A 72,089-nucleotide genomic window follows, 5' to 3' on the forward strand; every position below is an offset into this window, starting at 1 on the left:
GTTTGCTGAGCCAGAATCTGACCCTGATGAGACTATGGTGCCCTGTCCCGAACGCTATAGCACCTTACACGGTGACACTGAGGAAGGTGCACATGACATTGAGGAGGAGGAGGTGATAGATGACCCAGTTGTTGACCCAGATTGGCAGCCATTAGGGGAAGAGGGTGGCGCTGCCAGTAGCTCAGAAGCGGAGGAGGGTTATCCACAGCAGCACCAATCTACATCGCAACAGCTGTCATCTGGCAGGCCCGTATCAGGCAAAAAACGTTTGACAAAACCAGTTTTAGGACAGCGTGGCCATCCTGTGAAAGTTGCACAGCGTGCAATGCCTGAAAAGGAATTCCATAGTAGGAAGAGTGCAGTGTGGCATTTTTTTGACCAAGATCCCAATGATCAGTCAAAAGTGATCTGTAAAAAATACTCAAAGACCTTTAGCAGAGGGAAGATTCTTAACAATTTAAATACAACATGCATGCGTAGACATTTAAACAGCATGCACTTGCAAGCCTGGACTAACTACCTAACGTCCCGTACCGTTGGTTCACCAGGTCTGAATGAAGGTAGTCAGCACCGCAACATTGCTTCCCTCACTGTAAGCCCACCGTTTAGGACACCAGCAGCAAATGTGGAGGGATCGTCGCTAGGCCAAAGCAGTCAGGGAGTCAGAAGGTTATTGGTAGGAAGCACTGTATGTAGGCCAACATCACCAACTCACTCTCAATCTGCCATGTCCACAACCACCACCACCGCTAGTTCCACCATAGGCAGCTCTCCAGTCCAGCTCACCCTAGAAGAGACTCTTGTTAGGAAACGAAAGTACTCATCCTGTCATCCGCGTACACAGGGTTTGAACGCCCACATTGCCAGACTTATCTCGTTAGAGATGATGCCCTACCGGTTGGTTGAAAGCGAAGCTTTCAAAGCCCTGATGGCCTACGCAGTACCACGCTATGACCTACCCAGTCGCCACTTCTTTGCGAGAAAAGCCATCCCAGCCCTCCACCAGCATGTCAAAGACCGCATTGTCCATGCACTGAGGCAGTCTGTCAGTGGGAAGGTGCACCTCACGACAGATGCATGGACCAGTAGGCATGGCCAGGGACGTTACATGTCCATCATGGCGCACTGGGTTAATGTCGTGGATGCAGGGTCCACAGGGGACAGCAATAGTGGGACAGTTCTGCCTAGCCCACGATCTAGGAAACAGTTGGCTGTAGATGTTCGCCACCCCACCTCCTCCTCCTCCTCCTCCAGAAGCGAAAGTTCATCCACAGAGCGCTGTCTCAAGACCACTCCATCCGCAGCTGCCAGTGTTGCACACGAGGTGTCCCATTACGGAACAGCTAGTGGGAAGCATCAGCAGTCCGTGTTTGAAATGAAGTGTTTGGGCGACAACAGACACACCTGGCTGAGTTCTTGCAGCAAGAAACTCAGTCATGGCTGGGCAGTGTACATCTTGAGGCAGGCAAGGTAGTCAGTGATAATGGAAGGAATTTTATGGCTGCCATAGCCCTTTCACAACTCAAACACATACCTTGCCTGGCTCACACTTTGAACCTGGTGGTGCAGTGCTTTGTTAAAAATTATCCGGAGTTACCAGCCCTGCTCCTGAAGGTGCGAAGACTTTGCTCGCACATCCGCTGGTCGCCCGTACACTCCAGCCATATGCTGAACCATCAGCGATTGCTCAATCTTCCACAGCACCGCCTAATTATCGACGTTGCAACAAGGTGGAACTCCACACTGCATATGGTTCAGAGGCTGTGTGAACAGAGGCGTGCTGTCATGTATTTGTGGGAGGATACGCATACACAGGCAGGCCGTTGGATGGCAGACATGGAGTTGTCTGGTGTGCAGTGGTCCAAGCTACAAGACCTCTGTCAAGTCCTTCAGTGTTTCGAGGAATGCACACGGCTGGCAAGTGCAGACAACGCCATCATAAGCATGAGCATCCCACTTATGCGTCTGCTGATGCAAAGTTTGACGCACATCAAGGAGCTGGCGTCTGCAGCCGAGGAGGAGGGAATCCTTGATGACAGTCAGCCATTGTCTGGTCAGGGAACTGTCCAGGACGAGGTGGCGGTCGAAGAGGATGAGGAGGAGGATGATGGGGATGACTATGTATGGGAGGAGGATGCTTCTCAGGGGCCACTTGAAACTGGTGGCGTTGCAAGGTCAGGTACAGGTTTCTTGCGGGACACTTGTGATGTGGATTTCCAAGAAAGTGCTCCTCAACCCAGCAGGACCAGTGAATTGACACCAGGAACATTGGCCCACATGGCTGAGTATGCCTTGCGTATTCTAAAAAGGGACCCCCGCATTGTCAAAATGATGGCCGATGACGATTACTGGTTGGCCTGCCTCCTGGATCCACGCTATAAAGGGAAAATGCAAAACATCATGCCACATGAGAACCTTGAGCAAATATTGGCTACCAAACAAGCAACTCTTGTAGACCGTTTGGTTCAGGCATTCCCAGCACACAGAGGCGGTGATGGTCCTGACACTTGCCGTAGGGGGCAACATGACAGAGGTGCTAGAGGTGCCGAAATCCGAAGTGGCTTTGGACAGAGGGGTTTTCTGACAAGGTTGTGGAGTGATTTTTCAATGACCGCTGACACAACAGGGACTGCTGCATCTATTCAAAGTGACAGGAGACAGCATTTGTCCAGTATGGTTACAAACTATTTTTCATCCCTTATCAATGTTCTCCCTCACAGGTCATTCCCCTTTGATTACTGGGCATCTAAACTAGACACCTGGCCCGAATTGGCAGAATATGCATTACAGGAGCTCGCTTGCCCTGCTGCCAGTGTGCTTTCAGAAAGAGTCTTCAGTGCTGCTGGTTCAATACTGACTGAAAAAAGGACACGTCTGGCTACCCAAAATGTAGATGATCTAACCTTCATTAAAATGAACCAACCATGGATTGCCAATTCTTTTGCCCCACCTTCCCCTGCTGACACGTAGCTTGGGTGATAAATGACTCGCTTTTGCCCTCCTCTTACTGACTTTGCCAATTCCTCCATTAGCAGCTGCTGAATGTCCACCATAGGCCATTTTTATACGTCCCTAAATGGGCTGACTCCCCCCACAGGACCGTGGTCACCACTTGGCGCAAGCACCCGTGCAAGTGCCGTTTGCCTGGACAGGTGGGTGCACCCACTCTACCTCTGCTAAACAAAGCTGAGTTTGAATATACAGGCTTTCGGCCTCTATCAACAATATGAAACTGCATTTGGCCTGGTTCTTGGTTTGGGCCTAGTGACGTCTGCTGCTGCCTCTTGGTTTCCTCAAAGAAACAAAGCTGAGTTTCAATCTACAGGCTTTCGGCCTCTATCAACAATATGAAACTGCATTTGGCCTGGTTCTTGGTTTGGGCCTAGTGACGTCTGCTGCTGCCTCTTGGTTTCCTCAAAGAAACAAAGCTGAGCTTAAATCTACAGGCTTTCGGCCTCTATCAACAATATGAAACTGCATTTGGCCTGGTTGTTGGTGTGAGCCTAGTGACGTCTGCTGCTGCCTCTTGGTTTCCTCAAAGAAACAAAGCTGAGTTTCAATCTACAGGCTTTCGGCCTCTATCAACAATATGAAACTGCATTTGGCCTGGTTCTTGGTTTGGGCCTAGTGACGTCTGCTGCTGCCTCTTGGTTTCCTCAAAGAAACAAAGCTGAGTTTCAATCTACAGGCTTTCGGCCTCTATCAACAATATGAAACTGCATTTGGCCTGGTTCTTGGTTTGGGCCTAGTGACGTCTGCTGCTGCCTCTTGGTTTCCTCAAAGAAACAAAGCTGAGTTTAAATCTACAGGCTTTCGGCCTCTATCAACAATATGAAACTGCATTTGGCCTGGTTCTTGGTTTGGGCCCAGTGACGTCTGCTGCTGCCTCTTGGTTTCCTCAAAGAAACAAAGCTGAGTTTCAATCTACAGGCTTTCGGCCTGTATTTAGAATTTGAAACTGTATTTCACATTTATTGCATCTTTTATTGCTGTGAAGACATCTATGGGAGTGCCGGGAGAGAAGGTTAGCCCTTTTTCCAGGATACTTACTTGTAACTCCGTAAGTACGTGAGTAGACAAATTGAGTACCTTTGATTGATCATTTTTCTTTTGATATGGATGAAAAAAATTTCTATTATTCCCATTTTCGCCTGATCTTGTTTTCATCATCCTGTAATCGGAAACTTCCATTCCAGAGTTGGAGGACTGGTTACTAGCCACTGATGATAATGATGAACTTGAAGGATTCCTTGGTAAAGGTTTATCATGTTGCACTATCCTTCTTTGCCATCGAAAGATCTTTTTGGTTTCATAGTCATTTACATCCCTTTGGTACTTCTTTAATTTAATTGCACTAATATCACGTTCCCATTTACCCAGATCACCATTGAGTTCTTTAAAGAACAATTCCAGCACATCCGTTTTAAAATTTTGATTCATAATTGTCTGGGATTGATTGATCTGTACATCAATTTCCTCCAACATTTTACTGTTTTTTTCATTGATGATCTGCATAAATGATAAAGAGCATGTTATTGCTGCCTCTTCCCATTTTTGTACCAGCTGCTCATCTTCCAGGGGAAATGTGGGAAACAATTGAATCTGTAGACCTACCTCTGGGTATAATCTTCTGTTTGAGATAATTATCAATGGATGTCTTTGTTCACCATAACCTAGTTTTTTTGTGAACAAGATTTTTGTATTTTTTTGTAATGTCCTTAAAATCTGAATTAGTGTCATTAAAATTCGAATCAGCACCTTGCTTAAATATATCACAGGCTTTACTTTGCCATGCAAGTCTCTAGCTTTTAAGTCCATAATGATTCTAAAGGGGTTAAATCTGTTAAGAAACAGGACAATAGTCATAACTAGGGTTGAGCGAAACGCATCGGTCATTTTCATAAATCGGCGACTTTTAGGCAAAGTCGGGTTTCATGAAACCCGAACCGATCCTAGTGTGGGATCGGCCATGCGGTACACGATCAGAGCGCCAAAGTCGCGTTTCATATGACGCTGTCACCGCCGTTTTTCATCCAATGAAGGAGGATGCAGAGTGTGGGCAGCGTGATGACATAGGTCTTGGTCCCCACCATGTTAGAGAAGGGCATGGTAGTGATTGGCTTGCTGTCTGCGGCGTCACAGGGGCTATAAAGGGGCGTGCACGCCGACCGCCATCTTACTTCTGCCGATCTGAGCATAGGGAGAGGTGTTGCTGCAGTTAGTCAGAAGCAGGGACAGAGTTAGGGAGGAAATATAAACCCCCAAACCGCTTGTGCTGGAGCGATTTTCACTGTCCCACACCACCTTTTTGTGCAGGGACAGTGGAGGTCGTATTTTAGTGCAGCAGCTGCATAGCTGTGTGCATGGTGCTGTGCAAACCAACTGCTTTTTTAAAAGCAAAATTCCTGTTGCTCCTTTCTGCACAGTTACCTATCTTGTTTATTTGTCCACATTTTTGTGTTCAGCAGTCCTTTTTATTGCTGCCATACTTGTCCTGAGCTCATTGTAGGGAGCTTGTTTTTTTTTTTTTTTTTTTTTAAATAATAATTCCAGCCACTTTCTGGCACGTTCATAGTGTTGTGTTATACCACTGGGCCAGAGTTGTGGTTCTGTGTCTCCCCCCCAAAAAAAAGGGAGAATAAAATTTGCACACAGTGTATATTCTTCTCTACTGCTAGTGTGTCGTATATATCAGGCAGCCACTTTCTGCCACATTCATAGTTTACTGTTATACCACTGGGCCAGAGTTGTGGTTCTGTGTCTCCCCCCCAAAAAAAGGGAGATTAAAATTCGCACACAGTGTATATTCTGCTGTACTGCTAGTGTGTCGTATATATCAGGCAGCCACTGTCTGCCACATTCATAGTTTACTGTTATACCACTGGGCCAGAGTTGTGGTTCTGTGTCTCCCCCCCAACAAAAAGGGAGATTAAAATTTGCACACAGTGTATATTCTGCTGTACTGCTAGTGTGTTGTATATATCAGGCAGCCACTTTCTGCCACATTCATAGTTTACTGTTATACCACTGGGCCAGAGTTGTGGTTCTGTGTCCCCCCAAAGAAAAAAGGGAGATTAAAATTTGCACACAGTGTATATTCTGCTGTACTGCTAGTGTGTCGTATATATCAGGCAGCCACTTTCTGCCACGTTCATAGTTTACTGTTATACCACTGGGCCAGAGTTGTGGTTCTGTGTCTCCCCCCCAAAAAAAGGGAGATTAAAATTTGCACACAGTGTATATTCTGCTGTACCGCTAGTGTGTCGTATATATCAGGCAGCCACTTTCTGCCACATTCATAGTTTACTGTTATACCACTGGGCCAGAGTTGTGGTTCTGTGTCTCCCCCCCAAAAAAAGGGAGATTAAAATTCGCACACAGTGTATATTCTGCTGTACTGCTAGTGTGTCGTATATATCAGGCAGCCACTTTCTGCCTCTTTCACAGTTTACTGTTATACCACAGGGCCAGAGTTGTGGTTCTGTGTCTCCCCCCAAAAATGAGGAAGTCTGGTGGAAGAGGCCGTGGGCAGGGGTTGTCACCTGGTACGGATGGTGGTGCTGCATCTGGTGGTAGTGGCAAAAGCACAGTAGCACCTAAGGCTGGAGGTGTTGAGCCTGCGTCATCGTCTGGATACACAAGGCCTCGAAGGCTCCCTTACCTGGGAGTAGGAAAACAGCTTTTAAAGCCGGAGCAGCAGGAAAAAGTTTTGGCTTTCCTTGCTGACTCAGCCTCTAGCTCTTTGGCCTCCTCTTCCCAAAGTTCAAAATGTCACAGCAGCCAATCGTCAGTGGATGCTCCCGGTCAGGAACAAGACGTTTCCTTGTGTCCTTCTCCCAAACCAAAAGTGAAGGATGCGTCAGGCGACACAACAGGTTACTCCATGGAGCTCTTTACACATACCGTGCCTGGGTTAGAAAGGGAAATTGTACCCTGCCCATTACTAGAAGAATCGGACATGGAGTGCACTGATGCACAGCCACAGCTAGATTAGGATGCTGTTCCATTGAGTCAAATCACTACATTGCCCTCGCAGTTTGCTGAGCCAGAATCTGACCCTGACGAGACTATGGTGCTCTGTCCCGAACGCTATAGCACCTTACACGGTGACACTGAGGAAGGTGCACATGACATTGAGGAGGAGGAGGTGATAGATGACCCAGTTGTTGACCCAGATTGGCAGCCACTGGGGGAAGAGGGTGGCGCTGCCAGTAGCTCAGAAGCGTAGGAGGGTTATCCACAGCAGCACCAATCTACATCGCAACAGCTGTCATCTGGCAGGCCCGCATCAGGCAAAAAACGTTTGACAAAACCAGTTTTAGGACAGCGTGGCCATCCTGTGAAAGTTGCACAGCATGCAATGCCTGAAAAGGAATTACATAGTAGGAAGAGTGTAGTGTGGCATTTTTTTTACCAAGATCCCTATGATCAGTCAAAAGTGATCTGTAAAAAATGCTCAAAGACCTTTAGCAGAGGGAAGATTCTTAACAATTTAAATACAACGTGCATGCGTAGACATTTAAACAGCATGCTCTTGCAAGCCTGGACTAACTACCTAACGTCTCGTACCGTTGGTGCACCAGGTCTGAATGAAGGTAGTCAGCACCGCAACATTGCTTCCCTCACTGTAAGCCCACCGGTTAGGACACCAGCAGCAAATGTGGAGGGATCGTCGCTAGGCCAAAGCAGTCAGGGAGTCAGAAGGTTATTGGTAGGAAGCACTGTATGTAGGCCAACATCACCAACTCACTCTCAATCTGCCATGTCCACAACCACCACCACCGCTAGTTCCACCATAGGCAGCTCTCCAGTCCAGCTCACCCTAGAAGAGACTCTTGTTAGGAAACGAAAGTACTTATCCTGTCATCCGCGTACACAGGGTTTGAACGCCCACATTGCCAGACTTATCTCGTTAGAGATGATGCCCTACCGGTTGGTTGAAAGCGAAGCTTTCAAAGCCCTGATGGCCTACGCAGTACCACACTATGACCTACCCAGTCGCCACTTCTTTGCGAGAAAAGCCATCCCAGCCCTCCACCAGCATGTCAAAGACCGCATTGTCCATGCACTGAGGCAGTCTGTCAGTGGGAAGGTGCACCTCACAACAGATGCATGGACCAGTAGGCATGGCCAGGGACGTTACGTGTCCATCACGGCACACTGGGTTAATGTCGTGGATGCAGGGTCCACAGGGGACAGCAATAGTGGGACAGTTCTGCCTAGCCCACGATCTAGGAAACAGTTGGCTGTAGATGTTCGCCACCCCACCTCCTCCTCCTCCTCCTCCAGAAGCGAAAGTTCATCCACAGAGCGCTGTCTCAAGACCACTCCATCCGCAGCTGCCAGTGTTGCACACGAGGTGTCCCATTACGGAACAGCTAGTGGGAAGCATCAGCAGTCCGTGTTTGAAATGAAGTGTTTGGGCGACAACAGACACACCTGGTCGAGTTCTTGCAGCAAGAAACTCAGTCATGGCTGGGCAGTGTACATCTTGAGGCAGGCAAGGTAGTCAGTGATAATGGAAGGAATTTTATGGCTGCCATAGCCCTTTCACAACTCAAACACATACCTTGCCTGGCTCACACTTTGAACCTGGTGGTGCAGTGCTTTGTTAAAAATTATCCGGAGTTACCAGCCCTGCTCCTGAAGGTGTGAAGACTTTGCTCGCACATCCGCCGGTCGCCCGTACACTCCAGCCGTATGCTGAACCATCAGCGATCGCTCAATCTTCCACAGCACCGCCTAATTATCGACGTTGCAACAAGATGGAACTCCACACTGCACATGGTTCAGAGGCTGTGTGAACAGAGGCGTGCTGTCATGTATTTGTGGGAGGATACGCATACACGGGCAGGCAGTTGGATGGCAGACATGTAGTTGTCTGGTGTGCAGTGGTCCAAGCTACAAGACCTCTGTCAAGTCCTTCAGTGTTTCGAGGAATGCACATGGCTGGCAAGTGCAGACGACGCCATCATAAGCATGAGCATCCCACTTATGCGTCTGCTGATGCAAAGTTTGACGCACATCAAGGAGCTGGCGTCTGCAGCCGAGGAGGAGGGAATCCTTGATGACAGTCAGCCATTGTCTGGTCAGTGAACTGTCCAGGACGAGGTGGCAGTCGAAGAGGATGAGGAGGAGGATGATGGGGATGACTATGTATGGGAGGAGGATGCTTCTCAGGGGCCACTTGAAACTGGTGGCGTTGCAAGGTCAGGTACAGGTTTCTTGCGGGACACTTGTGATGTGGATTTCCAAGAAAGTGCTCCTCAACCCAGCAGGACCAGTGAATTGACACCAGGAACATTGGCCCACATGGCTGAGTATGCCTTGCGTATTCAAAAAAGGGACCCCCGCATTGTCAAAATGATGACCGATGACGATTACTGGTTGGCCTGCCTCCTGGATCCACGCTATAAAGGGAAAATGCAAAACATCATGCCACATGAGAACCTTGAGCAAATATTGGCTACCAAACAAGCAACTCTTGTAGACCGTTTGGTTCAGGCATTCCCAGCACACAGAGGCGGTGATGGTCCTGACACTTGCCGTAGGGGGCAACATGACAGAGGTGCTAGAGGTGCCGAAATCCGAAGTGGCGTTGGACAGAGGGGTTTTCTGACAAGGTTGTGGAGTGATATTTCAATGACCGCTGACACAACAGGGACTGCTGCATCTATTCAAAGTGACAGGAGACAGCATTTGTCCAGTATGGTTACAAACTATTTTTCATCCCTTATCGATGTTCTCCCTCACAGGTCATTCCCCTTTGATTACTGGGCATCTAAACTAGACACCTGGCCCGAATTGGCAGAATATGCATTAGAGGAGCTCGCTTGCCCTGCTGCCAGTGTGCTTTCAGAAAGAGTCTTCAGTGCTGCTGGTTCAATACTGACTGAAAAAAGGACACGTCTGGCTACCCAAAATGTAGATGATCTAACCTTCATTAAAATGAACCAATCATGGATTGCCAATTCTTTTGCCCCACCTTCCCCTGCTGACACATACCTTGGGTGATAAATGACTCGCTTTTGCCCTCCTCTTACTGACTTTGCCAATTCCTCCATTTGCAGCTGCTGAATGTCCACCATAGGCCATTTTTATACCTCCCTAAATGGGCTGACTCCCCCCACAGGACCGTGGTCACCACTTGGCGCAAGCACCCGTGCAAGTGCCGTTTGCCTGGACAGGTGGGTGCGCCCACTCTACCTCTACTAAACAAAGCTGAGTTTGAATATACAGGCTTTCGGCCTCTATCAACAATATGAAACTGCATTTGGCCTGGTTCTTGGTTTGGGCCTAGTGACGTCTGCTGCTGCCTCTTGGTTTCCTCAAAGAAACAAAGCTGAGTTTCAATCTACAGGCTTTCAGCCTCTATCAACAATATGAAACTGCATTTGGCCTGGTTCTTGGTTTGGGCCTAGTGACGTCTGCTGCTGCCTCTTGGTTTCCTCAAAGAAACAAAGCTGAGTTTCAATCTACAGGCTTTCGGCCTCTATCAACAATATGAAACTGCATTTGGCCTGGTTCTTGGTTTGGGCCTAGTGACGTCTGCTGCTGCCTCTTGGTTTCCTCAAAGAAACAAAGCTGAGTTTCAATCTACAGGCTTTCGGCCTCTATCAACAATATGAAACTGCATTTGGCCTGGTTCTTGGTTTGGGCCTAGTGACGTCTGCTGCTGCCTCTTGGTTTCCTCAAAGAAACAAAGCTGAGTTTCAATCTACAGGCTATCGGCCTCTATCAACAATATGAAACTGCATTTGGCCTGGTTCTTGGTTTGGGCCTAGTGACGTCTGCTGCTGCCTCTTGGTTTCCTCAAAGAAACAAAGCTGAGTTTCAATCTACAGGCTTTCAGCCTCTATCACCAATATGAAACTGCATTTGGCCTGGTTCTTGGTTTGGGCCTAGTGACATATGCGGCTGCCTCTTGGTTTCCTCAAAGAAACAAAGCTGAGTTTAAATCTACAGGCTTTCGGCCTCTATCAACAATATGAAACTGCATTTGGCCTGGTTCTTGGTTTGGGCCTAGTGACGTCTGCTGCTGCCTCTTGGTTTTCTCAAAGAAACAAAGCTGAGTTTCAATCTACAGGCTTTTGGCCTGTATTTAGAATTTGAAACTGTATTTCAAATTTATTGCATCTTTTATTGCTGTGAAGACATCTAAGGGAGTGTCGGGATAGAAGGTTAGCCCTTTTTCCAGGATACTTACTTGTAACTCCGTAAGTACGTGAGTAGACAAATTGAGTACCGTTGATTGATCATTTTTCTTTCGATATGGATGAAAAAAATTTCTTTTATTCCCTTTTCCGCCTGATCTTGTTTTCATCATCCTGTAATCGGAAACTTCCATTCCAGAGTTGGAGGACTGGTTACTAGCCACTGATGATAATGATGAACTTGAAGGATTCCTTGGTAAAGGTTTATCATGTTGCACTATCCTTCTTTGCCATCGAAAGATCTTTTTGGTTTCATAGTCATTTACATCCCTTTGGTACTTCTTTAATTTAATTGCACTAATATCACGTTCCCATTTGCCCAGATCACCATCAAGTTCTTTAAAGAACGTTTACAGCACATCCATTTTAAAATTTTGATTCATAATTGTCTGGGATTGATTTGTCTGTACATCAATTTCCTCCAACATTTTACTGTTTTTTTCATTGATGATCTGCATAAATGATAAAGAGCATGCTATTGCTGCCTCTTCCCATTTTTGTACCAGCTGCTCATCTTCCAGGGGAAATGTGGGATACAATTGAATCCGTAGACCTCTGGGTATAATCCTCTGTTTGAGATAATTATCAATGGATGTCTTTGTCCACCATAACCTAGTTTTTTTGTGAACAAGATTTTTGTATTTTTTTGTAATGTCCTTAAAATCTGAATTAGTGTCATTAAAATTCGAAGCAGCACCTTGCTTAAATATATCACAGGCTTTACTTTGCCATGCAAGTTCTCTAGCTTTTAAGTCCATAATGATTCTAAAGGGGTTAAATCTGTTAAGAAACAGGATAATAGTCATAACTAGGGTTGAGCGAAACGGATTGGTCATTTTCATAAATCGGCGACTTTTAGGCATAGTAGGGTTTCATGAAACCCAAACCAATCCTAGTGTGGGATCGGCCATGCGGTACACGATCAGAGCGCCAAAGTCGCGTTTCATATGACGCTGTCACCGCCGTTTTTCATCCAATGAAGGAGGACGCAGAGTGTGGGCAGAGTGATGACATAGGTCTCGGTCCCCACCATCTTAGAGAAGGGCATGGCAGTGATTGGCTTGCTGTCTGCGGCGTCACAGGGGCTATAAAGGGGCGTGCACGCCGACCGCCATCTTACTTCTGCCGATCTGAGCATAGGGAGAGGTGTTGCTGCAGTTAGTCAGAAGCAGGGACAGAGTTAGGGAGGAAATATAAACCCCCAAACCACTTGTGCTGGAGCGATTTTCACTGTCCCACACCACCTTTTTGTGCAGGGACAGTGGAGGTCGTATTTTAGTGCAGCAGCTGCATAGCTGTGTGCATGGTGCTGTGCAAACCAACTGCTTTTTTAAAAGCAAAATTCCTGTTGCTCCTTTCTGCACAGTTACCTATCTTGTTTATTTGTCCACATTTTTGTGTTCAGCAGTCCTTTTTATTGCTGCCATACTTGTCCTGAGCTCATTTTAGGGAGCTTGTTTTTTTTTTGTTTTTTTTAAAATAATAATTCCAGCCACTTTCTGGCACGTTCATAGTGTTGTGTTATACCACTGGGCCAGAGTTGTGGTTCTGTGTCTCCCCCCAAAAAAAAGGGAGAATAAAATTTGCACACAGTGTATATCTGCTGTACTGCTAGTGTGTCGTATATATCAGGCAGCCACTTTCTGCCACGTTCATAGTTTACTGTTATACCACAGGGCCAGAGTTGTGGTTCTGTGTCTCCCCCCCAAAAAAGGGAGTTTAAAATTCGAACACAGTGTATATTCTGCTGTACTGCTAGTGTGTCGTATATATCAGGCAGACACTTTCTGCCACATTCATAGTTTACTGTTATACCACTGGACCAGAGTTGTGGTTCTGTGTCTCCCCCCCAAAACAAGGGAGATTAAAATTCGCACACAGTGTATATTCTGCTGTACTGCTAGTGTGTCGTATATATCAGGCAGCCACTTTCTGCCACATTCATAGTTTACTGTTATACCACTGGGCCAGAGTTGTGGTTCTGTGTCTCCCCCCCAAAAAAAGGGAGATTAAAATTCGCACACAGTGTATATTCTACTGTACTGCTAGTGTGTCGTATATATCAGGCAGCCACTTTCTGCCATGTTCATAGTTTACTGTTATACCACAGGGCCAGAGTTGTGGTTCTGTGTCTCCCCCCCAAAAATGAGGAAGTCTGGTGGAAGAGGCCGTGGGCAGGGGTTGTCACCTGGTAATGATGTGGTGCTGCATCTGGTGGTAGTGGCAAAAGCACAGTAGCACCTAAGGCTGGAGGTGTTGAGCCTGCGTCATCGTCTGGCTGCACAAGGCCTTGAAGGCTCCCTTACCTGGGAGTAGGAAAACAGCTTTTAAATCCGGAGCAGCAGGAAAAAGTTTTGGCTTTCCTTGCTGACTCAGCCTCTAGCTCTTTGGCCTCCTCTTCCCAAAGTTCAAAATGTCACAGCAGCCAGTCGTCAGTGGATGCTCCCGGTCAGGAACAAGACGTTTCCTTGTGTCCTTCTCCCAAACCAAAAGTGAAGGATGCATCAGACGACACAACAGGTTACTCCATGGAGCTCTTTACACATACCGTGCCTGGGTTAGAAAGGGAAATTGTACCCTGCCCATTACTAGAAGAATCGGACATGAAGTGCACTGATGCACAGCCACAGCTAGATTATGATGCTGTTCCATTGAGTCAGATCACTACATTGCCCTCGCAGTTTGCTGAGCCAGAATCTGACCCTGATGAGACTATGGTGCCCTGTCCCAAACGCTATAGCACCTTACACGGTGACACTGAGGAAGGTGCACATGACATTGAGGAGGAGGAGGTGATAGATGACCCAGTTGTTGACCCAGATTGGCAGCCATCGGGGGAAGAGGGTGGCGCTGCCAGTAGCTCAGAAGCGGAGGAGGGTTATCCACAGCAGCACCAATCTACATCGCAACAGCTGTCATCTGGCAGGCCCGTATCAGGCAAAAAACGTTTGACAAAACCAGTTTTAGGACAGCGTGGCCATCCTGTGAAAGTTGCACAGCGTGCAATGCCTGAAAAGGAATTCCATAGTAGAAAGAGTGCAGTGTGGCATTTTTTTGACCAAGATCCCAATGATCAGTCAAAAGTGATCTGTAAAAAATGCTCAAAGACCTTTAGCAGAGGGAAGATTCTTAACAATTTAAATACAACGTGCATGCGTAGACATTTTAACAGCATGCACTTGCAAGCCTGGACTAACTACCTAACGTCCCGTACCGTTGGTGCACCAGGTCTGAATGAAGGTAGTCAGCACTGCAACATTGCTTCCCTCACTGTAAGCCCACCGGTCAGGACACCAGCAGCAAATGTGGAGGGATCGTCGCTAGGCCAAAGCAGTCAGGGAGTCAGAAGGTTATTGGTAGGAAGCACTGTATGAAGGCCAACATCACCCACTCACTCTCAGTCTGCCATGTCCACAACCACCACCACCGCTAGTTCCACCATAGGCAGCTCTCCAGTCCAGCTCACCCTAGAAGAGACTCTTGTTAGGAAACAAAAGTACTCATCCTGTCATCCGCATACACAGGGTTTGAACGCCCACATTGCCAGACTTATCTCGTTAGAGATGATGCCCTACCGGTTGGTTGAAAGCGAAGCTTTCAAAGCACTGATAGCCTATGCAGTACCACGCTATGACCTACCCAGTCGCCACTTCTTTGCGAGAAAAGCCATCCCAGCCCTCCACCAGCATGTCAAAGACCGCATTGTCCATGCACTGAGGCAGTCTGTCAGTGGAAAGGTGCACCTCACAACAGATGCATGGACCAGTAGGCATGGCCAGGGACGTTACGTGTCCATCACGGCGCACTGGGTTAATGTCGTGGATGCAGGGTCCACAGAGGACAGCAATAGTGGGACAGTTCTGCCTAGCCCACGATCTAGGAAACAGTTGGCTGTAGACGTTCGCCACCCCACCTCCTCCTCCTCCTTCTCCAGAAGCGAAAGCTCATCCATAGAGCGCTGTCGCATGACCACTCCATCCGCAGCTGCCAGTGTTGCACATGAGGTGTCCCATTATGGAACAGCTAGTGGGAAGCGTCAGCAGGCCGTGTTTAAAATGAAGTGTTTGGGTGACAACAGACACACCGTGGAAGTTCTGGCTGAGTTCTTGCAGCAGGAAACTCAGTCATGGCTGGGCAGTGTACATCTTGAGGCAGGCAAGGTAGTCAGTGATAATGGAAGGAATTTTATGGCTGCCATAGCCCTTTCACAACTCAAACACATACCTTGCCTGGCTCACACTTTGAACCTGGTGGTGCAGTGCTTTGTTAAAAATTATCCGGAGTTACCAGCCCTGCTCCTGAAGGTGCGAAGACTTTGCTCGCACATCCGCCGGTCGCCCGTACACTCCAGCCGTATGCTGAACCATCAGCGATCGCTCAATCTTCCACAGCACCGCCTAATTATCGACGTTGCAACAAGGTGGAACTCCACACTGCACATGGTTCAGAGGCTGTGTGAACAGAGGCGTGCTGTCATGTATTTGTGGGAGGATACGCATACACGGGCAGGCAGTTGGATGGCAGACATGGAGTTGTCTGGTGTGCAGTGGTCCAAGCTACAAGACCTCTGTCAAGTCCTTCAGTGTTTCGAGGAATGCACACGGCTGGCAAGTGCAGACGACGCCATCATAAGCATGAGCATCCCACTTATGCGTCTACTGATGCAAAGTTTGACGCACATCAAGGAGCTGGCGTCTGCAGCCGAGGAGGAGGGAATCCTTGATGACAGTCAGCCATTGTCTGGTCAGGGAACTGTCCAGGATGAGGTGGCGGTCGAAGAGGATGAGGAGGAGGATGATGGGGATGACTATGTATGGGAGGAGGATGCTTCTCAGGGGCCACTTGAAACTGGTGGCGTTGCAAGGTCAGGTACAGGTTTCTTGCGGGACACTTGTGATGTGGATTTCCAAGAAAGTGCTCCTCAACCCAGCAGGACCAGTGAATTGACACCAGGAACATTGGCCCACATGGCTGAGTATGCCTTGCGTATTCTAAAAAGGGACCCCCGCATTGTCAAAATGATGACCGATGACGATTACTGGTTGGCCTGCCTCTTGGATCCACGCTATAAAGGGAAAATGCAAAACATCATGCCACATGAGAACCTTGAGCAAATATTGGCTACCAAACAAGCAACTCTTGTAGACCGTTTGGTTCAGGCATTCCCAGCACACAGAGGCGGTGATGGTCCTCACGCTTGCCGTAGGGGGCAACATGACAGAGGTGCTAGAGGTGCCGAAATCCGAAGTGGCGTTGGACAGAGGGGTTTTCTGACAAGGTTGTGGAGTGATTTTTCAATGACCGCTGACACAACAGGGACTGCTGCATCTATTCAAAGTGACAGGAGACAGCATTTGTCCAGTATGGTTACAAACTATTTTTCATCCCTTATCGATGTTCTCCCTCACAGGTCATTCCCCTTTGATTACTGGGCATCTAAACTAGACACCTGGCCCGAATTGGCAGAATATGCATTAGAGGAGCTCGCTTGCCCTGCTGCCAGTGTGCTTTCAGAAAGAGTCTTCAGTGCTGCTGGTTCAATACTGACTGAAAAAAGGACACGTCTGGCTACCCAAAATGTAGATGATCTAACCTTCATTAAAATGAACCAATCATGGATTGCCAATTCTTTTGCCCCACCATTCCCCTGCTGACACGTAGCTTGGGTGATAAATGACTCACTTTTGCCCTCCTCTTACTGACTTTGCCAATTCCTCCATTTGCAGCTGCTGAATGTCCACCATAGGCCATTTTTATACCTCCCTAAATGGGCTGACTCCCCCCACAGGACCGTGGTCACCACTTGGCGCAAGCACCCGTGCAAGTGCCGTTTGCCTGGACAGGTGGGTGCACCCACTCTACCTCTACTAAACAAAGCTGAGTTTGAATATACAGGCTTTCGGCCTCTATCAACAATATGAAACTGCATTTGGCCTGGTTCTTGGTTTGGGCCTAGTGACGTCTGCTGCTGCCTCTTGGTTTCCTCAAAGAAACAAAGCTGAGTTTCAATCTACAGGCTTTCGGCCTCTATCAACAATATGAAACTGCATTTGGCCTGGTTCTTGGTTTGGGCCTAGTGACGTCTGCTGCTGCCTCTTGGTTTCCTCAAAGAAACAAAGCTGAGTTTCAATCTACAGGCTTTCGGCCTCTATCAACAATATGAAACTGCATTTGGCCTGGTTCTTGGTTTGGGCCTAGTGACGTCTGCTGCTGCCTCTTGGTTTCCTCAAAGAAACAAAGCTGAGTTTCAATCTACAGGCTTTCGGCCTCTATCAACAATATGAAACTGCATTTGGCCTGGTTCTTGGTTTGGGCCTAGTGACGTCTGCTGCTGCCTCTTGGTTTCTTCAAAGAAACAAAGCTGAGTTTCAATCTACAGGCTTTCGGCCTCTATCAACAATATGAAACTGCATTTGGCCTGGTTCTTGGTTTGGGCCTAGTGACGTCTGCTGCTGCCTCTTGGTTTCCTGAAAGAAACAAAGCTGAGTTTCAATCTACAGGCTTTCGGCCTGTATTTAGAATTTGAAACTGTATTTTCCCTACTAGTTTGGTTGGGCCCTACTAACAGTGTCTGCTGCTGCTTGTTGTTGTCCTCCACTGAACAGAGCAATGCTGTCTGTTTACTCCTGTTACCAATTTTTTTCTGCTTTTAGCCTCCTTTTTTATTTTGGGCCTATATCTGTGTTTCCACCTCATCCTGCCTATTACCCAGCCACTGCTTGATGGGTCTGCTGGTACATTGACCCAGACCACTACATTCCCCTTGCACTCTACACAGCCAGAATCTGACCCTGCTGAAAGTCAGGTCCCCCTTCCCGCATACTATACCACCTTACACGGGGACAAAGAGGAAGGTGCATATGAAAGTGCAGGTTCCTTCATCAGGTGGGGGGGCATACTCGTTGGCGACGTCACTGTCACAGGGCCCGTCATAGTATGCAAAAGTGTCACTGCCGGTGGGAGGCGCCCCCGCCGTCAAACACAACGCTGTACTTTGAGGGGCCCTGTGCCAGTGCCAATGCAAACGAGTGGGCCCCCCTGCTTGCTCTGGATCACAGCACTTGCAAAGTTGAAATACTTACCTCTCCCTGCTCCACCGCCGTGACGTATTCCACATTTCCTGGGCCCAAGAAAAAATTGAGCCAGCCCTCCCCCCCCACAACTTTAACCAAATGACCCCCAATTTTCAAAACCTAACTATTATTATAAGGTTAATTAAGATTGACAAGCTTAAGTAACAATAATTGATGTTTTTGACATTAAAATGGGCTCTGTAGGTGTTTTCCTGTCTTCCACTCACTGCCGACTTTTATTCCCCATTGACTTGCATTGGGTTTCGTGTTTCAGTCGGCCCCCGACTTTTCGCAATGATCGGCCGATTTCACCCGACCCGACTTTTGACAAAGTCAGGTTTCGCGAAACCCGACTCGATCCTGAAAAAGTAAAAGTCGCTCAACCCTAGTCATAACTAAACCACTAAACCCATAAGAAATATCCAAGGCACAAAAAACCACTTATACCATAAGCAACCACAAAGAGAACAACTGGTGTAAAGTGCCAATATGCACAGAAGATTTTTTATTAAGTAAAAATAAGATAAAAAAAGACAGCAAAATACAACAATAAATGCAAGGTGACTGCTAAGAAGCAGGGGCAACCACAATTAGATATACGTACTACATAAAATCCCTACTAATACCTGCATACATATACATACAGTGGGGCAAAAAAGTATTTAGTCAGTCAGCAATAGTGCAAGTTCCACCACTTAAAAAGATGAGAGGCGTCTGTAATTTATATCATAGGTAGACCTCAACTATGGGAGACAAACTGAGAAAAAAAAATCCAGAAAATCACATTGTCTGTTTTTTTATCATTTTATTTGCATTTTATGGTGGAAAATAAGTATTTGGTCAGAAACAAAATTTCATCTCAATACTTTGTAATATATCCTTTGTTGGCAATGACAGAGGTCAAACGTTTTCTGTAAGTCTTCACAAGGTTGCCACACACTGTTGTTGGTATTTTGGCCCATTCCTCAATGCAGATCTCCTCTGGAGCAGTGATGTTTTTGGCTTTTCCCTTGGCAACACGGACTTTCAACTCCCTCCAAAGGTTTTCTATAGGGTTGAGATCTGGAGACTGGCTAGGCCACTCCAGGACCTTGAAATGCTTCTTACGAAGCCACTCCTTCGTTGCCCTGGCAGTGTGCTTTGGATCATTGTCATGTTGAAAGACCCAGCCACGTTTCAACTTCAATGCCCTTGCTGATGGAAGGAGGTTTGCACTCAAAATCTCACGATACATGGCCCCATTCATTCTTTCATGTACCCGGATCAGTCGTCCTGGCCCCTTTGCAGAGAAACAGCCCCAAAGCATGATGTTTCCACCACCATGCTTTACAGTAGGTATGGTGTTTGATGGATACAACTCAGTATTCTTTTTCCTCCAAACACGACAAGTTGTGTTTCTACCAAACAGTTCCAGTTTGGTTTCATCAGACCATAGGACATTCTCCCAAAACTCCTCTGGATCATCCAAATGCTCTCTAGCAAACTTCAGACGGGCCCGCACATGTACTGGCACTGCAGGATCTGAGTCCATGGTGGCGTAGTGTGTTACTTATGGTAGGCCTTGTTACATTGGTCCCAGCTCTCTGCAGTTCATTCACTAGGTCCCCCCGCGTGGTTCTGGGATTTTTGCTCACCGTTCTTGTGATCATTCTGACCCCACGGGGTGGGATTTTGCGTGGAGCCCCAGATCGAGGGAGATTATCAGTGGTCTTGTATGTCTTCCATTTTCTAATTATTGCTCCCACTGTTGATTTCTTCACTCCAAGCTGGTTGGCTATTGCAGACTCAGTCTTTCCAGCCTGGTGCAGGGCTACAATTTTGTTTCTGGTGTCCTTTGACAGCTCTTTGGTCTTCACCATAGTGGAGTTTGGAGTCAGACTGTTTGAGGGTGTGCACAGGTGTCTTTTTATACTGATAACAAGTTTAAACAGGTGCCATTATTACAGGTAATGAGTGGAGGAAAGAGGAGACTCTTAACCCCTTCACCCCCAAGGGTGGTTTGCACGTTAATGACCGGGCCAATTTTTACAATTCTGACCACTGTCCCTTTATGAGGCTATAACTCTGGAACGCTTTGACGGATCTTGGCAATTCTGACATTGTTTTCTCGTGACATATTGTACTTCATGTTAAAGGTAAAATTTATTCGATATAACTTGCGTTTATTTGTGAAAAAAATGGAAATTTGGCGAAAATTTTGAAAATTTTGCAATTTTCCAACTTTGAATTTTTGTGCCCTTAAATCACAGACATATGTCACGCAAAATACTTAATAAGTAACATTTCCCACATGTCTACTTTACATCAGTACAATTTTGGAACCAAAATTTTTTTTTGTGACGGAGTTATAAGGGTTAAAAGTTGACCAGCAATTTCTCATTTTTACAACACCATTTTTTTTTAAGGACCACATCTCATTTGAAGTCATTTTGAGGGGTCTATATGATAGAAAATACTCAAGTGTGACACCATTCTAAAAACTGCACCCCTCAAGGTGCTCAAAACCACATTCAAGAAGTTTATTAACCCTTCAGGTGTTTCACAGGAATTTTTGGAATGTTTAAATAAAAATGAACATTTAACTTTTTTTCACACAAAATTTATTTCAGCTCCAATTTGTTTTATTTTACCAAGGGTAACAGGAGAAAATGGACCCCCAAAGTTGTTGTACAATTTGTCCTGAGTACGATGATACCCCATATGTGGGTGTAAACCATTGTTTAGGCGCATGGCAGAGCTTGGAAGGGAAGGAGCGCCATTTGACTTTTCAATGCAAAATTGACTGGAATTGAGATGGGACGCCATGTTGCGTTTGGAGAGCCCCTGATGTGCCTAAACATTGAAACTCCCTACAAGTGACACCATTTTGGAAAGTAGACCACCTAAGGAACTTATCTAGATGTGTGGTGAGCACTTTGACCCACCAAGTGCTTCACAGAAGTTTATAATGCAGAGCCGTAAAAATAAAAAATCATATTTTTTCACAAAAATGATCTTTTCGCCCCCAATTTTTTATTTTCCCAAGGGTAAGAGAAGAAATTGGACCCCAAAAAATGTTGTGCAATTTGTCCTGAGTACGCTGATACCCCATATGTGGGTGTAAACCATTGTTTGGGCGCATGGCAGAGCTTGGAAGGGAAGGAGCGCCATTTGACTTTTCAATGCAAAATTGACTGGAATTGAGATGGGACGCCATGTTGCGTTTGGAGAGCCCCTGATGTGCCTAAACATTGAAACTCCCTACAAGTGACACCATTTTGGAAAGAAGACCCCCTAAGGAACTTATCTAGATGTGTTTTGAGAGCTTTGAACCCCCAAGTGTTTCACTACAGATTATAACGCAGAGCCGTGAAAATATATATATTTTTTTTTCTCAAAAATGATTTTTTAGCCCCCAGCTTTGTATTTTTACAAGGGTAACAGAATAAATTGGACCCCAAAATTTGTTTTCCAATTTGTCCTGAGTATGCTGATACCCCATATGTGGGGGGGAACCACTGTTTGGGCGCATGACAGAGCTCGGAAGGGAAGGAGCGCCATTTGGAATGCAGACTTAAATGGATTGGTCAGCAGCCGTCACGTTGCATTTGCAGAGCCCCTGATGTACCCAAACAGCACAAACCCCCCACAAGTGACCCCATATTGGAAACTAGACCTCCCAAGGAACTTATCTAGATGTGTTTTGAGAACTTTGAACCCCCAAGTGTTTCACTAAAGTTTATAGCGCAAAGCCGTGAAAATAAAAATTCTTTTTTTTTTTTCACAAAAATGATTTTTTAGCCCCCAGTTTTGTATTTTCACAAGGGTAACAGGATAAATTAGACCCCAAAAGTTGTTGCCAATTTGTCCTGAGTATGCTGATACCCCATATGTCGGGGGGAACCACTGTTTGGGCGCATGACAGAGCTCGGAAGGGAAGGAGCGCCATTTGGAATGCAGCCTTAAATGGATTGGTCTGCAGGCGTCACGTTGCATTTGCAGAGCCCCTGATGTACCCAAACAGTACAAACCCCCCACAAGTGACCCCATATTGGAAACTAGACCTCCCAAGGAACTTATCTAGATGTGTTGTGAGAACTTTGAACCCCCAAGTGTTTCACTACAGTTTATAATGCAGAGCCGTGAAAATAAAACATCTTTTTTTTCCCACAAAAATGATTTTTAGCCCCCCAAATTTTTATTTTCCTAAGGATAACAAGAGAACTTGGACCCCAGAAGTTGTTGTTCAATTTGTCCCGAGTACGCTGATAACACATATGTTGGGGTAAACCCCTTTTTGGGCGCACGGGAGAGCTCGGAAGGGAAGGAGCACTGTTTTACTTTTTCAACGCAGAATTGGCTGGAATTGAGATTGGACGCCATGTCGCGCTTGGAGAGCCCCTGATGTGTCTGGACAGTGGAAACCCCCCAATTCTACCTGAAACCCTAACCCAAACACACCCCTAACCCTAATCCCAACGGTAACCCTAACCACTCCTCTAACCCTGACACACCCATAATTCTAATCCCAACCCTAATCCAAACGTAAATGTAATCCAAACCCTAACCCTAACTTTAGCCCCAACCCTAACTTTAGCCCCAACCCTAACTTTACCTCCAACCCTAGCCCTAACCCTAACCCTACCCCTAACCCTAACCCTAAACGTGACTGAAATACGTGGCACTGAAATATGTGGCACTGAAATACGTGGCACTGAAATACGTGGCACTGAAATACGTGATACGTGGCACTTAAATACGTGGCACTGAAACACGTGGCACTGAAATACGTGGCACTGAAATACGTGGCACTGAAATACGTGGCACTGAAATACGTGGCACTTAAATAAGTGGCACTGAAATATGTGATATGTGGCACTTAAATACGTGGCACTGAAATACGTGGCACTGAAATACGTGGCACTGAAATACGTGGCACTTAAATAAGTGGCACTGAAATATGTGATATGTGGCACTTAAATACGTGGCACTGAAATACGTGGCACTGAAATACGTGGCACTGAAATACGTGGCACTGAAATACGTGGCACTGAAATATGTGATACGTGGCACTTAAATACGTGGCACTGAAACACGTGGCACTGAAATACGTGATACGTGGCACTGAAATACGTGGCACTGAAATACGTGGCACTGAAATACGTGCAACGGAAATACGTGGTACTAAAATATGTGGCACTGAAATACGTGATACGTGGCACTGAAATACGTGGCACTGAAACACGTGGCACTGAAATACGTGATACGTGGCACTGAAATACATGGCACTGAAATACGTGGCACTGAAATACGTGGCACTGAAATACGTGGCACTGAAATACGTGGCACTATGACTGTCAGAAAATGTTCATTAAACGGTTAGGGGTGAGGTTAGGGGTAGAGTTAGGGTTAGGGTTTGGATCCCTTTATCACCTTGATGGTGGTGGGTGGCTTTTCAGTGTGTTTTCTGTTTTTTTCGATAAAAATGCATGCGTTTTTAACGCAAACAAACGCATGTGCTTAAAAACGCAAGAAAATACTGCAGGTTGTATTTCTGAAAATGAACGCATGCAGAAAAAACCCGCATGCGTTTGAAAACGCGACCAAACGCGTACAAAAAAACCGCATGCGTTTTCAATGTTAAATATAGGGAAAAAACGCATGCGTTTTTTTGTGCAAAAAGCGCTGCAGACAAAAACGCAAGTGTGAAACCAGCGACGCTTTTTATAGCAAAAAAGTTTTTGCGTCTCCACATTTTGAGACCTATAATTTTTCCACATTTGCTCCACAGAGTCATGTGAGGTCTTGTTTTTTGCGGGACGAGTTGACGTTTTTATTGGTAACATTTTCGGACACGTGACCGTTTTTGATCGCTTTTTATTCCGATTTTTGTGAGGCAGAATGACCAAAAACCTGCTATTCATGAATTTCTTTTGGGAGAGGCGTTTATACCGTTCCGGGTTTGGTAAAATTGATAAAGCAGTTTTATTCGTCGGGTCAGTACGATTACAGCGATACCTCATTTATATTATTTTTTTATGTTTTGGCGCTTTTATACGATAAAAACTATTTTATAGAAAAAATAATTATTTTGGTATCGCTTTATTCTCAGGACTATAACTTTTTTACTTTTTTGCTGATGATGCTGTATGGCGGCTTGTTTTTTGCGGGACAGGATGACGTTTTCAGCGGTACCATGGATATTTATATCAGTCTTTTTGATCGCGTGTTATTCCACTTTTTGTTCGGCGGTATGGTAATAAAGCGTTGTTTTTTGCCTCGTTTTTTTTTTTTTTTTTTTTCTTACAGTGTTTACTGAAGGGGTTAACTAGTGTGGCAGTTTTATAGGTTGGGTCGTTACGGACGTGGCGATACTAAATATGTGTACTTTTATTGTTTTTTTTTTAATTTAGATAAAGAAATGTATTTATGGGAATAATATATATTTTTTTTTTTTTCATTATTTTGGAATATTTTTTTTTATTTTTTTTTACACATTTGGAAATTTTTTTTTTTACTTTTTTACTTTGCCCCAGGGGGGGACAATACAGATCGGTGATCTGCCAGTTTGCATAGCACTCTGACAGATCACCGATCTGAGAGAAGTGCAGGCTGCTTCACAGTGCCTGCTCTGAGCAGGCGTCTGTGAAGCCACCTCCCTCCCTGCAGGACCCGGATCCGCAGCCATCTTGGATCCGGGTCTGGAGCAGGCAGGGAGGGAGGTAAGACCCTCGCAGCAACGCGATCACATCGCGTTGCTGCGGGGGGCTCAGGGAAGCCCGCAGGGAGCCCTCTCCCTGCGCGATGCTTCCCTGCATCGCCGGCACATCGCGATCATGTTTGATCGCGGTGTGCCGGGGGTTAATGTGCCGGGGGCGGTCCGTGACCGCTCCTGGCACATAGTGCCGGATGTCAGCTGCGATATGCAGCCGACACCCGGCCGCGATCGGCCGCGCTCCCCCCGTGAGCGCGGCCGATCGGCTATGACGTACTATCCCGTCGGCGGTCATACGGGCCCACCCCACCTCGACGGGATAGTACGTCAAATGTCGGGAAGGGGTTAAAGAAGAAGTTACAGGTCTGTGAGAGCCAGAAATCTTGATTGTTTGTTTCTGACCAAATACTTATTTTCCACCATAAAATGCAAATAAAATGATAAAAAAACAGACAATGTGATTTTCTGGATTTTTTTTTCTCAGTTTGTCTCCCATAGTTGAGGTCTACCTATGATGTAAATTACAGACGCCTCTCATCTTTTTAAGTGGTGGAACTTGCACTATTGCTGACTGACTAAATACTTTTTTGCCCCACTGTAAGTCCATATACTACATTGTGTAAGGGTAAAATACCCTGTAAAAGTATATAATGGTAATGTGATGGAACAAAATAAAATCTAAAGTAGACGGTGGCACTTACATGGGATGATTGTCAGCAATGTGTGGCGTCCCCGCCGCCCCAACGCATGTTTCGCTTCTTCGTCAGGAGGCGTGTGTTGGGGAGGGGTGAGGCAGATTATAAAGGGTAACTGGCGAATCGGCTTAAAGGGAACCTGTCACCACGTTTTTGGAAGATGGGATAAAAATAGCGTTAAATAGGGGCAGAGGTGGGCGTTACATTAGTGTGTGTGTTATGCGTTTATTACCCACCTAAGTTGCCGAAATAACTTTGCAAAGTCTCCGTTTTCGCCTGTCAATCAGGCTGGTCAGGTCACATGGGCGTGGTGTCTTCCCCCAGATTTGGCGTAGTTTTCCGTTGGTGGCGTAGTGGTGTGCGCATGCCCAAAGTCCGGAATCCTCTTCCAGGGGATTTAAAATAGCGCGGTGTTCGTTATTGCATTGGTGATCGGTGGGCGCGGCCATCTTCCTTTGGCCGCGCGTGCGCAGAAGCGGCGCTCTGCTGGCCGCGGCTTCAGGAAAATGGCCGCGGGATGCCGCGCGTGCGCAGATGGATATCGCGGCGGCCATTTTCCTGAAGCCGCGGCCAGCAGAGCGCCGCTTCTGCGCACGCGCGGCCAAAGGAAGATGGCCGCGCCCACCGATCACCAATGCAATAACGAACACCGCGCTATTTTAAATCCCCTGGAAGAGGATTCCGGACTTTGGGCATGCGCACACCACTACGCCACCAACGGAAAACTACGCCAAATCTGGGGGAAGACAACGCCCATGCGACCTGACCAGCCTGATTGACAGGCGAAAACGGAGACTTTGCAAAGTTATTTCGGCAACTTAGGTGGGTAATAAACGCATAACACACACACTAATGTAACGCACACCTCTGCCCCTATTTAACGCTATTTTTATCCCATCTTCCAAAAACGTGGTGACAGGTTCCCTTTAAAGTATCACAGAAGTGTGCGCCGGTATAACAGGTGAAATGAGGCAAATGGTGAGTAGCTTCCGGGATTCCGTTGCGCGTGCGCGGCCGACAGCGCTCGTCAATGAGACGCATAGACTCACGGCCGTGGAACGCAAGCTAACATGGGCCGTCAGTAAGACGGCGCATGCGCAAGTTTCCCAATGGCCACTCGTATAGGCGTCAGGGAGCGAGGCAGCCACGCACGCGCTGAATCCAGGAGCACGATTTCAATGAAGAAGCAGCGTGTTATACAGAAGAGAATACTAGTGTGAGTACCCTACAGGATTGGCTCCAAAGCAATAATAAATAATATAAATAAATAAATAAAAAAAACAGATTATTACCTACAACGACTAATACAATATACTATATAAATATGTGTATAAAAAGCAAAATATGCTAATGAAATACGTTCAGGCCATAAGGCATGGTGCCTAAATTTTGACATAAATATTGTATATAACCCAACAACCATGTTGAATTAAACATAAAGTGCAAAGTGCAAAAAAAAGGGGAGGTACAAATAGTAGTATATAGATATATATACAATGTCACACATAGATGTAACACCGCATAAAAGTCAAAAAAACCTCACAAATACAAAAATTGTGAAAGTGTTCATACTAAATACACAAGATAAAGTTAGTAATAACAATGACTATAACATAAATAAACAATATTGCTTTCAATACATCACTATATATAAATAACCAAATAACTAAATTCTTCCGATAATAATATTCAGCATCCCGATAGCCTCAGAGTTTTAAATCCATGTTGTCCACTTTTGCCAGGTGATGATATAGATAGCCGCATAAATGGAACCATCTGGCAAAAAAGGCACTCCTGGACCTCAAGATCAACCTTCAAGCCATGCCAATCCCCATCATCAGGTAACAGAGGGAAATATGATATGAATAAACTATAAAAGAAAAAGATCATTAATATCAAAATTTAAAAACCACATAATAGACCCTAAATAATGAATTACCCACCCTCCCCTAACCCAATAAAATAGACACCTATTTTAACCTGTTAACCTGTTCGAGGACCTTGAAAGGGCCCAAGTAGCGAGGTGCAAACTTAGTGGACTCAACTCGCAGCCTAATGTTATGGGCGAAGTCGCCAGGAACAAAAATCGGAGCAGGGCACCTATGTGCATCGGTGGAGGACCTCATTCTCTCCTTGGAGGCCCGAATGGCATCATGACTGCAGTCTCAAATGTCCCGTGCCTCCACAGCCCAGTCTGCCACCCTGGAGTCGGTGGAAGATACGGGCATAGGCACAGGTACCCGCGGATGCTGACCATAGTTAAGGAGGAATGGGGTCTGTCCAGTGGAGTCAGCTACGGCGTTGTTCAGCGCAAACTCCGCCCACGATAGCAAGGATGCCCAGTCATCCTGCCTGGCTGAGACAGGTACAAAAGTCTTGCCCGGAGGCACTGACTCTAGCGAAACCGGAGCTACGGTTCTCAGGCTCTCAGAAGGGACAATAAGCCGAGGCTCCCCTTCCTCCTCATCAGAAGACATGATGGAGCGAGAGAGGGCATCAGCATGAATGTTCTTCTCCCCAGTGAGATAATGGAGGGCGAAGAGGATCTGGGAGAAGAACAAGGACCATCTGGCCTGACGAGAATTAAGCCGCTGGGCTGTTTGTAAATATACCAAATTTTTGTGGTCCGTGAAGACTTGGAAGGGAAAGCGAGCCCCCTCCAAAAGATGTCTCCACTCCGAGAAGGCCAACCTCAATGCTAGCAACTCCATGTCCCCGATGGAATAATTCCTCTCTGCTGGTGTGAAGGTCTTGGAGAAGAAGAAGCAAGGATACTTCCAACCTTGAGCATCCTTTTGGAAGAGGACTGCTCCAGCACCAACGGATGTGGCATCCACCTCCATTATAAACGGCTTATCAACATCAGGACGATGTAGGATGGGAGCGCTAGCAAAATGAGACTTTATAGAGGAGAAAGCCTTGGTGACCTCCTCAGACCACAATTTGAGATTTGCTCCCTTCTTGGTGAGGGCTACCAAGGAAGCTACCAAAGTTGAGAAGTGGGGAATGAACTGGTGATAGTAATTAATGAACCCCATGAAGCGCTGCACCTCTTTAAGAGAATGGGGTTCTTGCCAGTCCATCACAGCCTGTAGTTTGGCAGGATCCATAGCGAATCACTGGGCGGAGATGATGTAGCCCAGGAAAGGTAAAGACTCCTGCTCAAACATACACTTCTCCAACTTTGCATATAGGGAATTAGCCCGTAAGAGGTTGAAGACTCTGCCAACATCTCTCCGGTGGGAGTCAATATCTGGAGAGAAGATGAGAATATCATCCAGACAGACTACGACTGAGGTGGAGAGCATATCCCCGAAGATATCGTTAACAAAGTCTTGGAAAATGGCTGGGGCATTACAGAGCCCGAAGGGCATCACCAGATACTCATAGTGCCCATCCCTGGTATTAAAAGCCGTCTTCCATTCGTCCCCCTCACGGATGCGAATCAGGTTATAAGCACCCTGCAGATCTAATTTGGTAAATACCCTTGCTCATCATAGCCTATCATAGAACTCAGAAATCAGGGGCAACGGGTACTTATTCTTAACGGTGATGGCGTTAAGACCCCTGTAATCTATGCATGGACGTAATTCTCCATTCTTCTTCTGCACGAAGAAGAACCCCGCCCCTGCAGGTGACACTGACTTCCTAATGAACCCTCTTGCCAAATTCTCCTCGATGTATTGGGACATAGCCTCCATTTTTGGGAGAGAGAGCGGATAGACCCGTCCCCGAGGAGGTTCTGCTCCAGGCATGAGATCAATAGGACAGTCATAGGGGCGGTGAGGCGGAAGGGTCTCCGCAGCGTTTTTGGTGAACATGTCTGCATAGGACCAATAGCACTTGGGAAGGGAAGAAAGATCTGCGGGTATCTCGGTAGTGGAAACCTGAACGCACTCCCTCACACACCTGCCCTTACATGATTCATTCCAACTCAATATCCTCCCAGAGGTCCACTCAATACGTGGGGAGTGGAAATGGAGCCAGGGTATTCCCAGCAGAATCTTGTCCATTCCCTCGGGAAGGACAAAAAGGGAAATAATCTCCTGGTGGGAAGGGGACATGGATAATGTGAAAGGGACAGTCTGGTGTGTGATTTGTGAGGGAAGTGTCAACCTATTCACTACTCTAACAGTCACCGGTTTGGCGAGCATCACCAGAGGTATTGCATGGCGCAGAGCAAAAGCAGAGGACATGAAATTCCCCTCTGCTCCAGAGTCCACAGAAAGCTCGACTGTTAGAGTGGAGGTGCCTAATGTGATTGTCCCTTTAAAGGACAGCTTGGAGAAAAATGCTGCTGTGTCTAGTGAACCTCCTCCAATGATTACTAGACGCAATCGTTTTCCCGACCGCCGTGGACATTTATTTGCATAATGTCCTAGCTGTTGGCAATTTTTACAAACCACTGGTACTCGAGCGATCCGAGACTTTGGTCCAGCTCGAGAAACCTCCATGGCCTCATGGGAGTCGGATGCCTGAACGGAAGATTCTAGAGGTCTGGTGAAGGTGGGAGCCAGCTGAAACCTCTGCCTACACTTTGTCCACTCTAACCTCCGCTCGTTAAAACGGAGGTCGATGCGGTAGATATTGAAATGAGCTCATCCAGTGTGGCAGGAATCTCCCTGGTGGCCAAGGCGTCTTTCACATGGTCTGCCAGTCCATTCCAGAACACCGGAATAAGGACTTTTTCCGGCCACTCCAGCTCAGAGGCCAGAGTCGGGAATTGGACGGTGAACTGGCTGACCATGGATGAACCCTGTGTAATTGCCAACAATTGGAGCGCGATATCGTGGGTGACGCGAGGTCCTAAAAAGACCTGTTTCAGAGCGTCCAGGAAGAGAGGAGCACTCTGCACCACACGACCATCATGCTTCCACAGCGGCATTGCCCACTCCAGCGCCCTGCCCGACAGAACTGATAAAATAAATCCCACTTTCGCCCATTCCGTAGGGAAACGTGCAGCCAGGAGCTCTAGATGTATGGAGCACTGACTCACGAATCCCCGACATAGCTTACTGTCACCAGCAAACTTGTCTGGAAGAGGGAGACGGGAAAAAGTTGGAGCAGGGGTGGCAGAGGACAAACTGGCTGCAGCTACACTCACAGCCTGAACAGCGACTGCGGTAACATCCACAGATGAGGTTGTGCATTCTAAAGCCGCCAACCTACCCTCCAGCTGCTGGATGTACCGCTGAAGACGCTGATCGTCCGCCATTTACTAGCCAGACCCTGGCGCAAGTATTCTGTTAGGGCTAGCGGAACACACCAAGTAAATATAGATGTTTATTATTATTGGTGCGTTCGCAGCCCGAGGTCCACCGTGCAGGAGGAACCTGCTGCTAGTGAATGATGGCACTATTTGGTGGTATAGGCTAGCTCTGTTACTTCACAGAGTAGCCGTGAAAGGAAAGCACTGCGCCCTGTTAGACTCACAGGAGCACAAGCTAACTGCCGAACTGATAGCAGTCAGTGGTCATGCAAACATACAATCTCCTCACCGGAGGTGCCGGTGTTCTAGGGGCTTATTTCAGCTGGGTCCCTGAATACAGTCACACATAACCACACTGGCGCAAAGCACATAACTTGGATTGATACTAGCGCATGGCCGTGCGGTCATGCAAACCTTTTATAGCTGCAGCAAGTACAGGACCTTCCTAGAAGGACCAATGGAAGGCGGCCACAGAAGTTGAGCACCTTCAGGACCTTCCTAGAGGACCAATGGGATTAGCTGCAGTATCTAAGCATGATCTCCAACGAGAGATCTTACCAGGCCCGAATTTAGGGGGGGGCCCAGGGCCACCCACCATGCAGGGGCCTCCCACCAATATAGGGATAAAGATCTCAAAACATGTAAAATACACGTCTCTTTGCTGTGAACCGTTTCTAATGGCAGCCCTCCCCCGTCCATGAAATGGCATAAAGGGGGGGTCTCATGGCCATACAGGCCGTAATGTTAACCTCCATTTTGTATGGTTTTATTGTGGTGTTTTTTCTCCCCCCCAGAAGGGTCACTGAAAGGTCAAACCTCTTCTCTCTGAGGCATTATAAGCAGTTTGGACTGGTTTTTACTAGTTTTATTGGCGCCATTTTTACGGGCCATGATTGGTGGTTGTGGTTTTGGCGGTCTTTTTGAGTTTATATAAAGCCTGCTGTGGTACTATTCTCTCATTCTACAGTTCCTGTGAAGAAAGAAGTTTTCCCCACCCTCCCTCCCTGTTTAACTCAGTCTTTTGTCGTGATGTTTTATTTGAGGGAAAATCGCCCTCTTCTTGGGCGGATTGGTCATTTGGTTCAGTAGTTATGAATATTTATATGGATTATTTATTGAATATTGGATATATTTTATTTATGTAACCCAAAATAAAACTCACGGCAATTTTTCTTCCACTACAAAGTGTGTTGTGTCCTTTATTTCATGCGCATTAATCGGTCTTGTAGGGCCATGATAAGGAACATTTAACAAAAGAGAAGCTATTGAAAGTGGACCTGGCTACGGTCCTACATTTCAGTGGCTGGCGCAGAGCATGCACCTGACCTGTGTCAGCATCCACTGACCTGGCTAGCCTAGACAGACTTCCTTAGTACCCTCCCTGTACCTAATGCTTAGCTTATGGCATGCGGCAGCCTTCTCTGATCCCAACAGAAGCTTCTAGGCCCTACCTATTCAGCTATATGATCGCTCCCACGGATTACATCAGATGAGAGTTTGTTCAGCCACCTTCGAGGAAGGAGATAGAGCCACGATGACGTCGTGAGAAGAGGATTCTCCACAGCGGAGCGCGGCAGGACTTCTCTCTGGATCTTCAGTCACTGAAGATCCAAAGGTGAAGTGGTTCAGTCTTCACAGTGTCGTGGTGGGAATGATCTCTGTCTGTCTGTGTGTTTCTGTCTGTATGTCTGTCTGTCTGTGTATCTTTCTTGCAGCTCCTGTCCTACACAGTACCATACTGTATATACAGGTCCACACTATATCCTGCATTGCAGTGTGTCTGTGTATACTGTATGTATATAGTGTGGACCTGTTTACAGTGTAGTGCTGTGTATACACTTTATACAGCCCCTCAGCCTCTATTCTATATACAGTAGAGCCAGCACAGCAACAGCCTCTGATATATACAGCCCGGCAGCAGCCCCTCATAAATATACAGCCCAGCAGCAGCTTCTAATATATACAGCCCAGCAGCAGCCCCTCATATATGTACAGCCCAGCAGCAGCTGCTCATATATATACAGCCAGGCAGGAGCCCCTCATATATATGCAGCCCAGCAGCAGCCCCTCATATATATACAGCCCAGTGGTGTGAAGCAGAAGGACTGTTAATACAAATGAATCAGCTTGAAATTGGTATGTTTATGAGAAACAAGGCAAAGAGCTGTCTGGTTCATCTGAGTATGTTCAGACGATAACTCGACACAGGCGCCAAAACGTGTCTCAATCCATTGGATTATGGCTATACGGAAGAAGTACAACTCAGCCCTTCTGAAAAATACAGAACAGAAACTTTCTTGCCTATCATTGATCAGTTTATCCCTTCTCTTGACCAACGTCTTGAAGCATATAAAGATATATCAAGCAAATTTACCTTTTTTAGCCATCTGAAAGAACTGTCTTCAGACGAGCTTAAGGCCACAGCAGAGCAACTCGTCAGGTCTTATTCAGATGACTTGGACATTACATTTATCGATGAACTGTGTCAGTTTGTAACATTTGCCAATTTATTCACAGACGAGGAGCCAAAAGATATCAGCACTGAACTTTTCATGTACAAGCTTATCATGGAAAAGGTGTGCAGGACACTTTCCCAAATATTGAGAAAGCTCTAAGGATATATCTAATTTTGATGGTAACAAACTGCAGTGGTGAGCGTTCCTTCCCAAAACTCAAATTCCTTTGCACAGAGTCAGACTGAGCGAGACGCTGGGACCGACGTCTCCACTGAGCAGACTCCACTGCGGCAGGAGAAGAATGAGAGACCGCAGCGGAGATGGCCCAAGATTCCCCCTGTGCAGAGGCGGGAACTCGACCCCTAACATACACCACACCAATATTATGAGCAGGCTGTTGCTGCATTACCCATTACTCATAACATGTACCTATATAGCATTTCTGGTTGAATACTAACTATTCCAGGGTTGGATAGGTGTAATCCTTTTTTTTGGAAACATTATACTTGTATGCAAAATGTTTGTTAAATTAAACAGTAGCACTTGTAGTAGACATGGTAGTACTGTATAAGAGAAAAAACATACTATGGCAAGAAATTTGGGAGTCAGCAACAGCAACAGCACCACCACCAGGACTGCTGCACCAGTCTTCTCAGGAATGGAAGTACCAAATGCAGGCCACAATTGCCATCCTTTGCCGCTGGCAGCGTATTAGTGGGTTGGAAGCACAGGATGTAATGATAAAGAAGTATATAACATATCATTTGTCTCAGTCAAAGCAGGATGATGTTACCATGTTGGTGCTATAGAACTGTTGTTATTATTATTATTATTATTTATGTTATTATTACTACCTCTGACAGTGTCACAGTCAGTTTGAGTCAGTGCTCTGTGCAGTCAACCTCCTTTGCTTAAAAAACACAGAATCTATTACATAGTGGACTCTCAGTACCATCAGTGTTGTCACTCTATACATTCAGCCCCTTAGTCCCCTAATGCAGCACGCAGGAGTTAAGGAAGGTATTTCACAAGAACAACTTCTTTGAACTGGTTTATTGAATGAGATGGACAGTAAGCCTTTGAACTAGGATGACACAATGCAGGAGGACATGTTTGAAATACCAATCTGTTTTGCTGACTTTGCAAGCCATGGTGTTAGGCCATGTGCACACGATCAGTATTTTTCGCATTTTTTTGCTATAAAAACATGATAAAAACGCGAAAAAAATGATTACATATGCCTCCTATTATTTACAGTGTATTCCGCATTTTTTGTGCAAATGTTGCATTTTTTTCCGCGAAAAAATCGCATCGCGGAAAAAAAGCAACATGTTCATTAAAAATGCGGAATTGCGGGGATTCCGCACACCTAGGAGTGAATTGATCTGCTTACTTCCCGCACGGGGCTGTGCACACCATGCGGGAAGTAAGCAGATTATGTGCAGTTGGTACCCAGGGTGGAGGAGAGGAGACTCTCCTCCACGGACTGGGCACCATATAATTGGTCAAAAAAAAAGAATTAAAATAAAAAATAGTAATATACTCACCTTCGATGGCCTCCGGAGTCTTCCCGCCTCTCTGGTGCATGCTGCCGCTTTGGTTCCTATATCTGGTGTGCGGTGAAGGACCTGCGATGAAGTCGCAGTCTTGTGATTGGTCACGAGACCGGTCATGTGACCGCTCACGTGACCGCGACGTCATGGAAGGTCCTGCGCGCACACACCATCTATAGGACAACGGACTCCGCTGAGGAGATCTGTTGTCTGCAGGTTAGTATAAGCATTTTTTTAATTTTTTTTTAATTATTTTTAAACATTCTATCTTTTACTATAGATAATAGAAGAGAACAAAGGAAGCTTTCTCAAATATATAAAAGCGATAAATTTATTAGTTACAAAAAACACTCATACAAAAAAGACCAATAAAATAGACATGATACAAAAACACATGAACACGTTATCTGTAAATACCCGTGTACAGAACACAAGAGTGTAAAGAAAGACACCAGGATTAATAGAGGAGCGTACCACATAAACCATTAGCTGTACATGTTCTTAATGTGGACCATAACTAAGGTGCTACCAAGCCAAAGTCTCCATGTGTAACTATGAATAAAATACTATGTCTATCACCCTCTGTGTGTCCTATGCCATATGGACACGAGTGGTGAAAGAGCTATAGACCATGCGTTATGTGCACCCTAAGGTCCTAGACACAAAAACCTTGTGGACCCTGGAAACGCTAGTGGTCCTGAAAAAACGGTTATCATATTGAACACATGGGAGGCTGGTCTCACCTGGTATGCGGACGCTCCAGCACGCACCCCGCGTCCGCATACCAGGTGAGACCAGCCTCCCATGTGTTCAATATGATAACCGTTTTTTCAGGACCACTAGCGTTTCCAGGGTCCACAAGGTTTTTGTGTCTAGGACCTTAGGGTGCACATAACGCATGGTCTATAGCTCTTTCACCACTCGTGTCCATATGGCATAGGACACACAGAGGGTGATAGACATAGTATTTTATTCATAGTTACACATGGAGACTTTGGCTTGGTAGCACCTTAGTTATGGTCCACATTAAGAACATGTACAGCTAATGGTTTATGTGGTACGCTCCTCTATTAATCCTGGTGTCTTTCTTTACACTCTTGTGTTCTGTACACGGGTATTTACAGATAACGTGTTCATGTGTTTTTGTATCATGTCTATTTTATTGGTCTTTTTTGTATGAGTGTTTTTTGTAACTAATAAATTTATCGCTTTTATATATTTGAGAAAGCTTCCTTTGTTCTCTTCTATTAACTATGATCTATAAGGAGGATGTTTATGGTTTTTTGTGACATATGGGGGTCACAATGATGTTTCTGGAAAATTGGTTACTTTTACTATAGATGCTGCATAGGCTGCATCTATAGTAAAAAGTTGGTCACACTTGTCAAACAGTATGTTTGACAAGTGTGACCAACCTGTCAGTCAGTTTTCTAAGCGATGCTACAGATCGCTTGGAAAATCAGCATTCTGCAAGCTAATTACGCTTGTAAAATGCTAAAAAAAACCGCAAAAAAAAATGCGGATTTCTTGCAGAAAATTTCCGGTTTTCTTCAGGAAATTTCTGCAAGAAATCCTGACGTGTGCACATACCCTTAGGGACACTAGAAGAGATAGTGGCACTTTGAGTCTCGAGATGAAAATCAGTTGTGGATAGGGAGCTCAGTACACTACCCACACTAAATCATGCATAATACTGATGATTGTAAACCAGATTAGGTTTCTGAAGAGCTTGGGGGAAATAGTAGAGTCAGCATAAGGGTACTGTCACACAGTGGCACTTTGGTCGCTACAACGGCACGATCCGTGACGTTCCAGCGATATAGTTACGATATCGCTGTGTGTGACACGCTACTGAGATCAGGGACCCTGCTGAGAATCGTACGTCGTAGCAGATCGTTTGAAACTTTATTTCGTCGTCAAGTGTCCCGCTGTGGCGGCATGATCGCAGCGTGTGACAAAGGTGTGCACGATATTCCCAATGTCCCGTATGACTTCTACATCGCAACTACGTCATGAAATTATCGCTCCAGTGCCGTGCATTGCAAAGTGTGACCGCAGTCTACGACGCTGGAGCGATAATCAAGCGACGCTGCAACGTCACGGATCGTGCCGTCGGAGCGATCAAAGTGCCACTGTGTGACAGTACCCTTAGTGTAGGAGGCTTAACAATACTTGAAAGCTCTGTTGACGTTGATCAGGGTGGTGAGTCCTATGAACAAGCATCTTGGATGATGGGATTCTTTTTCACATTGCTGGAGGACTAATCAATTGCAGTGCTCAGACTATGCTGTTGAATAATAAAGTTTGCACATCCTGGAACACATGAACTAAGAACTATCCATCAGCACATGAAACAGCATCACCTGCTCATGGCATAAAACTAACCAGTAAGTTGGAAAAGGCTCAGACTGTGCTCTCTTTCTCTCCTTGTGATCGTCTTTCTGGTAACCAGCCTGCACTAGCAATGGTAAAGTTCGGGGTTTGTACTGGACTCATAGTGTCAGTTACTGAACCCCAAAAGTGGACTTTTAATAGGATGTCCAGTTTACTGTTTGAGGTCAGATGAATAAAAAATTTTTTTGAAAGGCTCCAGCACAGGCAGTCAACGAACTTTTAGGGTATGTGGACACGTCCGGATTTCTTGCAGAAATTTCCTGAAGAAAACCGGAAATTTTTTGCAAGAAATCCGCATTTTTTTTTTTGCGTTTTTTTTCCGTTTTGTTCGCGGTTTTTTTAGCATTCTGCAAGCGTAATTAGCTTGCAGAATGCTAAAGTTTTCCAAGCGATCTGTAGCATCGCTTGGAAAACTGACTGACAAGTTGGTCACACTTGTCAAACATACTGTTTGACAAGTGTGACCAAATTTTTACTATAGATGCTGCATCTATAGTAAAAGATAGAATGTTTAAAAATAATAATAATAAAAAAAAAAAATGGTTATACTCACCCTCTGCAGACAGCCAATCCCTCAGCAGCGTCCGTTCCTATAGATGCCGGTGTGGTTCAGGACCTTCGATGACGTTGCTTGTGATTGGTCGCGTGAGTCACATGAGCGGTCACACGACCAATCACAAGACAGCGACGTCATCACAGGTCCTGAACCACACCATCTATAGGAACAGAAGAGAGAGCATGCACCGAAGAGGCGGGAACACTTCGGGGGCCATCAGAGGGTGAGTATATCAATATTTTTTATTTTAATTCTTTTTTTACCAATTATATGGTGCCCAGTCCATGGAGGAGAGTCTCCTCTCCTCCACCCTGGGTACCAACCGCACATAATCTGCTTACTTCCTGCATGGTGGGCATAGCCCCGTGCGGGAAGTAAGCAGATCAATGCACTCCTAGGTGTGCGGAATCCCCGCAATTCCGCATTTTTAATGAACATGTTGCTTTTTTTTCCGCGATGCGATTTTTTCGCGGAAAAAAATGCAACATTTGCACAAAAAATGCGGAATACCCTGTAAATAATAGGAGGCATATGTAAGCGTTTTTTTCGTGTTTTTATCACGTTTTTATAGCGAAAAAATGCGAAAAAAACGCGAAAAATCCTGAACGTGTGCACATGGCCTTAGGCTGTGGGCACTTTTTGAGCCATCACAGCCATGCCAAATATTGGCATAGCTGGAATTGGCACACCACGTGACCCATACTGTATAAATGCTGGATCACAGGTGCCACCCCAATTCTGCTCTGATTAGTGTAGAGACAGGATGCAGCTGGAGTGAGGGACAGAATTAGACTACGCACTCTGAAAAAACCCTTTTGTGTACTCTGCACTTATCTCAGTGTGAGTACTGTGTAAAAAAGCCACAATGTACTCTGCACCCCTGTGGTGGGAGTACTGTGCCTTTTAGCCTCTGTGTATACTCTTCTCCCACATACGTGGCAGTACTGTGACAAAAAGCCGCTTTATGTATTCTACAGCCCTGCCTGTGGGAGTGTTGTGCCATTAAATCTTTGTGTGCATTCTGCACCCTTGTCTATTAAAGTACTGTGCCAAAAAGCCATTGTGTGTACTCTGCACCCTCTCCTGTCAGAGAATTGTACCATTAAACTTCTGTGTGTACTCTGCACCCCTGCCTGTAGAAGTATTGTGGCAAAAAGCTTCTGTGTGTACTCTGCACCCCCGCCTGTGGGAGTACTGTGACTCTAAGCCTCTGTGTGTAATCTGTACACCCGCCTGTGGGAATAATGTGCCTTTGAGCCTCTGTGTGTATTCTAAACCCCCGTCTGTGGGAGAATTGCTCCAAAAAGCCTTGGTGTACCTTGCGGCCGTGTCTGTACTAGTAGTGTGCCAAAAAATAAATCTATTCTGTAGCCACTCTTTGCCATTTATATAACCTAAAAAAATAAATGTACTTAGCCAATGTAAAATATTTAATCTTTAGTATTACATAATTGAATAAAAATGCACAATTAAAATAATTTTAAAACATAGAGGACGTCAGACAAAAAGGTGACCACACAGAGTCCGCTATAATGTGTTATAATTATTAATCTTTAAACATGATATAAATATATGCCTTAGTAAATCCAAATTCCATATACTGTAGGTGTCACAAAAAATATCACCTGACAAATTATATAGGTCTAATCGCATGTAATCAAAGTATATAATTTGCCTAAAATTAAAGGGAACCTGTCACCTGAATTTGGCGGGACATTTTTTTGGTCCGATGGGCGGTGTTTTCGGGTGTTTTATTCACCCCTTCCTTTCCCGCTGGCTGCACGCTGGCTGCAATATTGGCTTGAAGTTGATTTTCTGTCCTCCGTAGAACACGCCTGCGCAAGGCAATCTTGCCTTGCGCACGCGCAGTATGCTTTGCGCTAGAGCACTATGTCCCGGAAGTATTTTGTTGTGTTCTGGGACATAGTGCGCTGGCGCATGTGCACTAATGCTTTTCGGCTTTGCCTGCAGTTGGGCAAAGCATACTGCGCTTGCACAAGGCAAAATTGCCTTGCGCAGGCGTGTTCTACGGAGGACAGCGAATCAACTTCAAGCCAATATTGCGGCCAGCGTGCAGCCAGCGGGAAAGGAAGGGGTGAATAAAACACCCAAAAATACCGCCCATAGGACCGAAAAAAGGTCCCGCCAAATTCAGGTGACAGGTTCCCTTTAAATAAAGCACTAGAAGTTACTCATTAATGGTTGTACATAATTATAACATATGGCTCTGAGTGCTGTATTAGAAGGATCAAAAATTATGATACAAAAAATACAGTATATACCTATGTAATAGTGGTCATAGTCCTACTTAAAATATATATATGTAAGAGGCCCAGCCCAAAGTTATGTAAGGATCTGAGCAAAGAATATTATGTGAAGCATAGCTACCAGATCAATCGATTGGACATAGACTAACATACAGATACATGACATAAAAAGGGACATATGAGAAAGATCTCAACCTGTGTGGACCCTGAAGGAAGTACCACTGATGCACGTTTCACGTTTTGCTTCTTCCTGGGAGTAGTAAGAGGGTCTAGCACCAGCTATTTAAATGAGTCTTACTCAATGAGGAAGCTATTTGTATTGGTGCGCACTCCACTGGCCTCGCACCTGAAACTCCAGTGCCTCAGCATCCAATGTTGCCACTACCCACCCACAACAGACATGTCACAGTGTGGGAGGGGAGTGGCGACAACTGAGGATAAATATATCTACTCTGTAGCTGTCTCTTTGCCTTTTGTGGGCCAAACAAATAATTTTGCTGTACTGCTCTGTCTGTACAAGTAGTGTGCCTGAAAAATAATTCTGTGTTGCAGCCATCTCTTTAGCATTTTGTGAATCAAAAAAATTATTTTACTTTACCTGCTGTGTCTATATGAGTAGTGTGCCTAAAAAAATAAATCTACTCTGTAGCCGTTTCTTTGCCATTTGTAGGCCAAACAAATAATTTTACTGTACAGCTGTGTCTGTATGAGTAGTGTGCCTAAACAATAAATCTACTCTCCAGCCATCTTTTTGAGAGTAATCTGCCTTTAAAATAAATCTATCTGCAGCCTTCTCTTTGCCATTTGTGGGCCAAACAAATAATTTTACTGTACTGTTGTGTTTGTACAAGAAGTGTGCCTAAAAAATAACTCTACTCTGCAGCCATCTCTTTGCCATTTTTGGGACAAAGGAATAATTTTAATCTGCTGTTGTGTCTATACATGTAGAGTGAGTAAAAAATAAATCTACACTGCAGCCATCAATTTGCTATTTGTGGGACAAAAAATAATTTTACTTTACCGCTGTGTCTGTACGAGTAGTGTGCTTAAAAAATAAAGCTACTGGGGCGGTGCTCATATCAGATCGGTATTGAAAAGCATGTAGGTCTCCTGCAGACCCCCGTTTGTCATGCCAACTCATTGGTGGCCCCTTGGTCATGCAACGGGGGTGCCAATGGGTGGAGTTAGGGACGAGCTTCCAGCTCGTGCATTTTAAATTGACAGCAGCATTTAACATGTTAACAGTCACGGGTAGATTGCGACTCCACCTGTGGTTGTAAGGAGCACATTACAGATGATCAAATCAGCTGTCATGTGCATGAAAGATGTGGGCTCAGCACCGAAGCCAGCATCAAAGGGTTAAGGGGGGTGAGGTGGCCTATGATATCATATGTTGTAAAGGCGTTAAGTCAGTACAATAAGAAAAAATAAAAATAAAAACACTAATAAAAAGGAAAAAATACAAACCCCCCACCCTAAACAACCAGAAAAAAACTGTGTTGGATTAATACTCCCTATCCATTTCAACCTACACCGCCACACACACTTCCTTCTCCTGTTAATCCTGATTAAAGATTATTTTTTATTTCTGCTCTGCTTAACATATGTACAGGATGCATCTGTAGTGAGGGACAGAATTAGGTTTTGGGTGTGCTTAGTTTTCCAAAAACAATCTTTGTGTACTCTGCACCCATATCTGTGATACTACTGTGCATGCCCAAAAGTTTCTCTAATCTGCAACTGTGTCTGTGGAAGTCATGTGCATCAAATCTTTTTTTTACTCTTATGCACCCATGTCTCTGATAGTTCTGTAGGTAAAACCATGTTTTTCTACTCTTATTCACCTATGTTTGATGGTACTGTGCATCTAAACAAATTTTTCTACTCTTATACACCCATGTCTGTGATAGTACTGTGCGTAAAAGCACATTTTTTGAATCTGCATCCATGTCTGTGGGAGTATTTTGCCTAAAACCACTTCAAAAAATGAGGAAAGCGTCAAATTGATGTGTCCATCATGTTCTTGCTTTTTTGCCATCGTGTTATGTTTCTTGTGTCATATCGGTATCATCTGCTGGAAATGAGTGTTCATTCTGGTCACATACATGTCCATAACATGATAGCTTTTTCTATGCATTCATTGGCAGATTCATGTTTTCTACAAATTCTTCAAAGCAGGCAAGATCAACTCTTTAATTACCGTTCGTGGTGTACCATTCATATGTACGCAGTAATCGTGGTATAGGACCTCATCTTCCGAAATGTTTTAAATCAAATCAACTTAACAATCTTTTAACATTTCTCCCAAAAACTGTTATTGGCCAAGTTACGTTCTTGCTTTTTGACATCTTCGTGTGTTTTTTGTACTGTCATATTGGTATCATCTGCTGGAAATGTGTGTTCATTTTGGTCACATACATAGCTTTCATAGTTTTTATCTAGATAGCTTTCTTCCATACATTCATTGATAGATTCATGTTTTTACAGTGATCTGCAATGAGAAAATTATTTATTGATTTTACTCACTTATATAGCGCTATACAGACATTATCATCACTGTCCCCATTGGGGCTTACATTCTAGATTCCCTATCGGTATGTCTTTGGAGTGTGGGAGGAAACCCAAGCAAACAATGGGAGAAGATACAAACTCCTTGCAGATGTTGTCCTTGATGGGATTTGAACCCAGGACTCCAGTGCTGCAAAGCAACAGTGCTAACCACTGAGCCACCGTGCCGCCAAATTAACTCATTTAATGACCATTTGCAGTTTCACTGAACCATCTATGTGTGCGCGGTAGTGGTGGGAGACTTTAGTGTATGCTACTGGAGCTGTAACTCTTTTTTCATTAGAAAATTGAAAAACATTACAATAAGTACTTATTAACCATGACCATAACCAATACATTGCAAATCAAAACAAAGAAAACTTTAGCAATGTCCCAGCAAAACAAAAATCAAAAGGCAAAAAAAGAGAGAGAGAGAAAAAACTCTTGAAAGCTTCTCTCTCTCTGTCCTTCCTATAATTTCTTTACTTTAGATTTTTATCCTTTCAGTCTTTTGTCTTGAGTCCTTCATCTTTCTTCTCTACTTCTCTACACCATTTCTTTTTCTTCCTACAGACCAGATCACCTTATCCAGAGAGAAAGAGCAAAACAATAAAAGAAAAGTAAAAAAGCACAGCAATCTTTCCTAATCATCCACTTTACCACACTTCTTTGTCACACAGGTTTTTTTTCTTCCATTTCTTTCCAACAACTGAAATCTGGGCCATCGTCTCCTTTAGCACAAAAAGGCATAAGCACTTATAGGCACTCATATTTTTCTATGCACCCAAAAGCAAAAGCTATCACAAAACCACACACACTTTTTTTTTAAAGTTTCCCTTTTTTATTTTTTTTTTATTATTTATATAAACATACAGAAAAACAGATTACTATTACAAACACAAAAATCTCTTTATTCTTTCCAATATTTGCTGAAAAGTTTGTCCAAACACATGTCCATCATTTCAATCTGGGAAAACATAACATACATAAAATACATATACATGTACATATACATGAAAACATGCCTTACATTTTTTTTCTTACACCATAACATAAACTTCAACTTTAAGGCTGGAGTCACACTGAATGTATAAAAAATCGGTCTGTTTCTTACTGCCAAGTGGCACGAGTGTAACGCAAGTGTCATGCTAGTACAATCCGATTTTTCACACCTAGCATCTGGCTTACATCCCAATGCAGTGCGATTGCTATCTGGATGAAATGCGATTTTAACATGAGCTTTTACATACAGCAATTCTCTATGTCATTTACACATCAGTTTCACAGGAAATATTCTTCAAAACATATATATATATATATATATATATATATATATATATATATATATATATATATACAGTACAGTACAGACCAAAAGTTTGGACACACCTCATTTAAAGATTTTTCTATATTTTCATGACTATGAAAATTGTACATTCACACTGAAGGCATCAAAACTATGAATTAACACATGTGGAATTATATACTTAACATAAAAGTATGAAACAACTGTAATTATGTCTTATATTCTAGGTTCTTCAAAGTAGCCACCTTTTGCTTTGATGACTGCTTTGCACACTCTTGGCATTCTCTTGATGAGCTTCAAGAGGTAGTCACCGAGAATGGTTTTCACTTCATAGGTGTGCCCTGTCAGGTTTAATAAGTGGGATTTCTTGCCTTATAAATGGTGTTGGGACCATGAGTTGTGTTGTGCAGAAGTCTGGTGGATACACAGCTGATAGTCCTACTGAATAGACTGTTAGAATTTGTATTATGGCAAGAAAAAAGCACTAAGTAAAGGAAAACGAGTGGCCATCATTACTTTAAGAAATGAAGGTCAGTCAGTCCGAAAAATTGGGAAAACTTTGAAAGTGTCCCCAAGTGCAGTGGCAAAAACCATCAAGCGCTACAAAGAAACTGGCTCACATCAGTACAGCTCCAGGAAAGGAAGACCTTGAGGAAGACGCCGCAGGCGTCGATACGCGTGGGTCTCAGCAAACAGAACAGCCTGATTGAAATCCACTAAACCCACCACCCCGGAAATCTTGTACAGCCTGCCTGCTAGGTAGGGTAAGACTTAGGTCAGTGCACAGCAGGGTCTAGGGATCTGCTTGGTGTCTAGTATATTTTGTATTCCATTCACCATCTTCCTTGTTAGTTCCTCATACATGGGGTATGGTATGGAGTGTTAACCTCTATTTAAGAGTGTATAACTTGATGTGTAATATCATACTGTATTATATAACGCCCATATGCTGGGAATAGTGGTTTGGTTATCTGTACATTAATGTGCATAGGCTGTTTAATGTTGTGTGCAATATTATAGCATTTATCTGGTATCTATATGGACCCTTTACCCCAGGTCATATTTTGGGGTTTTTAAATGTTTTTATGTTGTTGTGTTTGTTTCCTAAAATAAAGATGTTTTTTGTATAAATTTTAAACTGTTGTGGTGATCCCATTTCTCATGCATACACTTTGCTCTATTTTGTTCCATTGTTGTTTGGTATGCAGTTGGTGATCCCCTTAAATGGTAAATATTTGTAGATGGTGCCTGCTCAGCAGTGTTGTTTAAAAGGAAAGGAAGACCAAGAGTCACCTCTGCTTCTGAGGATAAGTTTATCCGAGTCACCAGCCTCAGAAATCGCAGGTTAACAGCAGCTCAGATTAGAGACCAGGTCAATGCCACACAGAGTTCTAGCAGCAGACACATCTCTACAACAACTGTTCAGAGGAGACTTTGTGCAGCAGGCCTTCATGGTAAAATAGCTGCTAAGAAACCACTGCTAAGGACAGGCAACAAACAGAAGAGACTTGTTTGGGCTAAAGAACTCAAGGAATGGACATTAGACCAGTGGAAAACTGTGCCTTGGTCTGTTGAGTCCAAATTTGAGATCTTTGGTTCCAACCACCGCGTCTTTGTGCGATGCAGAAAAGGTGAACGGATGGACTCTACATGCCTGGTTCCCACCATGAAGCATGGAGGAGGAGGTATGATGGTGTGGGGTGCTTTGCTGGTGACACATTTATTCAAAATTGAAGGCATACTGAACCAGCATGGCTACCACAGCATCTTGCAGCAGCATGCTATTCCATCCGGTTTGTGTTTAGCTGGACCATCATTTATTTTTCAACAGGACAATGACCCCAAACACACCTTGAGGCTGTGTAAGCACCCCCATCCCATCACACCTCCTCCTCCATGCTTCACAGTGGGAACCAGGCATGTAGAGTTCATTCGTTCACCTTTTCTGCATTGCACAAAGACACGGTGGTTGGAACCAAAGATCTCAAATTTGGACTCATCAGACCAAAGCACAGATTTCCACTGGTCTAATGTCCATTCCTTGTGTTCTTTAGCCCAAACAAGTCTCTTCTGCTTGTTGCCTGTCCTTAGCAGTGGTTTCCTAGGAGCTATTTTACCATGAAGGCCTGCTGCACAAAGTCTCCTCTTAACAGTTGTTGTAGAGATGTGTCTGCTGCTAGAACTCTGTGTAGCATTGACCTGGTCTCTAATCTGAGCTGCTGTTAACCTGTGATTTCTGAGGCTGGTGACTCGGATAAACTTATCCTCAGAAGCAGAGGTGACTCTTGGTCTTCCTTTCCTGGGGCGGTCCTCATGTGAGCCAGTTTCTTTGTAGCGCTTGATGGTTTTTGCAACTGCACTTGGGGACACTTTCAAAGTTTTCCCAATTTTTCAGACTGACTGACCTTCATTTCTTAAAGTTATGATGGTCACTCGTTTTTCTTTACTTAGCTGCTTTTTTCTTGCCATAATACAAATTCTAACAGTTTATTCAGTAGGACTATCGGCTGTGTATCCACCAGACTTCTGCACATCACAACTGATGGTGCCAACCCCATTTATAAGGCAAGAAATCCCACTTATTAAACCTGACAGGTCACACCTGTGAAGTGAAAACCATTCCCAGTGACTACTTCTTGAAGCTCATCAAGAGAATGCCAAGAGTGTGCAAAGCAGTCATCAAAGCAAAAGGTGGCTACTTTGAAGAACCTAGAATATAAGACATAATTTCAGTTGTTTCACACTTTTTTGTTAAGTATATAATTCCACATGGGTTAATTCATAGTTTTGATGCCTTCAGTGTGAATGTACAATTTTCATAGTCATGAAAATACAGAAAAATCTTCAAATGAGAAGGTGTGTCCAAACTTTTGGTCTGTACTGTATATAAGCCAGCAATTCATCTGCCGCATACAGTAACATCACAGCGTGAGAAGTTAGAATAGAATGGATTGACTAGAAATATACACATAGAATACAAAGATATATAGGTGTCAGTACAACAAAAGAAAAAGGAGACATGCACAAACGCAGGGATCAACAAGAAAAAAGTAACACGTTTTATTTATTCAATGTCTTTTGACCACACAACTTGAATTTAAAAACATTTAAAACCGCAAATAGCAAAAGAACATACCCAAGAAAACAATAAGGGAAGACAGGGAATAATACACATGGGGGAATGGTCCCTTATCAAATTTCCTCATAAATCATATGATACCCAATAACACAGTGGTTAGCTCTAATTTAGACCATAAAAAGCCCTATTGTATAGATTGGTACCCAATATAGGCAAAAAGGTGCAAAGTGCAATTCCTATAATAACCTAATGGAAAGAAGAAATAAATATATATATATATATATATATAACCTGAATGCACAGATGACAATTTAGTACCATAACCGTATAGGCATCTCAATAGAAAACCAACATAGCTGAGCAAATAGATTTATCAGACAAGAATGTATACACCCAAAATAAACTTCTAATGGACATGCTCACATTCTGTATATAGCTGAGGAAATTGAGATGGAAAAACAGGAACCGGCTCCCATGTAGCCCACCCAACGTGTATCGTCACTTAAGTGACTTCATCAGGGTGACTTTTCTGAAAAAAATGTCATGGGCTCCCGTGTAATTTTCTTAACCATCAGAAGGAAAGCCGACGGCTGGAGGCAGATGTTTATAGCTTGGGAAGGGGGTAATACCCATGAAGCTTCCCAGGCTATTAATATCAGCTCACAGCTGTATACTTAGCCTTTATTGGCTATTAAAATGGGGGACCCCTCAAAAAAATGATGCATGGTCCCTCTATAATTAATAACCAGCAAAGGCTAAGGCAGACAGCTGGATATTGCCCCCCCAGCAAAAAACATCAACTCTCAGTAGCCCCCGTATAAGATATAATATGTGCCAATTCAGGAACTTAGCCCTGTAGGGGTGGCAAGTGGGGTGATAGTTGGGGGGTTGATGTCAGCTTTGTATTGTCAGGTGACATCAAGCCCTGAGGTTAGTAATGGAGAGGTGTCTATAATAAGCCCCCATTACTAACCCATAGTCATGTTGTATAAAAACACACACACAGAAAAAAGTCCTTTAATTGAAAAATGACACCGACTCCTTTAATAAATCTTAACTAAACTGTACTTTACTGCATCGACCATTCCAGTGAAGCCATTGTCGCCTGCAAGAGAATTAAAATAACAAGCAACAATATTCCTCACCTTTCTGCAGAGAAGATAATGATCCATTTGTCCTGCGACGGGTCTAGCTCTGCAACATCTAGAAGGCAAGTTGCATGGTTGCATGACGTGACCATACAACCTGCCATAAAGCAGAGACACTGAGCAGCGTCTGCTACCACTGCCCAGTGTCACGCAGTGAACTCGTAAAACCTGTCTGACATCACCATGAGTGTGAGAAAGTTCTCAAGCTCCCAGTGCTATCAGAAAGGTCCTGGGAGTTCACAGCCAATGAATTCACTTCACCTATCTGATGTCAGCACGAGCGCCGTTAAACATTTTCCTAACTTCAAAATGGTACTGGAGATGTCAGTGTCCATTTGTATCATACGTGTGGCACATATGTGGCAACCATGTGCCACCCATTCGCGGCATCAGTATCACACGGTGGGTGCTAGGGAAGCTGCAGAACAATAAGAGCTGTTCCCCAGCGCCTGGCACTGAAGACGACTCTCATCATTCTCTCCTGCTCAGCTGGTGATCAGCATGAGCAGGGGAGAATGATGAGAGTTTTATTCAAGTGAGTACAATTACAGCAGGCAGCGGCTTTTGAGACTATTACTCCCATCAGCCTACACCTGCTGCTGCTAATAACAGTGATTGTTTAATAATTTAGAAAATAGAAAAGCTGTTGGAGATAACAAAAAAAGGATATTTTTTTCACTTCTACTTGAGAAATCATTACTTCTTCACTTTCAGAGCAGCTAACCAGTTAATGCTGCGCATATAAGGGGATACATTTTTGATTGCTTGGAAAAAAGCTATTGCTTCTATATTTATCAAAGAAAAAAGCTCTAGATTTTCCCTACACAGGGCTAATTTTTGTACTACCACATGTGAAATAGCCATGACTTCATTTGTTTGCTCCACCAGTGTAGAAGCAACAGCAAGGCAGGCATGTGCCTCTAAAATAAGATTTTTTTAAAACCATTTTTACAACTCAACTAGCCTAAAAAGGGCTGTTGGTTACCAGTGGTTACTATCCATTTTCTCCAAGCCAAATGTGTTAAGATCATCTAGACATTGCTAAAGCTACGTTTGCATTAAATAGCTTGAAATTTGTAGCAAATTTATTTGGAAAATGTAGGAAAATTTGAATTTCAAATGATTTGCTCATCTCTACTTTTTTATCTCTATTGCTAAATATATTGAATAAATGACATCAAGAAATTGTTATATGCTGTTTGGACCGAATAATTTTTTTAAAAAATATTCTCTTTAATCTTCTGAAGAAACAGCTCATTAAATATTTGACATTCTTTCACCTGAGAATGTATATATTTAGACCCCAATTCATCAAGACTAGCATTGTTCATTTGATAAAAGGTCATTGTTGGTGCCAGATGTGCCTGACTCTAACAAATGTGATAAGTGGTGTGCTCTTCCATAAGCCTCACCACTAACCTTACACCAGATTGGAGTAAGATTTCAGATGTAAGTTATGTCGCAGCTCATCATGAATTAGACGAGCTGTGATGTCACCCTGATTGTGCCCTATCCTTCCCCAGATCCACCCATTTTGGCAGAGCTGGATGAAACTGGCATAGACACCTAAAGTTGCTAAATTTTAGGTGAAAATACTTTGAAGAGTTGGGACTTAAATATCCACCTTTGCCTTGCCTTTAATTTTCTCATGCTGCTTTCTCAGTCTTTCTCAACAGGTTTACAAGTTTCACTCAAACTTTCTAGATTGCCTTTTGTGTGTGATTTTGTTGTAACCACTGCTTCATTCCAAAAATCTGTGTCATTGACTGTTTCAAAAACTTCATTGTTCCCAGGCACATTCACCCCCTATTCAAATCAATAGGAGATGAATATACAGTACCCTTCCTTGGTGACTATCAGAAGACGGAGCAGCTTCACAATTGACTAGCTCCTGGCGGCAGACGGCACCGCCGACACAGAAAACAGCTGATCAGCGGGGGTGCCGAGTATTGGACCCCAGCCGATCAGACATTGATGACCTATCCTAAGAATAGGTCTTCAATGATAAAATAGTGGACAACCTCTTTAAATAAATGAAATAAGTTGGAATGATTGCATCTACATTGATTGGTTGCAACATGCATATGATGTCACCTTACATTGTATAAGTTTTGCTTTTCTGTATCAGTTTTGTTCTTTTCTAGGTAAAGCTTTGCAAACATTTGAGATGTTAAAACAGAAATATAGAAATGTACAAAAATGTATGCCGACTTGAACCTAATCGCTTATCCCTAACCATGAAATATCATGTGACACTGCTTAAAATTTTATGATTGCACAGAACCCTCAGGGTTTCAATGTTAGACATCTGCTTTCTGCCAATGAGTTTTAAACTATTTATATTTGACATCTGTTATCTATGGAGAATGAAAATCAGATGGGTTAACAAGGTTGATTACATTTTTAGGTGTTGTGTCTTGTAAAACAATTCTAAATTGATCCTAGTCCATTTTACTTTATTAAGCTTTGATTTGAATCTATATTTACTTGTGTGTGATATTTGAAAATAACTGTTAGGCTATGTTCAAATATCTGTGACACGTGTGAGCTGTCCTTTTTTTTTCTACATGCTAGGCTCAGACTTCCAGCTCTGATGAGGCCCGGAAGTTTCCACACATGCGTGTACAAGATAATGGCGCATGTCGTGACATCATAACATTGTGACCTTACTTGTGCTTGTTCAGAACCCTCTTGGGCCTCATCAGAGCCCAAATACCTGGCCTAACATGATGAAGAGCCCTGGGGATTCAGTGCTCAGTGAGGGTGATAAGAAGATGGATCGAGGACCAGATGGGTGACAGTTAGGAACGGAGGGGCCGGAGAAGTGAGCGGTAAGTATTTTTTTTTGTTTTGTACATGTTACATTTATCATTCTCTGGGGTCAAGAGAGGTTCTATCACATAATAAGGGATACTCCATTTGTGGAGAATAACTTTGCTGCAAATCAAATTTCCTGGAGAAATACACGCGATTGACGAATTTGAAGTTTGTCAGTTCTACTCATCTCTAGTCAGAATACTTATCCCCCACACCTGAGGGGTTCCTTATCTACATGTGCTGCCTCCCCCGGCAATTTCATGAAATTGTTTATGTCACATGAGCATTTTAGTTTATCTACAGCCTATAATGGTCTGCCACCTTCACAGTTCCATCAAATGGAATTATGTCTAATGGAACTGGGAAGGCTGCAGCCCATCATTGTCTCTCTGACAGAACTATGAAGACTGTAGCCTATCTAGGGCCATCTGACGAAACTGTAAAGGTTGCAACCCATCAGTGGCTACTGATAGGCTACAGTGCTCAAGTGACATAAACAGTCATGAGATTGCCAGCATTCATAAGAGAATATTCTATTGTGAAAAACTAATTTAGGCACAACAAGCCTATCCCTATCTGGATGAAGAGCATCACTTATTAGATGGAAAAATGTACACAAGAATATGTAAAACATATGTATATCATAATGAGAAATATAAAGAAAAAGAAACAGTGGCACTCACCAAGCAATACGTTTAAAAGTCTTTTTATTCTCCCACTCAGCGGGGTAAGGACATGCCTCTAGGGCAGCGGGTATGCACGAAGGTGCAAGGAGCACACAGGACGACGGCCGTTTCACGCAGACTGCGCTTCAATGGGTCCAGGTGTGTGATTAGGACACATGCCAGTTCCTTTATAGGGAACTCTAAATAATCTGTGAGGCACAAGTCTCTAATTAATAACTTGTGCATAGAAATTATACAATCTAAAAAGCACAACAATAATCACATAAGAATGCAGAACAAACAACAAACAATAATCATAAAAAGACAGACATGTCTAATTTATCGTTCAGACCCATTGGACCCTGAGCATTTGTTCTCATAATCCATTTAGCTTCATGTTGCAAGATAATCTTATTGTGGTTTCCTCTCCTCAAAGGGTGCTTAACTATTTCTAAACCTGCAAAGCTCAATAATCTAGGGTTAGCATCATGTTTTTCCTGCATATGACTAATGAGTCTCAAAGAACCTTTTCCTGAGGTTATTGAACTAAAATATTCTCTAAACCTCGTAGACATGGGACGAATAGTCTTACCTACATAATAAAAAGAGCAGGGACAATAGAGGATATACACCACATTTTTGCTTCTACATGAAATAAAGTCTTTAGTTCTATGTTCAAAGGGACCTATTTTTAAAGGACTGTGTGTTAAATGAAACCGGCAGTTGCAGTTACCCTACTTAAAATTTCCTGGGCTGGAGGTGGTTTTTAACCAATTTTTTTCCTCCGGTATAATGCGATTATGCACCAATATATCTCCCAAATTTTGTGTGCGTCTGTAGGCAAATTGTGGATTGCCAATATTTATTTTAGCTAAATCTCGATCTGATTGCAAAATATGCCAGTTTCTTCTAATGGCTGTATGAACAGCTCTATCCATTGGACTGTGTTTAATATTAAAAATAACCTTCTGCTCCCCTTTCTCTTTTTGAGTGTGCACTCTGTTATTCTTATGCCTTTGTTTTTTAAGGAGGTCCATCTGTGTAACATTCTCAGCACATTGTTCTGCTTCATCCAGCAGTGATTTTGGATAACCCCTTTCAAAGAAGCATGACCTCAAATCTTTTAACTGTTCTCTATATACCTCTTCAACATTAACAATCTTGTGATATCTAAGCATTTGACTATAGGGCAATCCTCACTTAGTGTGAAAAGGGTGCGCGCTGTCAAATCATAACTAGTGTTGTGCGATACCGTCCGATACTTGAAAGTATCGGTATCGGAAAGTATCGGCCGATACCGGCAAAGTATCGGATCTAATCCGATACCGATACCCGATACCAATACAAGTCAATGGGACACCAAGTATCGGACGGCATCCTGTATGGTTCCCAGGGTCTGAAGGAGAGGAAACTCTCATTCAGGCCCTGGGATCCATATCAATGTGTAAAAGAAAGAATTAAAATAAAAAATAGGGATATACTCACCCTCCGACGCAGCCTGGCCTTTACCGCCGTAACCGGGAGCCGTTGTACCTAAGAATGCGCGCTTGAAGGGCCTTAGATGACGTCACGGCGCTCTGACTGGTCCGTAGCGGTCGCGTGACCGCTACGCGACCAATCACAAAGCAGTGACGTCACCTAAGGTCTTTCAAGCGCTTGAAATACCTTAGAAGATATCCGCAGCTTCTGATTGGTCGCGTAGCGGTCACGCGACCGCTACGGACCAATCAGAGCACCGTGACGTCATCTAAGGCCCTTCAAGCGCGCATTTTTAGGTACAACGGCTCCCGGTTACGGCGGTAAAGTCCAGGCTGCGTCGGAGAGGTGAGTATATCCCTATTTTTAATTTTAATTCTTTCTTTTACACATTGATATTAATCCCGATACCGATTCCCGATACCACAAAAGTATCGGATCTCGGTATCGGAATTCCGATACCCGCAAGTATCGGCCGATTCCCGATACTTGCGGTATCGGAATGCTCAACACTAATCGTAACATATTATTTGTAGCCGTCGACTTTTTATGGACACAAGAGTTTATCCGTCCATCTATGATGTCAATCTTAACATCTAAAAACACTAAGCTATTGCCTCCAAAACATGATGTAAAGCGCATATTGTCAGCATTCTCAGAATTTAGATAATCTACAAAACCCTCAAAGTCTTCTTTCGTCCCGTCCCATATAATAAATACATCATGAACAAATCTTAAAAGACAACGAATGTGTTTAAGGTAAGGATTAAGAACGCTATAGATGTGCTTCTCTTCAAATACTGCTAGGAATAAATTTGAAAAAACACATGCGACCGGTGTACCCATAGCTGTACCGGTCTTTTGCAAGTACCACTTATCGAGAAATTGAAAGGTATTATGTGGTAAGACAAATTGTAAACCCTCTATAATGAAGGAAGTAAGGTCCTGATCCACATTACCATTTTGAATAGCTTCTATGCCCGCATCTTGTTGGATTCTAGTATATAGGCTAACAACATCTATCAAAGCCAGGGAGAAACTGGTTTGCCAATCAAACTCCTTCAAGACAGCCAAGAAATCCCCAGAATCTTTCACAAACGAGGGTACTTGCCGCAGTAGCGGCTTTAATAACCAATCCAGGTATTGCGATAATGGTTCTGTTAAGGACCCTACCCCTGATATTATAGGGCACCCTGGAGGGGTTTTTTGGAATCTTTGTGTACCTTGGGTAAGCTATACCAATATGCGGTGTTAGGAAACTCAGGAAATAAGCTTTTTCCTCTCTTGTTAGTCAAGACCCCAAGCGCTACATATTTATTCAAAAATGACCTTAGTCTCTCTCTATGTTTAAAGGTTGGAATACCATCTAACTGCATATATGTGTCTGGATCATTCAACTGGGATAAAGCCTCTTCTACATAATAGGTAGGATCCAGCACAACCACGTTACCCCCTTTATCCGCCTTGTGAAACACTACATCCATCCACTTTCTCATCTCCTGTAATGCACTCATCTCTTCTTTAGTTAAATTTCGATCTGGGGAATGGTAAAGAATCGCCTCCACGTCTCTAATTACAGAGTCGTGGAACAAGTCGATAGCATTCCCTGGGGAAATTGGTGGCATGTATTTGGAGCGTATTCCACCCTTAAAAGGAACAGCAGGGAGTTGTTCCCTCTCAGAAGGTAATGATTCCTCTCTGACAATAGCTGTATCACTCAGATGTGCAACAGTAGCGTATCTTCTAAGTCTTTAGTATCCATATTTTGGCTTACCATGAAGCCCAAACTACCCACTGCTACTGGACATTCTGAACTTGCTGCTGTTCCAGTCATATCCTTATTTTTTATGTTGGCATAATATTTTTGTAAATGAAGTTTTCTAATATTTTTAAATAAATCTATTTTAAATTCTACCAAGTCACATTGTTCCGGTACACAGAAATTAAACCCTTTAGACAAAACTGCCACATGATGAATATTCAGGGTTCTATGCGACAGGTTTATTATCTGTAGGCTATCTTCCACGAGTTTTATTCTTTCCAGGAAACTTGTTTCCGCTTTCTCCACGGATTTACGCCTCCTACCCCCCGTCTGATTTTCTCCCTAAAGGGGGTAACACGTTAGAAGATGTGGAAGCCAGTTCCTGATCCTCCATCTGTTCTTCCGCGGAACAGGAATCGGAATCAGTAATCCAACCATCCGTTCTGGGTTTCCGTTTTTTCATATTTTTATTACTGCGATTCTTAAAAAATGTGCGTTTTTATTCTTATTCCAGGTAAAAATCTGTCCATTATCAAAATCATTTTTGTCTCTCACAAATTTTTCTTTTTTCTTTTGTTTAGTTTCTATTTGAATTAAAACTAATTTTTTCTCTAGTTTCTTGCCGAAGGCATTAAACTGGACTTCAGTTAAACGAGAAGACAACTCATTTTTTGCTTTTTCCAACTGTATGCACAAATCAGCATATTCTTTCTCATTTTGTGTAACTACTAGTTGTAGTAAATTCTGGGAACATTGTAGATGTATACGTTCCCATTCTTGCTGAAAACTCATGTCCTCCTTGAACTGGGAAATTTCTTTAAAAACATGAAGTCCTCTAGGTACCTGTTCACATTGAACATACGACTTCAGCGATTTTAGAGTCCAAAAGAGACGTATTTCCCTTTCAGTTAGAGCATGGATCCTCGTTTCCAATATATGTCTGCCGATAATTTGTAATTCATCTTTAAAATTGCAATCTGCAAAAAATTCTCCTGCACCTTCCCTTCCTGCCATTAAGCCCTGATTCTCCTCCAACTGAGAGGTCAATATTGCTGCAGCCTCCTCACTTGTTTCCATCATTATACCTTTTCATAAACGCCAGGAAAACACAGTGCTCAGTTAAAAAAACATGCAAATAGTCGACAAAAAAGAAAAAAATAGAACGGCACTAGGTAAGGCGATATTCGATGGATAGTAAGGCAAAATGCTGCACAAGCCGATATCTTGAGTGACCATGAAGCGGGGTGAGGACATGCCTCTAGGGCGGCGGGTATACACAAAGGTGCAAGGAGCAAACAGGATGACGGCCGTCTTTTTATGATTATTGTTTGTTGTTTGTTCTGCATTTGTATATGATTATTGTTGTGCTTTTTAGATTGTATATTTTTTATACACAATTTATTAATTAGAGACTCGTGACACACAGATGATTTAGAGTTCCCTATAAAGGAACTGACATGAGTCCTAATCACACACCTGGACCCATTGAAGCGCAGTCTGCGCGAAACGGCCGTCGTCCTGTGTGCTCCTTGCACCTTCGTGTATACCCGCTGCCCTAGAGGCATGTCCTTACCCCGCTGAGTGGGAGAATAAAAAGACTTTTAAACGTATCGCTTGGTGAGTGCCACTGTTTCTTTTTCTTTATATTTCTCATTATGATATACATATGTTTTACATATTCTTGTGTACATTTTTCCGTCTAATAAGTGATGCTCTTCACCCAGATAGGGATATGCTTGTTGTGCCTAAATTAGTTTTTCACAATATGGAATTGGTCCATATCGCTGTCCTTAGCCAGTCACGTGAGTCATCACGTGACCGTGATGTCATGTAAGGTCCTGCACTGAACCAAGCGGCTCAACATAGCAGCGTTCATGTCCTCCACGTGGAAGGCGAGACTGGGGTGTTCTGCTGCCGGCTGGGGCAGCACCCACAGCCCGTCTTTCTGAAGGCCACCTGCGACATTCCTGTAAAGTTGGACTCCGACACCGCATATGGAAAGAAACAACAGAAGACTGCACATCGCTTCAGATGCACTAGGTAGATCCACTTTTTATACCTTCTATATGGTGGTTTTGCCCATCTGGAGCTCTCATTTATCCGCTATAAGACTCTCTATGTCTGTATAGCTTATTTCATAGCATAACCGCTCTAATATTTTCAATGTCTGGGTATATTTCATAAGGTGGCTATTCTTTTGGCTATTTTCTGGTACCTCTATACATTCATAAACGTTCATTTTCCTGATTGATTTATAGAGGCAGTGAGGGATTTAACCAAGAGCAGGTACTATATTATTTATTACATTTATAGACAGCGATACAGAAGGGTGGTACTGTATCATTATCTGCTGCGGGTTCTGTTGGGTCTGAAGAGCTACTGGTAGTTTTGCATTTTTTTCAGTTTAAAAATATATTCAACATGGTAAATAAAAAAAAAACAAAATACAATTGTAGAATTGCACGGTTTTTTGCAATTTCACCACACCACACTTTTTTCTGTTTTCCAGCACACTATGTGGTAAAATCAATGGTGTCATACAAAAGTACAACTCATCCCATAAAAAACAAGCCCTCATATGTCCATATTGACAGAAAAATATAAAAGTTATGGCTCTTTGGGAAAGGGAATAAAATAACAAAACAAAAAACGGAAAATTGCCTGGGGGGTGAAAGGTTAATCTACAGGGTGGGCCATTTATATGGATACACATAAATAAAATGGGAATGGTTTGTGATATCAAATTCCTATTTGTGGCACATTAGTATATGGGAGGGGGAAAACTTTTCAAGATGGGTGGTTACCATGGCAGTCATTTTGAAGTCAGCCATTTTGGATCCAACTTTATTTTTTCCAATGGGAAGAGGGTCATGTGACACATCAAACTTATTGAGAATTTCACAAGAAAAACAATGGTGTGCTTGATTTTAATGTAACTTTATTCTTTCATGAGTTATTTACAAGTTTCTCTTTGTTTACAGCCATTGACATGTCGCAGAGGTTAACACGTGAGGAGCAGATAGAAATTGTGTTGATATCTGGTGAACGCAGTACACAGGTCATTGCAGCAGATATCAATGCAAGACCCTTATGCAAGAAAACTGTCACCATTCCCATTTGATTTAGGTGTATCCATATACATGGCCCACCCAAAAAAAGTTTGCCTTATCACTGAACATAATGTTCTGTGTAAATTGAGAGTCCTGTTCAAATTTTTGGTTTGCCCATTCTGCAAATTCAACGAGTCGATCTGGCATCAGTTGAACATCCCTTCGGCAGATCTTAGCTACTCAAAAATGACACCCTTACAAAATCCTGCTGCGGCAGCATCTCAACGAGGATGACCCAGATCGGTGCTCTGAATTTGCAAAATGGGCAAAACAAAAATTGGAACAGGACCCTCAGTTTACACAGAACATTATGTTCAGTGATGAGGCAAACTTTTTTTGGGTGGGCCATTTATATGGATACACCTAACCATTCCCATTTTATTCAGGTGTATCCATATAGATGGCCCACTCTGTATGTAATTACTAATTACACAACAACCTTAGTACATATTGTCAATTTGGATATCTGGACAACATAATTGGGAGTCGCCTGTAGAGAACATGCATAAAGGAAAAAGGGTATGGGAGAGTCAGCTCACCGTTGGATTCTCTTCAGGAAAGCAGAACCGTCGCACGGAGCCACCCCAGTCATGGGTGTATACGAAGGCATTATAGAATAAGATTTCTCCAGCGAGGTCAAAGTAAAACTTTACATTTATTTAGAATGCATTAAAAGGGTTTTTCAAAAGCACACAGAGGAATCAAGAGGAACTAATGACCAACGCGATTCGACTGTGAGGTTTTAATCATGTGTTAGAAAGGAACCATAGGGTTTAAATAGATTGCTGTGATGAAACAAGTGTCAGTACTTGCTGATTGGCAAGAGAAGAAAACAAAACAAAAATAAAAACAAAAAAGGGGCAAAAAAACACCAAGATAGCCAATCCTTGTGATTCCATATACTGTACATAAAGGAAAACTAACATACAAAACAAATAACAAACAGTATATTAAAAATGGAGAATTAATGAACCAACAAGGAAAGTTAATTATATTGGAGTATGCGATCCTGACACAAATTTACAGTCCTTGCGGTGATCGTCTGCAACTTGAAAATTCAGATGACTGCTTGCGGTATATGTGCTGTGGAATCTGGAATAGTAATGTCCAAAGAGGGAATGTGCACATGTGAATAAAACTACTACCTTTACTTCTAATGTCACTGGACAGGTCCATCAAATTCAAAGTTTCATATATTGCCACACGGAAGGATTAGTTTATTTCATAGAACGTACTCAGTGTAAACTGCAGTAGGTAGGTTATACAATCGTCCACTTAAAAAACTGTTTCAGAATACATCTTTCTGATGCAAATAGTTTAACATCGCACAACATCTCTGCGGTTTCTAAACATTGCAAATATTCACATGGAGGTAATACCAGCTCAATCACAATCATGGGAACAGAAAGAGTTTTTAAGCCAATTAGAGGAGGGGATCTAAAAAGAAAAATTTTAAACCACAAGTCATACTGATTTTCAAGTTGCAGACGAAATCTCCGCAAGGACTAAATGTACGTCAGGATCTCATACTCCAATATAATTAACTTTCCTTTTCTGTTTCATGAATTCTCCATTTTTAATATATTGTTTATTTGTTCTGTATGTTATTTTTCCTTTATGTATATGGAATCACACGGATTGGTTATCTTGGTGTTTTTTTTTGCTCCTTTTTTGTGTTTTTTTTCTCTTGTCAATCAGCAAATACTGACACACCTGCTTCATCACAGCAATGCATTTAAACCCCACGGTTCCTTTCTAACACAAACCATGATTAAGACCTCACAGTCGAAAAGTTTGTCCATAGTCCCTCTTGATTCCTCAGTGTGCTTTTGATATACCCTTTTAATGTGCTATAAATAAATGTGAAGTTTTACTTTTACCTTGCTGGAGAAATCTTTTTCTATATCCCCTGTAAAGTACCCTTTTTTATTAGTCTGAGAAGTACAATAATAAAATCGCTTCATGTGCAAAAGACAGTGACATTTCTATGTTATTCTATATCTAGTTCAAAGGAGTTTGGCCTATGGGTACTAGCACAGAGCCTGTAGGTTCAGAATCATATCCAAAAAATTAAAAGGTCAAAGCTGTACAGCCCTTGTGGGTGAGTAAATACATTGGCTGATGGACATGCCAGTTTTTTCATGGATATCTGTCATAAATTTTGTATGCCTCCATATTAAATTGGAGACTTCTATGACATCCCTATTATGGGTCAAAGCATAAAATGTGTATGTGTTCTGTATTCTACTTTGGTCCACTGTCAAGGTTATCTGCCATTCAGCCTCAAGCAGTCATGTCCAGGTGCACAAGACTCTTGAGCATCATTGTGGCCATTCTTATGACCGATAAAAGCTGTTGGGTATAAAACATATTTTGATACAGCACCAATACTTGAGAAAATGCAAATCTCTCCTACCTACAGTGAAGGAAAGACATGAACAGTCTATAATTTAAGGGAAGGTTAATTTTGACATTAAGAGATAGAATATCAAAAATAAAATCCAGAAAATCACATTGTATAACTTATATAAATTTATTTGCATTATACAGTGAGAAATAAGTATTTGATCCCCTACCAACCATTAAGAGTTCTGGCTCCTACAGACCAGTTAGATGCTCCTAATCAACTCATTACCTGTATTAAAGACAGCTGTCTTACTTAGTCACCTTTATAAAAAGACTCCTGTCAACAGACTCAATTAGTCAGTCAGACTCTAAACCTCTAAAACATGGGCAAGACCAAAGCGCTTTATAAGGATGTCAGGGACAAGATCATAGACCTGCACAAAGCTGGAATGGGCTACAAAACTATACATAAGACGCTGGATGAGAAGGAGACAACTGTCCAATAGTAGGAAAATGGAAGAAATACAAACTGACTGTCAATCAACATTGATCTGGGGCACCATGCAAAATCCAACCTCGTGGGGTATCCTTGATCATGAGGAAGGTGAGAGATCAGCCTAAAACTACACAGGGGAACTTGCTAATGATCTCAAGGCAGCTGGGACCACAGTCACCAAGAAAACCATTGGCAATACATTACGCCGTAAAGGTTTAAAAACCTGCAGTGCCCGCAAGGTCCCCATGCTCAAGAAGGCACATGTGCAGGCCCATCTGAAGTTTGCCAATGAACACCTAGATGATTCTGTGAGTGATTGGAAGAAGGTGCTTCTAAGTTACCATAGATGCATCTGTGCCATAAGATCGGTATCTTTACATTTCGGGATATTTGTAGGTGCAAAATACAAAGACACAATATATTTTAGGTGCATTTTGTTATCATTAATGAACAAGCATTTATTTGCTGAATGAAAAAATGGGACGTGTAATACTAGGCAAGTTTTTAAATTGGTATTCTCTATTTCTCATCTAACCCTTGACCGATGTTGAAAGCGCTAAGTTCTGTGATTCGCTTCTTTGAAATAGAGGAATGAAATATAAATGCTTCAATGCATCAGAAGGGAGGATTTTAATGAGAAGTAAGTAATAACTCCATTAGTAGGTATATGTTTGCATAGCAGTGGACGGCAAAGAATATTGAAATAATCTTACATTTTGAATTATCTATTAATTATCAAAGTAGAAGAAGAAGAGCTTGTAGTGAAACATAGAAAATAAGTCTCTAAATGCAAGCAATTAGAACATTTCAGAAAGGCACCGCTTTATCTTAATCTCTGCCAATCACTGGAAGGTTAAAGTAGTTGGTTATTTGAAAGCCTTCAACAGAGAAAGACAAAATAAATGCTTCAAGGTGACGATTTCAATTATTATTGGGAAAACACAAAAAAATGCTATAATTGGGGAAGGACTCTGCAATTCTGAAATATGTTGTTGAGTTTCCAAGCTGGAAAAAGAATATCCAAAGAGGCAGATCATTATATAATAATATACTGTATTTTGGGGGCATCCAATGTAAGGCTATGTTCTCACTTAGTGGATTCATTGCAGAAATTTGACTGTGAATGGGGTTGCTTTTACAGGATCCACATGAAAATTTCTGTAGCAATCAATCTAATATATAAAGCTGAATGTGTGTATGTGTGTATGTCCGGGATTGGCATCTGAACCGTCGCAGCTACAGACACAAAATTTTGCACAGTCACACGTCTGGACCCCGAGAGCGTCATAGGCTATGTTGTGAGGTGAAATTTTAACCCCGTGCTTTCCAATTTACCAAACAATTTTGCCCCTATCTACATAATGGGGAAAAAGTGAAAGGAAAAGTGTTGGAGGCGTCGCAGCTACAGGCACAAAATTTTGCACAGTCACACGTCTGGATTCCGAGAGCGTCAAAGCTATGTTGTGAGGTGAAATTTTAACCCTGCGCTTTCCAATTCACCAAACAATTTTGCCCCTATCTACATAATGGGGAAAAAATGAAAGGAAAAGTGTTGGAGGCAAATTAACAGCTGCCAGATGTGAACAAGGGGGACTTAAAGAATGAGAGCGATGGCGCCAAAGAGTATATACTGTACAGTTGCTAAGGTGGGGCCCCGACATGGGATAATCACCACACCACCACGGGGACATGAACACACACACAAAATGCGCCACACACTACCACGTGCTCGAACACATATACCACCCTCAGCGCACATTTCACCACACATACACCAACCTCGCCACATAAAAATCGAAACACAAAAGTCGCCGCTCAAAACTCGCCACGCGCAAAACTCTCCACATGCAAAACTCGCCACACGCGCAAAACTCACCTCATGGAAAACTCGCCACACGCAAAACTTGCACACGCGGAAAAATTGCCACATGCACAAAAGTTGCAACACATGCAAAAGTTGCCTCACACAAAACTTGCACATACTCAAAAGGCACCACACATAAATCTCGCCACGCGCAAAACTCGCCATGCGCAAAACTTGCTCACACAACTTGCTACACTAACCTGTCACATGCAACTTGACACACAAAAAGTTGCTACACGCATGTCGCCACACAAAACTCATCTCACAAAAGTCGCTACATGCATGTCGCCACACGCAACTCAACACACACAACTTGACACACGAAACTCGCCCTAAAACACACACAAGTCTGGTATTATCCTTCAAAAATAAAAATCTGATTAATAAGCAGACAAACTACAAGAGCAACAAATGTACCATATAGGAATCCGGCAGCTGTCAGTCACATGACCAGTCTATTATGTGTATGTGTGAGCTAATATATACTGCCAGGGGGTGGGCTTACTGTTGGCTGGGGATTTATCAGGCTGCCAATTTAGCTTACAAATACTGAGGTAAAAATACTGACCAAATAACGTGTGAACGAGGTCTAATACAGGAGGAGATGACATACAGATATATACTATATACAGGAGGAGATGACACACAGGTATATACTATTTACAGGGGAGATGACACACAGGTATATACTATATACAGGAGGAGATGACACACAGGTATATACTATTATACTATATAGAGGAGGAGATGACATACAGGTACATACTACATACAGGAGGAGATGACATACAGGTATATACTATATACAGGAGGAGATGACACACAGGTATATACTATATACAGGAGCAGATTACCTACAGGTATATAGTATATACAGGAGGAGATGACATACAGGTATATGCTATGTATAGGAGGAGATGACATACAGGTATATACTATATACAGGAGGAGATGGCACACAGATATATACTATATATAGGTGAGATGACACACAGGTATATACTATATACAGGAGGAGATTACATACAGGTATATACTATATATAGGAGGAGATGACATACAGGTATATACTATATACAGGGGAGATGACACACAGCAGGTATATACTATATATAGGGGAGATGACATACAGGTATATACTATATACAGGAGATGACATACAGGTGTATACTATATATAAGGGAGATGACAAACATGTATATACTGAGGTGAAAATGAGAGGTGTGAGGTGAAAATGAGAGGTGTGAGGTGAAAATGAAAAGGTGTGAGTGCAAAATGAGAGGAGTGAGGGAAAATAGTGGAGTGATCGGAAAATGACAGATGTGAGGTCGAAATGACAAGTGTTAGGGGGGAATGAGAGGAGTGAGGGGGAAAATAAGAGGAGTGAGGGGGAAAATGAGAGGTGTGAGGGAGAAAATGAGAGATGTGAGGGGGAAAATGAAAGATGTGATGGGGAAAATGAGAGGCGTGATGGGAAAATAAGAGAAGTGAGGTGCTATAACTAACCACAGATATTTACTATGCCCAGGCAACGCCGGGCTCTTGAGCTAGTAATGGATAAAATTGCTGACATTGTTTAACCCCTTAATGACTGCCAATATGCCTTTTAACTGACCTGAGATATAAGAGAATAGCCTCCCCATACAGGTGACAATCCAGCAGCAGTCGGCTGTACGCTATAGATGACAACTTGAGGCATTAGCCACGATCAGTGTTTGCCCAATCCAAATCTGTTTAACCCCTTAGATACTGCTGTCAATAGTGACTACATCATTATAAATGGTTAACAGAGTGTGGGGGCTTCCTCTTTATCCCAATTGGCCAAAATAGTGGCCTTAGAGTCTGACAGCTGTAGTAATCTGTTCAGAAGTTAGAGGCATTTAGGTGGTAAAAATACACATTTTCATTTCTGTCATACCACTTTGCATTAATTCCTGTAAAGCACCTGAAGGGTTAATAAACTACCTGACTGCAGTTTTCGATATGTCAGGGGGTGCTGTTTTTAAAATGATATCACGTTTGGGGGTTTCCCAATATATGAGACCCCTAAAGTCACTTCAAACATGGATAAGTCCCTAAAAAAAAATAATTGAAAATTTCCTTAAAAAAATGAAAAATTGCTGCTACATTTTTAAACCTTCTAAAATGCTAACAAAATAAAATAACATTTTACAAATGGTGCTGATGTAAAGCCGACATGTGGGAAATATTATTTATTAATGGTTTGCTGTGGTATGACCATCTGGATTAAAGGGATAATCAGTCAAATTTTTTAAATTGCAAATTTTTTAACATTTTTCTCAAATTTTTTATATTTTTTATAAATAAACACAAAACATATTGACCTAAAGTTACCATTATCATAAAGTATAATGTGTCACGAAAAAACAATCTGAAAATCACTGGAATTTGTTGAAGCGTTGCAGAGTTATTACCACATAAAGTGACACTGGTCAGATTTTAAAAATTTGGCTCCGTCACTAAGGGGTTAATCTAACACAACAAAGGATGGGCTATGATAAGCCCAATGAAACCAAGAAGTGCAAAATTGTATTACAATACATACAGGTGCTTCTCACAAAATTAGAATATCATCAAAAAGTTAGTCAATAATTAAAAGCACCGCGCTACAAGTCCCTAGACAAAATTTATACGGCACATGTACTGATGAATGTGGATTAATTATTAGTTTGTGGCTACGTAAGGCAATGGTTAATTGAGGTAGGGGGCAATTCTGTCTAGGGACTTGTAGCAAGGTGTTTCTAATTAATGACTAATATTAACCTTTTTGATGGAACAGGCACAGAGTCTGTCTGAAATACCAGCAGCACTTGCCGCCTTACAGGTGTAGCGCCAGTGTGTTTTGAATCATTTTATCATCAAAAAGTTACTTTATTTCAGTTCTTCAATACAAAACGTGAAACTCATATATTACGTAGATTCATTAGAAACAGAGTGATCTATTTCAAATGTTTATTTCTGTTAATGTCGATGATTATGGCTTACAGCCAGTGAAAACCCAACAGTCATTATCTCAGTAAATTAGAATTCTTTATAACATTTATAACACCTGCTTGAAAAATGAGTTTAAATTCCGAAATGTTGACGTACGGAAATGTATGTTCAGTAAATGCACTCAATACTTGGTCAGGGCTCCTTTTGCATTAATTACTGCATCGATGCGGCGTGGCATGGAGGTGAATAGCCTATGGCACTGCTGAGGTGTTATAGAAGCCCAAGTTCCTTTGATAGCAGCCTTCAGCTCATCTGCATTGTTGGGTCTGGTGTCTCTCATCTTCCTCTTGATAATACCCCATATATTCTCCATTGGTTTAAGGTCAGGCGAGATTGCTGGCCAATCAAGCACAGTGATATGTTAGTTTTTAAACCAGGTATTGATACTTATGGCAGTGTGGACAGGTGCCAAGTCTTGCTGGAGAATCAAATTTCCATCAACAAAAAGCTTGTCTGCAGAGGGAAGCATAAAGTGCTTTAAAATAACCTGAGACAGTTGAGCTGACTTTGGTCTTGATAAAACACAGTGGGCCTACACCAGCAGATGACATGGCTTCCCAAACCATCACTGATTGTGAAAACTTCACACTAGACCTCAAGCAGCTAGGATTGTGTGCCTCTCCACTCTTCATCCAGACTCTGGAACCCTAATTTGAATGAAATGCAAATTTTACTTTCATCTGAAAACAGCACCTTGGACCACTGAGCAACAGTCCAGTTCTTTTTCTCCTTGACCCATGTAAGATGCTTCTGGCGTTGTGTATTGGTCGTGAGTGGCTTGACACAAGGAATGCGACACTTGTAGCCCATGCCCTGGATATGTATGTGTGTGGTGGCTCTTCAAGCAATGACTCCAGCAGCATTTCACTATTTGTAAATCTCTCCCAAATTTTCGAATGGCCTTTTCTTAACAAGCCTTTCAAAGCTGCAGTTATCCCGGTTGCTTGTGCACCTTTTTCTACCACAGTCTTTCCTTCCACTTAACTTTCCATTAATATGCTTGGATACATCACTCTGTTAACAGCCAGCTTCTTTAGCAAAGACTTTTTGTGGCTTACCCTCCTTGTGGAGTGCGTCAATGACTGCCTTCTGGGCATCTGTCAAGCCAGCAGTCTTCCCCATGATTGTGAAGCCTACTGAAAAAGACCTTTTTAAGTGCTTAGGAAGCCTTTACAGGTTTTTTTTTGTTAATTATTCTAATTTACTGAGATAATGACTTTTGGGTTTTCATTGGATGTAAACCATAATCATCATGTAATAATTATAGGGGATAACTCAGGAGACTCTTTGCATGGAACAAGACAACTACAGGACACAGTTTTATAAGTGGTAAAGTCTATATTATCACATGGTGATTCAAACAAGTGCAGAGAGAACTCAAGTTCACTACACTTGGTGTAAATATTAAACGCAGCTTAGCAGTATATAGGAAGCTTCAGAGGAAAATGCAATCAAGCAGAAAGTCTATGAAGCACAGTTATTCTTGAGGATACTTGACACGAATAAATCCTTGTCTTAGTCCAAACACAGATAGATAAGCTTATAAGGCAGTTCAAATAATATCTTAGCTCAACCAGGGAGGCCTGGTTAATAGTCTCAGGTTTTTGCAGAGCACCAAACGCTTACATGTCCAGCAAATGCAGATGGAAGTAAATACGAGCAGCAGATGAAGGAGGATTACTGGAACTGGTGTATGCAGCAGGAACTCAGAGCAGAGTAGCAGGATCACCACACAGGTTCACAGGAGCAGGTATATAGCCAGGGGGTAATCAGAGGTCAGGAGCTGGATGCAAGGCAGAATACTCTAGCACAGACTGAAGGCTGGGGTGGAGTTTTATAGCAGGAAGACACAGTGCACATGAGACCAAAGACGCCATCTTGGAAAAGGGCAGTAATGCACAAAAGGTAAAAAATGTTCAGAGTCCTGACACACCAACAATAACAGAGATAAACACTTGAAATAGATCACTCTGTTTGTAATGACTCTATATGAGTTTCACTTTTTGTATTGAGGAACTGAAATAAATTAACGTTTTGATTATATTCTAATTTTGTGAGAAGCACCTGTATCTTTATTGAGTAAACTCAAAAAACACTCAAAAGTTCAAAAAACTGTACTGAAATGGAGGGTCACTTACACATGACATCCAAATGGCATGAAAGTATTAATTCTCTCACCTAATAGTACTACAAACTTTTCATGGTACAGTATTATGTTGAGCATATAAAGCTAATATAGAGGGTGGGCCATTTTGTTTGGATACACCTAAATAAAATGGGAATAGTTGGTGATATCAACTTACTGTTTGTGGCACAATAGGGTGTCAGGTCCAAGCATTCCTACATGAACAGTTTCCTGGAAAGTGGAATGGTCATCGTGGGCCACTTGAATGGCCCACAAGGTCTCCCGATCTGACCCCCTTAGACTTTTATCTTTGGGGCCAGCTGAAGGCAATTGTCTTTGCTGTGAAGATACGAGATGTGCAGAATCTGAAACAACGGATACTGGAAGTCTGTGCTAGCATTTCTTCTGCAGTCTTGCTATCAGTGTGTCAAGAGTGGGAGAAGAGGGTTGCATTGATAATCCAACACAATGGGCAGCACTTTAAGCACATTTTATAAGTGGTCATAAACTTGTAAATAACTCATGAAAGAATTAAGTTATGCTAAAACCAAGCACATCATTGTTTTTCTTGTGAAATTCTCAATAAGGTTGATGTGCCAAATGACCCTCTTCCCATTGAAAAAAATAAAGTTGGATCCAAAATGGCTGACTTTAACCCCTTCACCTCCAAGGGTGGTTTGCACGTTAATGACCGGACCAATTTTTACAATTCTGACCACTGTCCCTTTATGAGGTTATAACTCTGGAACGCTTCAATGGATCTTGGCGGTTCTGACAGTTTTCTCGTGACATATTGTACTTCATGATAGTGGTAAAATTTCTTCGATATAACTTGCATTTATTTGTGAAAAAAACGGAAATTTGGCAAAAATTTTGAAAATTTCGCAATTTTCCAACTTTGAATTTTTATGCCCTTAAATCATAGAGATATGTTGCACAAAATACTTAATAGGTAACATTTCCCACATGTCTACTTTACATCAGCACAATTTAGGAACCCAAATTTTTTTTTGTTAGGGAGTTATAAGGGTTAAAAGTTGACCAGCAATTTCTCATTTTTACAACACCATTTTTTTTTTAGGGACCACATCTCATTTGAAGTCATTTTGAGGCGTCTATATGACAGAAAATACCCAAGTGTGACACCATTCTAAAAACTGCACCCCTCAAGGTGCTCAAAACCACATTCAAGAAATTTATTAACCCTTTAGGTGTTTCACAGGAACTTTTGGAATGTTTAAATAAAAATTAACATTTAAATTTTTTTTACACAAAATTTATTTCAGCTCCAATTTGTTTTATTTTACCAAGGGTAACAGGAGAAAATGGACCCCAAAAGTTGTTGTACAATTTGTGCTCAGTACGCTGATACCCCATACGTGGGGGTAAACCACTGTTTGGGCACACCGCAGAGCTCGGAAGGGAAGGAGCGCCATTTGACTTTTCAATGCAAAATTGACTGGAATTGAGATGGAACGCCATGTTGCGTTTGGAGAGCCCCTGATGTGCCTAAACATTTAAACCCCCCACAAGTGACACCATTTTGGAAAGTAGACCCCCTAAGGAACTCATCTAGATGTGTGGTGAGCACTTTGACCCACCAAGTGCTTCACAGAAGTTTATAATGCAGAGCCGTAAAAATAAAAAATCATATTTTTTCACAAAAATTATATTTTCGCCCCTAATTTTTTATTTTCCCAAGGGTAAGAGAAGAAATTGGACCCCAAAGGTTGTTGTGCAATTTGTCCTGAGTACGCCGATACCCCATATGTGGGGGTAAACCACTGTTTGGGCGCATAGCAGAGCTTGGAAGGGAAGGAGCACCATTTGACTTTTCAATTCAAAATTGACTGGAATTAAGATGGGACGCCATGTTGCGTTTGGAGTGCCCCTGATGTGCCTAAACATTGAAACCCCCCACAAGTGACACCATTTTGGAAAATAGACCCCTTAAGGAACTTATGTAGATGTGTGGTGAGCACTTTGACCCAACAAGTGCTTCACAGAAGTTTATAATGCAGAGCCGTAAAAATAAAAAATCATATTTTTTCACAAAAATTATATTTTTGCCCCCATGTTTTATTTTCCCAAGGGTAAGAGAAGAAATTAGACCACAAAAGTTGTTGTGCAATTTGTCCTGAGTACGACGATACCCCATATGTGGGGGTAAATGACTGTTTGGGCGCATGGCAGAGCTCGGAAGGGAAGGAGCGCCATTTGACTTTTCAATGCAAAATTGACTGGAATTAAGATGGGATGCCATGTCGCATTTGGAGAGCCCCTGATGTGCCTAAACATTAAACCCCCCCACAAGTGACACCATTTTGGAAAGTAGACCCCCTAAGGAACTTATCTAGATGTGTTTTGAGAGCTTTGATCCCCCAAGTGTTTCACTACAGTTTATAACGCAGAGCCGTGAAAATAAAAATTCTATTTTTTTTTCGCAAAAATGATTTTTTAGCCCCCAGTTTTGTATTTTCACAGGGGTAACAGGATAAATTGGACCCCAAAAGTTGTTGTCCAATTTGTCCTGAGTACGCTGATACCCCATATGTGGGGGGGAACCACTGTTTGGCCGCATGGCAGAGCTCGGGAGGGAAGGAGCACCATTTGGAATGCAGACTTAGATGGATTGGTTTGCAGTCGTCACGTTGCATTTGCAGAGCCCCTGATGTGCCCAAACAGTAGAAACCCCCCAAAAGTGACCCCATATTGGAAACTAGACCTCCCAAGGAACTTATCTAGATGTGTTGTGAGAACTTTGAATCCCCAAGTGTTTCACTACAGTTTATAACGCAGAGCCGTGAAAATAAAAAACATTTTTATCCACAAAAATGATTTTTTTAAGCCCCCAGTTTTGTATTTTCCCAAGGGTAACAAGAGAAATTGGACCCCAAAAGTTGTTGTCCAATTTGTCCTGAGTATGCTCATACCCCATATGTGGGAGGGAACCACTGTTTGGGCGCATGGCAGAGCTCGGAAGGGAAGGAGCACTATTTGGAATGCAGACTTAGATGGATTGGTCTGCAGGCATCACGTTGCATTTGCAGAGCCCCTGATGTACCCAAACAGTAGAATCCCCCCACAAGTGACCCCATATTGGAAACTAGACCTCCCAAGGAACTTATCTAGATGTGTTGTGAAAACGTTAAACCCCCAAGTGTTTCACTACAGTTTATAACGCAGAGCCGTGAAAATAAAAATTATTTTTTTTCCACAAAAATTATTTTTCAGCCCCCAGTTTTGTATTTTCCCAAGGGTATTAGGATAACTTGGACCCCAAAAGTTGTTGTCCAATTTGTCCTGAGTACACTGATACCCCATATGTGGGGGGGAACCACTGTTTGGGCACATGGCAGAGCTCGGAAGGGATGGAGCGCCATTTGGAATGCAGACTTAGATGGATTGGTCTGCAGGCTTCACGTTGCATTTGCAGAGCCCCTGATGTACCCAAACAGTAGAAACCCCCAAAAGTGACCCCATATTGGAAACTAGACCTCCCAAGGAACTTATCTAGATGTGTTGTGAGAACTTTGAACCCCCAAGTGTTTCACTACAGTTTACAACACAGAGCCGTGAAAATAAGAAATCTTTTTTTTCCCACAAAAATGATTTTTAGCCCCCCAAATTTATATTTTCCCAAGGGTAACAAGAGAACTTTGACCCCAAAAGTTGTTGTCCAATTTGTCCCGAATACGCTGATGCCCCATATGTTGGGGTAAACCCCTGTTTGGGCGCACGGGAAAGCTTGGAAGGGAAGGAGCACTGTTTTTCTTTTTCAATGCAGAATTGGCTGGAATTGAGATCGGACGCCATGTCGCGTTTGGAGCGCCCCTGATGTGCCTAAACAGTGGAAACACCCCAATTCTAACTGAAACCCTAATCCAAACACACCCCTAACCCTAATCCCAATGGTAACCCTAACCACACCCCTAACCCTGACACACCCCTAACTCTAATCCCAACCCTAATCCCAACCGTAAATGTAATCCAAACCCTAACCCTAAATTTAGCCCCAACCCTAACCCTATCTTTAGCCCCAACCCTAACCCTAACCCTAGCCCTAACCCTAACCCTAGCCCTAACCCTAGCCCTAACCCTAGCCCTAGTCCCAACCCTAACCCTAGCCCTAACCCTAGCCCTAACCCTAACCCTAGCCCCAACCCTAACCCCAGCCCTAACCCTAGCCCTAACCCTAGCCGTAACCCTAACCCTAGCCCTAA

Source organism: Ranitomeya variabilis, chromosome 6, assembly GCF_051348905.1.
Source record: "Ranitomeya variabilis isolate aRanVar5 chromosome 6, aRanVar5.hap1, whole genome shotgun sequence".
In the NCBI taxonomy this organism is placed as follows: Eukaryota; Metazoa; Chordata; class Amphibia; order Anura; family Dendrobatidae; genus Ranitomeya; species Ranitomeya variabilis.